Raw genomic sequence first — 72089 nt, forward strand, 5'->3', positions numbered from 1 at the left:
GATATCTCAGCATCCCTACACGTGATCAGGCTGGGACCAATTTTTCCATGTAGGGGACGCTAAACCCTTCAAGATGCACCCCTTGGGGTGTGCGGGATGATAGTTTTTGACTGGTTTCAACAGCGTCAAAGTACGCGCAAATTCGCGACATTTCGTACACAAAACGCGCTCCCATATAGCTACTAAGGGGGAGCTAATCTCGAAGGTATCTTCGGAACCAAGAGTGATAGGAGCTTGGTTCTGGTATTGAAATTTACGTCTCACCATACCCTACGTCACGCGCACGTCGGTGCGTCGCTGTCGTTATTACGTGACCGTTTCCATTCGCCTATAACGTTATTTTATACACTAAAATGCAGCACAAAATGCCGTAAAATGGGGTTGGCAATCTCGAAGATATCTCAGCATCCCTACACGTGATCAGGCTGGGACCAATTTTTCCATGTAGGGGACGCTAAACCCTTCAAGATGCACCCCTTGGGGTGTGCGGGATGATAGTTTTTGACTGGTTTCAACAGCGTCAAAGTACGCGCAAATTCGCGACATTTCGTACACAAAACGCGCTCCCATATAGCTACTAAGGGGGAGCTAATCTCGAAGGTATCTTCGGAACCAAGAGTGATAGGAGCTTGGTTCTGGTATTGAAATTTACGTCTCACCATACCCTACGTCACGCGCACGTCGGTGCGTCGCTGTCGTTATTACGTGACCGTTTCCATTCGCCTATAACGTTATTTTATACACTAAAATGCAGCACAAAATGCCGTAAAATGGGGTTGGCAATCTCGAAGATATCTCAGCATCCCTACACGTGATCAGGCTGGGACCAATTTTTCCATGTAGGGGACGCTAAACCCTTCAAGATGCACCCCTTGGGGTGTGCGGGATGATAGTTTTTGACTGGTTTCAACAGCGTCAAAGTACGCGCAAATTCGCGACATTTCGTACACAAAACGCGCTCCCATATAGCTACTAAGGGGGAGCTAATCTCGAAGGTATCTTCGGAACCAAGAGTGATAGGAGCTTGGTTCTGGTATTGAAATTTACGTCTCACCATACCCTACGTCACGCGCACGTCGGTGCGTCGCTGTCGTTATTACGTGACCGTTTCCATTCGCCTATAACGTTATTTTATACACTAAAATGCAGCACAAAATGCCGTAAAATGGGGTTGGCAATCTCGAAGATATCTCAGCATCCCTACACGTGATCAGGCTGGGACCAATTTTTCCATGTAGGGGACGCTAAACCCTTCAAGATGCACCCCTTGGGGTGTGCGGGATGATAGTTTTTGACTGGTTTCAACAGCGTCAAAGTACGCGCAAATTCGCGACATTTCGTACACAAAACGCGCTCCCATATAGCTACTAAGGGGGAGCTAATCTCGAAGGTATCTTCGGAACCAAGAGTGATAGGAGCTTGGTTCTGGTATTGAAATTTACGTCTCACCATACCCTACGTCACGCGCACGTCGGTGCGTCGCTGTCGTTATTACGTGACCGTTTCCATTCGCCTATAACGTTATTTTATACACTAAAATGCAGCACAAAATGCCGTAAAATGGGGTTGGCAATCTCGAAGATATCTCAGCATCCCTACACGTGATCAGGCTGGGACCAATTTTTCCATGTAGGGGACGCTAAACCCTTCAAGATGCACCCCTTGGGGTGTGCGGGATGATAGTTTTTGACTGGTTTCAACAGCGTCAAAGTACGCGCAAATTCGCGACATTTCGTACACAAAACGCGCTCCCATATAGCTACTAAGGGGGAGCTAATCTCGAAGGTATCTTCGGAACCAAGAGTGATAGGAGCTTGGTTCTGGTATTGAAATTTACGTCTCACCATACCCTACGTCACGCGCACGTCGCCTTCCGTATTGAATGTCTAAGATAGTGGTCGCCGATTTATCAGGATCTGCGGGGTGGCATATCTTGTTTTGTAGTATTCTATAACCGTTTGTATCGTTAACGTTTTCTGGCGTTTATTACATAAGTAAGTACATTGTCACTCAAGAAGCACAGGTGTCAAAATAGTTTGTATGAAAATGGTATATAAATAAATTTGGGATCCCCGACCTGGGCATACAAAATATTTTTATTGTAAAACGATCATTTCCAACGCCGTAAACTGTTGACTGCTACCACGGGACTACTAAGTAGTTGCCTGCAACATATGCCAAACACAACAAAAACAGCAAAAGACGAAGAATAATTGTTGGCGTGTGCAGCCCTTACTAATATATCGCATGGGTGGATGAACGTGATTTAAAAGGCATCAACGAAACATTCGGTTCAATGATCATGTTTAGCAAAACCTTGCCTATTTAAACACCATGAGCAGAGGTACCTAGAGATCGGATGAACAAAGATTCGGATATCATGATCTTGTGATAGTGTCGCGTCTCAAATTAATGCAAAACAATATATTGACATCTCAATTCTATACATGCGTAAAAATAAAAACCTCAACCCTAACCCTAACTGAATTAAAATCATTGTATTAAAACGGTACCTGGTCAACTAGTCCACCTAAATGGCCGGCAACCAATTTTTGACGATTTTTAGACTATGGCAGACTGATAACCATTACTTTTTTGTATGTACGTTTTTCATTGAGACTTATCTTATAACTATTAAAACATCTTTCAAGTTATTGTTATAGTTGAAGTATATATAAGGACACGTTAAAAAGAAAGAGTTCATATAGCATAGGAACTTTTCATGTACATTGTTATATTGTTGATGCTACTGCAGAATGATGATGATGATGATGATGATGATGATGATGTTCGTGATGATGATGATGATGATGATGATGATATGATGATGATGATTAGGTATCACCATTTTTGAACACTGTTGCGTTGCTCTGCACAATACATAGAAAAGCGAGGATAACTGTGACTGCGCACAGGGTTAACAATCATTGACGGATGGGTACAAATTTATTCGATAAAAATCAACATGTATAAAAATGGTGGACTGCTACGCTCATTTCGTGACCCAGAGTATATTTATGTGAAAATAACGACTCTAACGACAAATCCAACCCAGTTAAGATCACTGTCAGGTACATTTCGAACAATTATATCATTATTATTCAACATCGATGCATAATATTACTATATATTGTTTCGCCCAGTGTTAAATGGTAGAGAGTTGTAGCGTTACAGGGATACACATGAAATGTCAAAATAATAAAAAAGTATCCCTGATCGCTCATTATTGTAGCAACCTGGTCAACAGGGATACACATGAAATGTCAAAATAATAAAAAAGTATCCCTGATCGCTCATTATTGTAGCTACCTGGTCAACTAGCCATTTTAAGGCAAATAGTCTAAAATAATAGACATGTTATACAGGATTCTTCCAATCCCGTACGTCTAAACTGGTTGGTACAAAAAAACAAGGGTGTTTTGAAAAATACTGAAAGTGTATTAAGTGGAGTTTTATGGCTGAAATTGATCATAAAGGTTTATATTCATATTTTACCATGTAAGTGAAGAGTTATTTTGCACAAAACAAGCATTTGATGCATTAAAACACAAATGTCATGATTTTAACACATTATTTACCTTTCAAATAAAACGTAGGTTGACTGACACACACAACAATTATGCCAAGCGGAACAACTTAACCCAATCGTAATAACGCTGCCACCACCGACAAGCTTCAAATAGACCTCACAAATACATGTACAATCATAACAACTTGGCCATCGGAATCCGATTGTTTTAAAATTGTGCCCTAAAGCCTTGCAGGTGCCCTTCATGTATATATTGCTATGTTTTGACAGAATGAAATGAAGAAAACCGTTCAAACTCATAATTATTCGTTGGATATTTTTTGTGTACGGAACTAATTTAAATTAACATTATCTGGTAATATTTCTTGTTTTTATGATAATTTATAGACGCAATATGCCTTAACCCGGAATCCCAAATAACTACCCACTTTTCATACATACAAAAGAATTTGTACGTGAAGGATTTGCCATATCAAAAATCGTAAAAAAATTCCGTCATACAATTACTTGGACCATTGAGCCAAATAGGCCCCATTTTGGTCAATAGCCCTCACTTGGAAAAAAATGGTTAAAACGCCCCCAATTTGGTCAAAACGCCCCAATTTGGTCAAATAGCCACCACTCCTTTTTATTTAAATGTATATTTGAAGGTAAGTTATAATATTTTTAAGATATTTGTATGAAATTTACATACCCAGTAATTGCTAATCAAACAACAGCATTTGTTGATAATTAAAATGTTTTAAAATATAAAATATAATTTGCACATATTAAAGACTTATTAATTAGAGATGATAGGGCATCTAAATTATCACATTGTGCAATAATCCTTCGTAGAAAGATTAAAGTGGGTTCATACTTATCTTAATAACTGACTTCAAAGGGTTCACACTTAGCTTAATTACTGACTTCAAATAATTAAGTTTGCACAATATTAAAGTCAGTTCACACTTAGCTTAATAACTGACTTCAAACAATTTAGTTTGCACACCTACTCATTGATATTTATGCCCCCCTTCGAATAAGAGGGGTATATATATATTGCTTTGAACATGTCGGTCGGTCGCGATCCGTCCGTCCGTCCGTCGGTAGACCAAAGCTTGTCGGGGTGATAACTCAACAATTCCTTGACATATGGTCATCAAACTTGACATGGAGATAGGGCATGACCAGTAGAGGAATATGAGGTCATCGGGTCAAAGGTCAAGGTCACAGTGACCTTAAATGGTAAAAGGATTTTAAAGCTTGTCCGAGTGATTAATCAACAATGCCTAGACCTATGGTCGTCAAAATTTACATGGAGGCTGGGGTCATCGGGTCAAAGGTTAAGGTCACAGTGACCTTTAATGATACATGGTTGTCCGATTGGCAATTTGACAATGCCTGCACCCATGGCCCTCAATCTTGACTTGGAGGTGGGGTCTGACCAGTAGATGACCCCTATTGATTTTGGGGGTCTTCAAGTCAAAGGTCAAAGGTCACAGTGACCTTGAAGTCAAACACAACAATTCATGGACCATCAAATTGGCATGAAGGTTGGGCCTGACCAGCAGTCTCATGATTCCTCTTGATTTTGATTTCATTGGGTCAAAGATCACAAAAAGGTTAACAAAGCTTCTCCCAGAGATATCTCAACAAAGCCTGGACCTATGATCATCACATTTGACTTGGGGGTTGGGCCTTAACTGTAGATGACACCTTTTAATATATGTGGAAGGGGTCATCGGGTCAAAGTTCAATGTCACAGTTACCTTGAACGCAAAAAGCTTGTCTGTGTGATAACTTGACAATGCCTGCACCCATGGCCCTAAAGCTTAAAATGATTGATTGTTAGCAAAGCTTTCATTGTAGAAATGAGTTCATGAATGTGGTGCTGGATGACAATTTTTAAAGAGTATATCGGATTATTCATGTTTGTTTTGTCGTATTGACATTTTTAAGTGTATATTGGTTTTTTCATTTTTATTAAGTCATATTTATTAATTGTGAGTGTTTGGTTGCAAAATGGACTATCCTTGTGTAGAAAGCATTAAAACTGTCAAATATATATGGCGCAATATATTCTCCATCAACAGATTCTTGCATTTTTCTTTTCGGATTTTTTTTGAAAAGGAATATTTATAACAACACCAAAATTTAAGTGTTAAGTACAAATAACGCCATGTCAGCCGTTGTATAAAAAATGAGTTGTCCGATATATCACTGTCTGTTTCCGGACTTTTCCTGTGCCATCATACTTCATTACAACTGGAATTTTAAGCTTCTTGACCCGACCGACACTTTCCACATAATTATATTTGAAAAAAGGTATTGAAAATATTTACTAAATGTAAAAAAATATATCTGAGTGGCTAAATCTAGTTGTCTTGTATATGTGTTTTCAGAGCAAAACCACAATAAAGAAGCTTGATTTTGTAACAGAAACCTGGTTGTATATTGCTGACTAAGACCGAATGACTGTATAACATTACAAGCTCCTGTGTGCTGTGCTTGTTTTAAGTCAACTTTTTTCAGTCAGTTTGATATATAATTATGTTAACACTTTTTTTTCCTTTTTAACAGGACCATTTCCTGTATTGGTGGAGGAGAAAACTGATGCTCCCTCCTATTGGGATACAGATGCAGAGAACTCGATATTCAAAAGTATGTAACGATTATTGTGATTCTTTATGATTTATCTTCTCTTTTTCATTCTGCAGTATATGTTGATAAGCTAGAATTGAAAATAGTGATATTAAGTGCCAAGTAAATAACACCCACTTTTGAATATTTTTAAATTATGTTTTTGTTTTCTGACATGCATGATCCTTACCACTCCTGTGATTTCTCTAGATAACGCTCCAGGGCTTTCATTAAAGTGACACTCTTAATCAAAATCAATATATACACATGTAAACAAACATATATTTTTACTGATAAACCTTTAACGACTTACTAAAAAATGCATTTATGTACAATATTTAATACTGATAAGTAAGTTTGTAACCCTGTATTTTAAAACAGAAAATTGCAAAAATATTAAATGATTGGTGATAGTTAAAAGATTTACTGTGATCTACTATAGTGGCATAGGGTAGAAATACAGTCTTTTAATTTTATGCACATTTATTACAAATTAAACTCCGTATCCTTCTTAAGAACAATTGTTTTCAACATTTATTCATCCTTAGTGGATATTAAAACAAAGAATTAATTGTAGTAAATCTAATTTGGGAGTATTAAAGAGTGTATATTTAAGACTTTGAAACTGGAAGTATTAACTTCCTGTCAATCATTACTTGAAGTTGTTACTGAAATTTGGAAGTTTAGGTCTCTCGCAGTTTTCAGCTTGTAGTAAAAAATCAAATAATTTGCAAGTTGCCATAATCAGAGATTTATATTATTAAAATACATACTTCTTGAAGCCTGATTCAAATTGTGACCATCAAAGTAATATTGACACCAGGTGTTGATATTTTTAAATTCCAAGCTCTCAACTGTGGAAGTTTTCTTCAAAATTATGGAAGTTTCTGTACATCCAAAGAATCAATTTTGGAAGTATGAGCCAATATCTAATCTAGGGAGTAATATACTTTAAACTTTAACGGAAGCCTTTACACTCTCCAAAACATGCAGATAATGATTTTTGCCAGAAGCTCTTTCCTTCATGAAACAATACCAAATTATTATGTGTACACCTGTGCTTGGCATCACATTATTTGAACAAGCCTGTCTATATAAAATCTAGAATTTAATAAAACAAGAAAGCAGTTCACCAGTGCAAGGCTTATAGGCTTGTGCAGTTTTTACAACATGTCTTGAATGTTTAATTTTTGAGGGATGTCACTTTAGCTTTTATTAAATAGCAGACACTTTAATTGCCAAATATTAAAAGGTCATCCTCTTCAGATGCATGAATATGACCTGCCCCACTCACATGGGTCTGTTCATTGTAAATCATTTTCTTTTGTTGAACAAAACTAATTTAAAACTATATTAAACTTAGACAATATTGATGTATGTCCCTATTTATGTTAATGACCAAATATAATCAAAGTTGTCAAAAAAATCAATCTGTGAGAGTGCAGCTTTTAAACTTCTAAATTGTCTACACAGTTAATCAACAAACCTGGTACATAATACTTACACTGTACCGACATTCCTCGTACATAATACTTACACTGTACCGACATTCCTCGTACATATACTTACACTATACGACATTCCTCGTACATAATACTTACACTATACGACATTCCTCGTACATAATACTTACACTATACGACATTCCTCGTACATAATACTTACACTACTTACAATGTACCAACTTTTTTTTTTGTCAGCAGCTCTGTATCACTGGTTTTCAGACAATGTGCGGAAATTGGCTCATTCCAAGACAAAAAGTGAAATATGTTGTCAACCTGTGAGACTGCAGCTTTAAATATGAGTATTTTTCACTCAAGCTCCTTGATCACTTACCTTTAGGTTAAATGCACCTCCATTTTTATTTGTTTTAGGATTTTATTAATTTGTTTTAAAATGTATTACAGGCTGGAGCTACAGCTGCGGCAAATTAAAATGGAAATTATGATGGCAGTGGCCTACTTGAGTTTCACAAAACTTCCACTGAGATTGAGACCAGCATGCAAGACCAAAGTCAAAGAACACAACAAGGTACATTCTTGTTTTATAATTCTTATCGGGTTTTTTGTCACTGTTTGTAACCTGTCTCTGAGCTATTGAAATAAAACACTGCACAGAAGATTATCTCAATAACAAGGATTTTCGGTGAAATAACTGTTTTGTGCACAATGTTAGAAGACTGAGCACAAGTTAAAATTTATTTATTCTACAATAATTGTGAAGGAAGTTTTATTAAATTGTACAAGTTCGCTCTCTTGGAATGATGTTGAGAGAGAGTCTGTAGTTACAAGTTTGCTCTCTTGGAATGATGTTGAGAGAGAGTCTGTAGTTACAAGTTTGCTCTCTTGGAATGATGTTGAGAGAGAGTCTGTAGTTACAAGTTTGCTCTCTTGGAATGATGTTGAGAGAGAGTCTGTAGTTGAGGGCCAACCAAACTCAAATGTGCCGAAGAAATCAAACCAACCATACAAATAATTGAATAGTTAGTTATTGCTTAGTTGAAGCTCTGTCTATTGGTAGCAAATATGCCTGTATGGTTAGTGTATTAAGACAAGAAAACTTTAATGTGTGAGAAATATTTTAAATTTTGTCCATTAATGTTACGTTTAAAATTCCAATTTGATTACATTTTCTTAATTTGTTTTTTTTTTCAAACTTTTATAAAACAAAGTTTTTGTAGTATTAAAGTACTTAAAGTACTTTAAGGGACTCACTTATGCTTTTGGATCAATTTAAATGTACCTGAAGACTTATTTTATAATTATTTGACTCTTTGAAACCAAAATTGCAGAAAAACAGCAACAATTAAAGTATTTAAAATAAGCTGGCTGTATTGGGGTGCAAACCCACTGCAGAACAGGCAAGAAAAAAAGAAAACTGATGCCTTCACCACTCAGTCCAAAGGATTCCTTTAATAGCTGATGTATATTTTAACTGTAGTCTGGGTATACAAGTATTATGGGTCAGTCCGTTTATATTCTTTATTTCCAATTAAAAAAAGAAAAAGGCCAGCAGTGTAATAAGTATTATTTAACAACAATGCAAAAAAGTAGAAAACATTTTTCAGATGCGAATTCAATAAGTGTCAGGACAGCAATGCCTGAGAGATAGAATGTTACGGGTAATTACATGTATGAATGAATTCTAATATTATCCAAATGATAGTTGTTAAAATGACCACTTAAATACATACACACTGACCACCCTCTCACACACTATATAATAATGTACGCGCAATCTAAACGCAAGCAGGCAATGATAAATTAACATGAACATATGAATAAAACACCCCATTACACTTCCCCCATAAGGGAAAGTTTGTTATTTAAGTTGTCTCCCTAGCACCGTATAAAATGTTAAATGCCTCATCAAAAAGGAAGAAACATACAAATACTAAACAATGTGACAAATATATGCATGTGCACATATCTGAGTCGCAAAACAAGAATCTTTTTTAAACACCATTGAATGCAATTACAAGTTCAGAAAACTAAACGTACAGTTTATATATATAAGATCAAATAAATAAAATATGAGCACTGAAATAAATTCATTATAGATAAACTTGTCTATTACAACCTGAAATAAAACAGAAAATTAATTTATCTCCTGAGACTGGGTTTATACTAAAACAATCAACAACAGATAGATAGATAGATAGATTCTTTTATTCCTCCAACAATGGAGAGCATTACATATTTATAACATACAATACATGAATATACAGTTGATATATAATCATAACATAGAAAAGAATAGGAACATGATATGCATGACATCAATTTCAGGGTACACAACAATACAAAGTATGGGAAATAAATGACATGTCCCTACATTACACATTGTCCTGCATTTTAGATAGAGTTATGACAATGATATAAAAGGAGTGATATTTATAAGTAAAGTAAACATAGTAAAATAGATAGTTACTTTTACAAAAAAAACAACAACAAAAAAACAACCCAAATGAACGAGACTTCAAAAGAGGGTATGTTTACACACATTGTACATGTAATTACATATGCGGTAAAAAATGAGCCAGTGGCTTGCTGAGAAAATGTAAGTATCGTAGTACCGTCTTGAAAATATGTACTCGACTGTGGTCGCTGAGCGTAAAAGATCCGAAACCGGACATCATTTCTAATAATTGTTCGGAATAATGCATTTGACAAAATTCGTCATACTGATTTACTGTGAACATTAAACTTAATTTTCGCCAAAGGCACTGCCTAGTAGTATCGTTCGAACGACAAAATAACAAACATGTTCTGAAATGAAATACGTTTGATCAGAACATAGTGTGCACTTAGTAACGTAGGGTCTACTGAAAATTTTACTTAGAGCTAGAGCCACCGTCCTGCAATATTTCAATTGCTCGCGATAAATTTGACTGAACCTCCGTATAATACATGGTGATATTTCATTATTTATAGACAGAAAACCACGCAAACTGTCTTCACTCAATAGCCTTGATTGATATTCTGCGTAAGCGACTTCGTAAACAGATTTCTCAACGATGTTTTTCCACGTTCACATTTCTGGAAACGTGCCATTTTTTATATTGGTTTACATAAGCCAAAATATTGTAGTTGCTCAAAATTTGGTAAATATCGGGGGGAAATCCTGTTATTTGACTTGGATTCTCAAGGATTGCAAGAAGTCTGTATATAAATATTCGTTTAACGGTTTTCGCGGGGTACAGTTTGCAAAGATAAAATTCCGATATAGCCTAGTGCTACGTCTGATCTACATGCGCGCGAAAATCCTTGAATCGACTAAGGGAGTTTATTTGTGTTACTGTGATATTGTACCAAACCTCGCAACTGTATAAAGCCTTTGGAAGCAGTATCTTTTCGTACAAATGTTTCATGGTTATGGGGTGTGGACATTGGTCAACTTATACCCCGCAATCAGTTAGACCGAAATAAGTTTTTCTTAATGTATTGCATGTATCTTTTATACTCTTATTTGAGTTCATATACATGTCGTATAGTACACCGAGATGCATGTAACTGACTGTTTCTTCTACATAATCTGTTTCTAAATACCACGACCGTTTACTACGTTAAATACAACTACTTCTGTTTTACTAGCATTATACCGATATTGTCCTTTGATTGAATTAGAATAACAAATGTTCATTAGTTCTCTCAGGCCATTTTGCTGAGCGAGAGTAGTACAATGTGGTCGGCGTGCGTTGGACAACCTACATTGACGTCTAATATAGTCAACGAGTGCCTTGATTTCTTAATTGTATGCATTAGATTATTAATGTAGAGGAGATACAAAACTGGACTCCAGCATTGGCCTTGTCTCGTTCCTGGTTGTATAGGGAACCATTCAGATACTCATACTTGTGTTCGTACGCAGCTATAAACGTTTTCGAATATATTAATGCAAACTTTAACAAATATGGGTTGACACCATCATCGTTTAACTTTGTAAGCAGAATTGTAAAATTAACATGATCAAACGCCTGACGAACATCAAGTGATCAGGTATACAGCTTACGACTGTTTTTCCTTGTAAAATATATGCTTTCACGAACAAGAAATGATGTCATGATACAACTAAAACCTTTTTGAAAGCCACCTTGGAGGCTATTGCCCAGTAGCCACTCTTCACATTTTATTTCAAATAGAATTAACTTTTCATAAAGTTTCAGTACAGTAGAGCACAATGATATAGCGCGATAGCTATTCGGATTGCTTTTCTTTTTGTTCCCGCCTATGTATAAAGTCGTGATAATGCCTCTTTTCATGCCAATAGGGAAATGAGCAAATGTTTTAATATTGTAAAACAGTCGTAATAATAACAGAATTGTTTTTTGTCCGCAGTATATTAATTGTTCATAATTAAATTTGTCATAGCCACTTGCTTTTCCTTTTTTGCAAGTTTTCAAACATTGTAAAATTACTTTTTTTGTTAGATAAAAGTCAACATAAGTTCCTACTGCCAGATTAGATTTGATGATGTTCAACCTTTCTTCACACGTTAAAAGGTGTTCATCATCAAAACTCGGATCAATGTCAGTTCTGTATAGATCAGAAAAATGTTCTTCCCAACCATTGTTTATATCTTGAGAATTATTACATCTACGGTCGCCAAATGTCATTTCAAACACTTTTTGGTTAGTTGTTGACTTGCGACGTTTGTTAATTAAGCGCCAAAACTCATTATTGTCAATGGTGACCCTCTACAAAAATACATTAAGGGTCACGATTGATCAACAACAACAACAACAACAACAATAGCAACAACAACAAAATGGCCAACTTCCTATTTTACTTTCTCCTCTAAAACTACTACTCCAATTTCCATTAAACTTTACAGTAAGCTTCTTTGGGTGACCCTCTACAAAAATACACCAAAGAACATGATTGATCAACAACAACAACAACAAAAACAACAAAATTGATAAAATGTTAAAATCTGTATGATATGTAACAGTAACTCTTGAAGCAAGGGCAGCAAGTATTGCTTCATGGTCTCCCTTTTTGTTGGAGATTTCTCTACTTTCTATTTTTTTGGAACAAGGGAATAGATTTAAACAAATTAAGTCTTCAACATAATCCTTTTAAGGTAATTATTGTTCTTTTTTTAGGTTCATAGATTCAAATAATTCTAATACACTTTATTCTTTAGAAGAATTTTTTTTTTTATTAATGATAAATTAAATAATTTGACTTTTCCATTGAAGATTCATGTAGATTATTTTAAGCTACAATCTTATCTTATTTGTGGATAGTGAATAAGCCTTAATGAATTTATTAAAAGAAACATTTGAGTTTGAACATGTGAAGGAAGGTGATGTTGACCTAGATTGTAGAGAAGTGATGATATTAGTGGAAGGTGCTGAAGGTGTTCTGATGTTTGATATTTAGAGTTTAAGGCAGTTTATTGATTTGATTGGATGGTACACTGTTTATTGTTTGTGTATCTATAAGGGATGCAAACGAATGGCAAAACTGATATTCGAATATTCAGTAATTCTTTCGATCGAATATTCGATTACCAAAGTACATATTTTAGAAGATGTTGTTTTAAAACTACTTTGATTATTCGCTAAAGTGTTAGCTGGGACATTTTTACCCTAGTTTGTCATAGCCCGGAGTAAGCGCTGCAGATACCGATTTCCCCAAATGAGCTTTTGATTTTTGCTCTATTGGCCAAAGGTCAGAAGAGCTTACGCGATAGTTATTTGTACGTAGTATGTGCATCCGTGCGTCTGTAAACAATTCATGTTCATACGATACAGTCTTCAGTTTTGATTGTATCTTGATGAAACGATCATGATCATATATCCATTAGAGCTTGGTTCCTTTCGAAAACCAGCCAGATCCGCCCATGCATGCCAAGATTATGGGCCTTGATAGTATAAAAATCATGTTAACAATTGCTCGTTAACACAATACAGACTTCAGTTTTGATTGTATCTCGATGAAACTTGTACAGTATCTACATATCCATAAGAGCTCGGTTCCTTTCGAAAACAAGCCAGATCCGCCCATGTATGCCTAGATTATGGCCCTTGATGGTATAAAAAAATCAGTATGTCAGTAAACAATTGCTCATTAACATGATACAGCCTTTAGTTTTGATTGTTTCTCGATGAAACTTGTACAGTATCTACATATCCATTAGAGCTCGGTTCCTTTTGAAAACCAGCTGGATCTGCCCATGCATGCCTAGATTATGGGCCTTGAAATGATTAGACCTTGATAGTATAAAAATGCTATTGTGTAATCAATGCTTGCGAACATGATACAGTCTTCAGTTTTGAGTATCAGTTACCCATAAGGGGTTGGTTCTTTTTCAAAAACAGTGATGTTGACCACACAAAACATAAGAAAAAGCAATACATTATAAACGAATACGGAATAATTTCAATCCTATATTTTTAAACAATGTGAAATTAGATGGATTACTAGTCAAATAGTGTTTGCACCAAAGAAGGGCCTTACTTAGGATTAGCAGCCTCGTTCTGAGATTGACCTCTTAATTAACTAAATATAACTATGGAAAACCCAAACTAACTCGGGAACTAAGTAAAATAATAATATGAAAACAAAGATTGATTTGACTCATCTTATGAACAACGTTATAGAAAATGTATCCTAAAACGCTATATTATATATATATATACATTTGTATTTCAATGCTCGAACATTGTAACGAAACATGGAAAACCTTTTAAAGCACATGGTTGTATGTCACAACATTATTGTTGCACATGGTGTTTATATCATCACTGCGATTTAGGCTATGTTAGGCACAAGTTAATTTGCAGCCAAGACCTCACATTGACCTTAATATGAAGATTCAAATTATAATTTAATCGATTAATACAGGGGCGCCTCCAGGACTCTCTAAATGGGGGGGGGGGCACAATTAATTATAAACATATCAAACTTTTTTGAATGTATTAGTTTAATCGTATAATGACATGGAATAAACATTTGTCTTTTCTGTCAATGATGTTTGGCAGATAAATTGAATTAAAAAGATATCATTTACTGAGATAAACCTTTCAAAAAACAACAACAAGATATCTAACCGTTCTGGGGAATCGAACCAGGGTTGACGGAATAACAGGCTAAGTCATTAACCACTCGTCCACCTCAGACACCCATACTTATGCTTTAAAATTAGTGCTATATAAACCTTCACAAAGTATATTGATTGCACTCAACGGTACTGTAGGTACTTTGAATGTCATTATTATAAATTTAAGGTATCTGAAGTAAAAACAACTTGACAACAAATTCAAAAAAGTTGTTTCAAATAAATTGTTATGTATTTACTTACAAGGGCTCTAGCATATTTTTTAGATAACTATACGATATAAAGGACGAAATAGAAAGTTTCAAAGCGGAAACTTTTTGAATTTAAACTTTGTTAAATGCACGTCATGCACACACATCTTATTGGCACACAATGCCATTATGAAAAGCAACTTACCCGTATAACTGCAGCAATAATTGTCTACTTATGATCAGCTGTCTGTGTAAAATGGCGCTGATTCTTTTTATAAAATGATCGGGCCCCGATGTCATTTTTAAAAAGACTTTTTCCATAATCATAATCCAAAAATACACTCCATAATCATACTGTTTATTTGCTCAAATGCTTACATAAAATTTAAATTGTGGCAAAACAACTTGTTTGTACAGTTAATTCAATAAATGTGTGCCCTCAAAAAACATAACTTGCCGGCCGCTGGGGGGGGCACGGGCCCTATGTGACCCCGGTAGATCCGCCACTGTAATAATCGATCATTGAACGATTATCGATAGTATTTCTTCTGTACGATTCCAAACCTTAGTCCCGTCAGTGTGCAAATATGAGAATCAAATTCTGTCAGTGTGCAGTAAATCATCCAAGTCCTGTCAGTGTGCAGGTATGAGAATCAAATTCAGTCAGTTTACAGTCAATCATCAAGTCCTGTCAGTGTGCAGGCAACTGAATGAAATACTGCGAGTAAGCAGGCGATCGACAAGTCCTCTCAGTGTGCAGGATGATTGTTAGCTCACCTGAGCACGAAGTGCTTAAGGTGAGCTATTGTGATCGCCCTGTGTCCGTCGTCCGTCGTCGTCTGCCGTCAATCGTCCATCGTCAACAATTTAACTGTTAACACTCTAGAGGTCACAATTTTGGCACAATCTTAATGAAACTTTGTCAGAATGTTATCCTCAATAAAATCTTGGACGAGTTTGATATGGGGTCATCTGGGGTTAAAATCTAGGTCACCAGGTCAAATTAAAGGAAAAGCTTGTTAACACTAGAGAGGTCACATTTATGACTGTATCGTCAGTAAACTTAGTGAGAATGTTAATATTAATAATCTCTGGCTCAGGTTCGAATCTGGGTCATGTGCGGTCAAAACTAGGTCACCAGGCCAAATTGAGGAAAAGCATGTTAACACTCTTAAGGTCACATTTATGACCATATATTGATGGAACTTGATCTGAATGTTATTCTTTATGATCTTTATTGGATCAGGTGAGCGATACAGGGCTTTCAGGGCCCTCTTGTTTATTTAAAATCATTTTATGCCCCGAAGGTGGGCATATTAAAATCGCACCGTCCGTCCGTCCGTGTGTCCGGCTCAATAACTCGTGTCTGGCTGTAACTTTCCCTTGTATGGACAGATTTTAAAAAACTTGCCACATTTGTTCCACATACAAAGACGACGTGTCGCGTGCAAGACCCGTGCCCCTACCTCAAGGTCAAGGTCACACTTGGGGGTTTATTCACAATGGAGTGCTGCATATAGGACATAGAGTATAGGTTGTCGTGTCCGGGCTGTCACTTTCTCTTGTATGGACAGATTTTAAAATAACTTGCCACATGTGTTCCACATACCAAGACGACGTGTCGCGTGCAAGACCCGTGTCCCTACCTCAAAGGTCAAGGTCACACTTAGTGTTTATTCACAATGGAGTGCTGCATATAAGGACATAGAGTATAGGTTGTCGTGTCCGGGCTGTAACTTTCCCTTGTATGGACAGATTTTAAAATAACTTGCCACATGTGTTCCACATACCAAGACGACGTGTCGCGTGCAAGACCCGTGTCCCTACCTCAAAGGTCAAGGTCACACTTAGTGTTTATTCACAATGGAGTGCTGCATATAAGGACATAGAGTATAGGTTGTCGTGTCCGGGCTGTAACTTTCTCTTGTATGGACAGATTTTAAAATAACTTGCCACATGTGTTCCACATACCAAGACGACGTGTCGCGTGCAAGACCCGTGTCCCTACCTCAAAGGTCAAGGTCACACTTAGTGTTTATTCACAATGGAGTGCTGCATATAAGGACATAGAGTATAGGTTGTCGTGTCCGGGCTGTAACTTTCCCTTGTATGGACAGATTTTAAAATAACTTGCCACATGTGTTCCACATACCAAGACGACGTGTCGCGTGCAAGACCCGTGTCCCTACCTCAAAGGTCAAGGTCACACTTAGTGTTTATTCACAATGGAGTGCTGCATATAAGGACATAGAGTATAGGTTGTCGTGTCCGGGCTGTAACTTTCCTTGTATGGACATATTTTAAAATAACTTGCCTCGTGTGTTCCACATACAAAGACGACGTGTAGCGTGCAAGACTCGTGTCCCTACCTCAAAGGTCAAGGTCACACTTAGTGTTTATTCACAATGGAGTGCTGCATATAAGGACATAGAGTATAGGTTGTCGTGTCCGGGCTGTAACTTTCCCTTGTATGGACAGATTTTAAAATAACTTGCCACATGTGTTCCACATACCAAGACGACGTGTCGCGTGCAAGACCCGTGTCCCTACCTCAAAGGTCAAGGTCACACTTAAGTGCTTATTCACAACTGGAGTGCTGCATATAAAGATTTAGTGTATAGGTTGTCATGTCCGGGCTGTAACTTTCCCTTGTATGGACAGATTTTAAAATAACTTGCTACATGTGTTCCACATACCAAGATGACGTGTCGCGTGCAAGACCTGTGTCCCTACCTCTAAGGTCAAGGTCACACTTAGGTGTTTATTCACAACGGAGTGTTGCATATAAGGACATAGAGTATAAGGTTGTCGTGTCCGGGGCTGTAACTTTCCCTTGTATGGACAGATTTTAAAATAACTTGCCACATGTGTTCCACATACCAAGACGATGTGTCGCATGACAGACCCGTGTCCCTATCTCTAAGGTCAGGGTCACACTTGGTGTTTATTCACAATGGAATGCTGCATATATAAGAACATAACAGTGTCGGTTGTCAAGTATGGGTGGTATTTTTTATGTCTAGAGGCAATTTAAAATAACTTGCCATATGTGTTTGACATGTAAAGGCAAGATCAACTTTTCATGTACTGACCTTGTTCATAGGTCAATGTCACAATCGGGGGCATTCGTCACATATTGTGACAGCTCTTGTTATTTTTAATAACTGGGTACACTTAAAAGGTCAAATAACAGGAATTCAGTTAAAATACTTCCGTTTTGAGTTTACCCATAAGAAAAACCGTGGTGAAAGGTGTGATTTCAGGAAAAAAGAAAATCTGGACAGCACTTCATAAGTATGAAAAAAAGAGTATTCAAAGGGGTATTGTTAATCACTTCCTTTCACGTGGAGAAATTAGCCTTACAACCTTTGTTAAACAAAAACAAGATTTCTATATACATTTATATAGCGTAAAAGAAACACTGTATTTCTTAAATTGTGCCAGTATCATAAAATTTCAATCCATATAATTATGAATCTTTCTTGGTAGTTCTGTTGTGTTCATTTTGCTTCAAATATCCAAAAACTACCACCAAAATGGTGGTAAACACATACTCGAGTTGGCATGATCTATCCTCCAATACTAATACAATTGCAATAATGCTGCATAGATGTACCCACTCTCCCATAAGACAGTGTGATTTAAGATGCACAAGCTAGTTCCCCTAGAGTATATGATTCTTTTACTTCTATGCATAGTCTAACCATGCATGCTGTCCTTCATTGCAGATTCACAATATGGAATCGAAAGGAGCTGACAGTGTAGACTGATATATTAAAACACAGATGATAACACAGAAAGAAGTTTCAACAGCGGTAGTCTTCGATATGTTAAAGGTACATTGAAGATGTATTCAACCCACATGTACATGTATCTCTACCTGAGTGAGGTTTCTTTTCAATATTGTAACCGTAGTCATAATAAAAAAGCATATCAAGAAGAACATTTTGCTAAAATTTCACATTCACCTTCAGGTAATATCACTCTTGCATTTCATATTCAAAACAAAGATACGTGAAACAATACTATTTTAATGCAAAAGTCCATGTATTTGGCAGCCACATAAAAAATAAATTGTCCGATTACGTGAAAGTAATTTAAATTCCGTATTGAGAACACAAACATGTCTGTATATCGGCATTGTCAAAAAAATATACAATTCTACCGTTTTCATTGCATATTTTCTAGGCCTAAGACATTTATCTAGGTAAACATGCCCTTTTGTGCATATTTTGTAAGTGATGATAATATCTGATTCATTCGGCCACAAACATTTATGAGTGTCTAATCACCTTACAATAAAAATAGACAATTAGCAAGAAATCATTTGTGTTTGAATAATAACTAAACTTTGTTTTTAAATATGGAAATATTCAACTAATCATCAAAGTTAAAGTGTTTTTTTACTGCATTTATATTTCAAATGCATGTGTGCTGGCCAATTTAAATACACATTTATTTTAAATGCATGTTTTACAGAATATTGTCATGCACTGATTATTAAACGTCAAATTAATAAATTGTAAACGTTGAAAATATATCCTTTTTAACTAGGTTTCACTATGTGACGACAAATGACGGTATTGGGGCGGGCAGAAAGGCGGCGTCAAACTCACATATGAAACTGAACGATTTCAGTAATAGTAGACATATCTTGACCTTTAGGAAGATTTCATGTATACCTTTCATGGGGTTGTATTTGGTGTTCCTAGAGTCAAGGTCAAGGTCATTGTTACTTAAAAAAACAGTTAAAACAGATTTACTTTTGTTAGGGTTGACATACCTTGAGTAAACTTGATATAAAGGAAGACTTTAAAGATGCCTTTCATTGGATTGCGTTTTGGGTTTCAAAGGTCAAGGTCACTGGTTCTAAAAATAAAAAATAAAGTTTTAACTAAATAACTTTAGTAAAGGTTGACATATCTTGAACCAGCTTGAAATGAAGGAAGAGTTAATGGATATCTTTCATGGCTTGTGTTTGGGGTCCTAATTAGAGTCAAAGTCACTGTTACTAAAATAGTAAAACGGTTGAAACTAAAGTATTAGTTAAGGTTGACATACCAAACTTGGTATTAAGGAAATGTTTATGGACACCTTTCATAGGTTTGCGTTTGGGGTCCTTAGATACAAGGTCAGGGTCGCTGTTTCTAAAAATAGAAAAAAGTTGAAGCTGAATAACATTAGTATTACATTAAAAGGTTGACATATCTTAATCAATCTTGGTATGAAGGAAGATATTATTGATACCTTTCATGAGATTGCGTTTAGGGTCCCTAAGGTCAAAGTAACTGTTACTAAAATGCAATGACAAGCAACACAGTTCAAAATGAGCATTAATGTTAAACATTGATTTTGATTGCTGTCCTCTGATACCCGTGTCTTTGACCAACTTCTTTTTTTTAAACTACATAAATTTCGACCATGAGTACAGTTTTAAAGCATTTTTTGATGACCTTTACTTGGCACATAGTAAAATAGTTTATGCAGAGAGATCTACTTACAATACTTTCTGTCCTGAGATGTTGAACGTGCAACGTTTTCAGGTAACCCAAACACAAAATGTAATATTTATGTCTGTTGCCTTTTACCCATACATACATGCTCTTGATTAAAAATGACCACAAGAGCCATGCCAGTAGAGCATAGGCCCTTATCGGCCTCTTCTTTACCAAAACTGTGAATGTCTCAATGCTAGATAAAACCTTCTGAAATAAATTACCCTGTATGCAGTTATCTAGATTTTTACGCTCCTCTTGCAGATACTGCTGTGGGTGTACATGGACTTCTGAAGCATCAGTCTGATTTACCAGCAGAGCTGTGAATGCAACATCTCTAGCCAGAAATAATTTTCCTGAGCAGCATGGTAAGCTTTTGCATATTAATTTCCAGACTTCCTTTGCCTAAGCTTCGTTTTGTTTGTTTTACAAAAGGATGCAAGACTTTTCCAAAATAATAACTGATGTACTTTGGTAAACGTTGACAAGGCAAGTTGACATTTTTACTAGTGATTATATACCATCGTGCCATTGTAGTCATGTAGGAGCGGGGGCGACCGCGACCCAATATTCTGGCTAGAAACGGCAAAGGTGTCGCGAATATTTGATAGCAATTTTCCTAATAATCGTTTTTTTAATAAAGCTACGCGCATAAAGATCAATACAAGTCTAACACGATATGAAATAAAGAGATCATCAGGTCATATCTAGCTGATTTGTTAGGGAATGGCTTGAAAACGGTCAGCGGATTAATAAAGATGGTTAAGTCGAAGAAAAGGCAATAAGACAATAATTATTTGTATTCTGATGTTTCAAAAACTATAGTTTATTGTGATAATTGCAATTACTCGGTTACACAGAATTGTTGGTAAATAGCCAGCAATATGACTGTATCATTTCAAACTCTTATAAAAGTTTGAATTTAAAATTGACATACCAAATCAGCCTAAAAGTTTTAGTGCTCTGCTAATATCAAATTAAGAAAATGTTTTAAAAAATTATCTCCGAAATATAGCCTTTTTTCAGATTGGTACCACTTTTGCAAATTTGTCATAAATGTGATTGCCAATGGAAAACAACATTATTTTTTATCATTTAGCACAAATGTGTCTTTAATTTCCAGAATGCATGTGTGAACCTATAGATAAATAAGTTTATAGAACCAATTAATGACCTTATGTAGCATTAGCTCTTAAGGCATTGCAAGAAGTAAGTGGTTTTATATCATTGTGCATTTGAGAGAAACCCCCATATTGACCTCCCAATTCAACAGTGACAATAAAATGTGCCAAATAACCTCATCAAGCTCACAGTTAATATTTATGTCTCCCCCATTCATGTGGAGACAAATTGTTTTTGCCCTGTCCATCAGTCAGAATGTCAGTCCATCGGTCCGTAGGTCAGTCAGTACATCACACTTTGTTTTCCACTCAAGAACTATAGAACGCTTGTTATGCTAATTGGTCGTGACTAGAAGACGTCCACTATTGATTTTGGGGTCACAAAGTCAAAGGTTAAGGTCTCCGTGACCTTGAGGTGAAGAAATGGTTTCCGCTCTATAAATTTATATCCTTCGAGTCAAGGAAATGCATTCTTGGTATGCTAGTTGTGCATGATTTTGAGATGGAAAGGTCAAAGGTCAATGTTACTTTCAGGAAAAAAAAGGATATGTTGGCAGTGACCTTAAGCTTAAACATGGTTTCTGCTCAATAACTAAAAAAAAGCTTGTACCAAGGGACTTCATACTTGGTATGCTAGTTGTTCACGACTAGTAGATGACTCCTTTTGACTTTGAGATCAGTAGGTCAAAGGTCAAGGTCACCATGACCTTCAGTTGAAGAAACGGTTCCCACTCAATAACTAAAAAAAACACTGGCAACCAGGAATTTCATACTTGGTATGCTAGTTGATCATGACTAGAAGATGAACCCTAGTGATTTTGAGATCAAAAGTTTAATGTTCAAGATTATCTTCAAGTAAAAAATGATATTTTGGTGGTGACATTTAGCTTAAAAATGATTTATGCTCAATAACTAAAGAACTCTTGTACCCAGGAACTTAATACTTGACTTAATACCGTCAGTCTGAAAATCACACTTTGTTTCCGCTCAATAAATAAAAAATGCTTGCACCCAGGAAATTCATACTTGGTATGCTAGTCGGTCATGACTAGTAGATGACCCCTATTGATTTTGAGATCAATAGGCCAAAGGTCAAGGTTGCTGTGACATTGATGTGAAGAAACGATTACCGCTCAGTAACTCGAGAACACTTTAACCCCTATTGATGTTATGATCAGTAGGTCAAAGGTCAAGGTCATGATTATATTGAGCTGAAAAAATGGTTTCCATTCAATAATTGAATAACGCTTGCGCCCAGGAACTTCAAACAATGCAAAATTTGTTTACATTTTCCAGGATTAATCAACAACTCTTTTTCGCTTAAATATATAATACGGTTGAATAAACTTCACTGTTGGTTCATCTCCAGTCCAAAATTACAAATTTCATGTTCATCATTTATTTTTTCTCAGATACCAACACACAATAGCGGGGACAAGCGCATTTTCAAAAAAGCAATCTTTAGTTAGAATAACCTTAGGTTTTGAAAGGTTTAGAATAATTGTGGTTGGATGGCCATAGGTGGCAGTGACAGTCAGGGATGGTCAGCATACACTTAAGTAAAAGATAAAGGTAAATCAATGCAGTAATTGTATACAGTATATATATAAATTACAACTTAAAGGTCCTTTATATTTTTTGTTCAAGCTATGTTGGATTGCTTTAACCTTTGCCAACATTATGCAGGGCTAGTTTCACTATATAACGATAAATCAATGTAATCTACTCTCCACTAACAACATGCCAGATTGTTTAACAGAAGTGCTCCTAAGGTGGCCTTATAAAACTCTTTCAGGCCATGTGTTTTGTTTTTAACTTGGCCTTTCATGGAAGTGCTTAGGGGACAAGTGGTTTAAACTTAAAAGGTTGACTTTGAGTTGCATAATGTAGAAAGGAACTTGTATGATAAGATAGGACATAGCATGGTATATGGAAAACTAGATGGCATGACCAAAATGTTCTGTTTTTAGTCTTTCATGCGTACTGAAAACTAACCATGGATACTGGAGGCTGATAGAACCAAGCATGGACACTGGTAAAACCAACCCTGGATGTTGATAGAAACAACCATGGATGCTGATAGAACCTACTGTATAAGCCGATATAACCAACATTGGACAATATCATAACTTACCATGGGCAGTGAAAGAATTGAAGAATTGACCAAAGGCAGTAAATAATGCAGGAACGAGTTCAAGGTAGGAGGCACCAGTCACGTTAATAAGAAAAGGAAAAGCTTGATAACACTCTATTGATCACATTTATAACTGTATCTTCATGAAAGTTGGTCAGAATGTTTATATTAATAATTTCTAAGCCAATATTTAATCCGGGTTATGTGTGGTTAAAAACTAGTTCATTATGTCAAGTTATAGGAAAAGCTTGTTAGCACTCTAGAGGTAACATTCGTGACTGTATGTTCATGAAACTTAGTCAGAATGTTTATATTGCTTAGCTTTAGGCCAAGTTCGAATCTGGATCAGGTGAGCGATACAGGGCCTTCAGGGCTCTGTTAACTTGATGGAATTTGAAATTTTAGAATCAATAGAAATGTATTAAGAACTAAAATAGACTAACAAACATGAAACATAATGAATAGTATCAATTGCTCAGAAACCCCGCAAATAAGCTTCATTAACCATCATTTGAAGTTGTGATACCCTGCCGTGAATGACCATAGGTAATTTTTGTATACATTTTAAAAGAATCATAGATGATGCATAAATAGATGTATTAGTATATCATAGATAAAGTAATTTGGGTTAGTGTTTTAGCCCTATTTTAATTTTTAGCCCTATTTTTTATTTTCTAGCAAAAATCATGTCTGGCCATTAGTAGTTTCATTTGAATATATAGTGCTGTGTCCTTCCAGATGTAACCATAGTCACCATATGTCTATGTCCTTAAAGATATAACCACAGTCACCTTATGTCTGTGTCTTTCAAGACAAATCCACAGTCTCAATATGACTGTGTCCTTTTAAACAAAACCACAACCACTTTATTTCGTTGTCCTTCCAAATATAACCACATTCAACATATGTGTGTGTGTGTCCTTCCCGATGTTACACAGTCACTATACATCAATCAAAGGATATTTCAATCATCCGCTTTCTTCTGGCACCATTTCTTCTCTTCTTCTAATGCTGAAAACTGCATGGACAAGCCCAGTACCAAACCGCAAACCTGCCACTAAAACCTTATTCTTTAATTGGTAGCTTTGGTGTATTGTTTATTGTGGTCTTAAGGTGAGTCTGTATTAATAAATTTGTGTATACATTAATGTTTGCAGTAATTTAATATTTCTTTGAGACCATAGTCAAACCCCTGGTTGGGATTAGAGTTGAAACAATTAAAATAACAAAAGATCACAAGCAGGTAGTGACTACCTTCTTTCAAGAAAGGAATTTAAAGTATGTAATAACCTAATTCTTGAAAGAACTTTATTCAAGGACATACATACAAGAAGTCAAGAACTTAATTCAAGGAAAGACTTTCAAGTAGTCAAGAACTTTAATCAAGAAAGGTACTACATGTACAAGAAACGATTAACTTCATTCAGGAAAGAAACCATAACAAGAAGTCAAGAACTTCATTCAAGAAAGAACCTTTAAGAAGCAAAGATCTTCATTTTGAAATGACCTCAAAGTATTAAAGATCTTCATTCAAGAAAGGATCTACAAGAAGTCTAAAACTTTATTCAAAGAAGGATCTACAAGACTTTTACAAGTGTACATGTCATAATACATATAGTTATACATATAAACATTCCACATGTCTAAACTTACAAACAGAATATAATGAAATATGAAATAAGCAAACATACTATGTAAATTGAATACCAAATAAGTAATATGTTAACTTTGGCAGTGAGGGTATGTTTCAGAGCTACTATATCAAGTTAAATTATTAAGTGAGTTGAGTATAACACTTGATTCTTTAATATATTTACAAACATTCATAGCATCCTTTTATTACATGATTCCAATAACTGATGGAATTTGAATACAGATGGAATATATACATTATAAACAGCATTGTTTTAAATAAGTTACATGTAACTGATGATATCATGGACAAATACTTATGAGGTGATATTCATCCTCTATGTCCCTACGATTACAACATAAACAATATCTTTCATTACGAGGTATATTATTACGAGGTACATTATTAGTGCATAACGTCCTGTTTGTATTCTCAAAAGGTGTACAGAAAATCTCAATCTTACAAAGTATAAAGTAAGTTCTTTGAAACTAAATCTAAATATATTTCATTATCAAAGGCCAAAAACTTCACAATCAACAGACTTATAAATATATTATTGTTTACTCACATTCTTTTTTCATGGGGATTGTGTATGTTCAAAAAGTAGGTGCAACAACATTCATAAACATGCAAAGTAACATTCTACTCTTCTTTGTATTGTTAGAACTACTTTGCCTTTCTGATTTGAGCCATGATATATGTTTTTCAGGATTTTATTGTAATTTTAATGTTAGTCATGGTAAATGTATTATGCTTTGATGAAAAATATTTTTACTCAACTTTGGTTATGCTATTATACTATTAGAGTAGTGTTGTTTATTTTTAAACTTGTGCCTGTATTGTAGCCACAGTACTTGTATTGAGTGACTTGAATGATGTTGTCTTAATTGTGTTTTTATGCTCATTTATAGCAAGATCTATATCGGAAAAAAATGTTTTATATTTGCTGTGTTTTTAGCTATTTTTATGGTAGCCAATGTTAGTGTATGACATGATTGTGCTCAAGTGTCTTAAGTTTTTTATGTATTCTAAGTTCTGTTTTGGAAGCCTCAGTTTCTTTATATCATGATTTTTAGTGTGGTGTTTTGGCTTTATTTATTTTTTGTTTATTTATAATAGCCACATTAAATGAAGCTTTAAGCTTATGTTGTTTATGTTACGTCAGGTTGTTTTGGCTCCTCTAAATAGCACTTTTGGTTAGTTTGTGTCATATATTGTCTTGTTTTTCCAGTGTTTTGTGTTAAACTTGAAATCTTTGTGTTAGTGTTGTTGGTTTGTTTTTGGTTTCTTTAAAGCCATAATTCCTGCATCAAGAAGCCATGTATCAAGTGATATTGAATGCTTTGGCTCATTTAGGCAGCAATAGTCTATGTTCTATTATCTGAGGAAGTATATTGTAAATTTGTTTTTGGCTTATGCAGTGAATTGCATTTTAATATCAGCTTGGTTAATTAAGTCTGTTGTATTGTTAGTTTGTTTTAACTGTGTGTGAAGCCGCGCTGTATGAATGAAGTCTGTTGTATTGTTAGTTTGTTTTAACTGTTTGTGAAGCCGTGCTGTGTGTATGCAGTCTGTTGTATTGTAAGTTTCTTTTAACTGTTTATAAAGCCTCGCTGTATGTATGAAGTCTGTTGTACGTTAGCTTTTAGCTCTACTGGCCAAAGGCAAGAAGAGCTTATGTGATGGTAATGTGTACGTAGTATGTGCATCCGTGCGTGCGTCCGTGTGTTAGTGCGTCTGTAAACAATTTCTTGTAAACATTTTTTTGTTAACGCGATACAGTCTTCAGTTTTGATTGTATCTCGATGAAACTTGTACAGTATTTAGATATCAATTAGAGCTTGGTTCCTTTCGAAAATCGGCTATATCCGGATATGCATGCCTAGATAAAGGGCCTTGAAAGTTTTAAATTAAAGAAATGCTATTTTTAGCTAACCTAGTTTTAGCCAGGTGCATGAGCGAATTCTATTTTTAACCAAGTTAACATGTGTAAACTCAAGTTTAGGACTAAGGGAGAGAATTTGCTTTTTGTACTGCAGTTGATTTTGTCAATTACTCTGCCCTGTTCTTGTTGAAAGCCAAAAGGCCATTTTTTAGCTCTAAGTGTCTGTAGTTTGCACATTCATCTTAACAAAATTGTTTGTGAATGTTTGTTCAAGTTATGCACCTGGGGTCATTACTGGCCGCACCCAGGGTTCCAGTTTTGGTAAAATTAAATTGGGATAGGTTTGAAAATCTTTTTGTGTGTTTTTGCATCCATTTCAGCAGAATTGCTTGTGAATCTTTGTTCAAATTGATCAATGTTGTCCTCGGATGCCCTTGACTTTGACCTTTTGACCAACTCATTTAAATTTATAAAACTACCAAAAAAAATACCATGAGTACAGTTTTGAAAGCATTTTTTTGTCAGATGACTTTTACTTGGCACATATTAAAATAGTTCATGCAACTATTCTGCTTACAATTCTTTCTGGGCTCAGATGTTGAACGTGCAATGTTTTCAGGTAACCCAAACACAAAATGTGAACTATATGTCTGTTGCCTTTTACCCATACATACATGCTGTGGATTGAAATGACCACAAGAGCCATGTCAGTAGAGCATATGCCCTTTTGGGCCTCTTGTTTACAGTTGGTAAAGCCATGCTATATGTAAGAAGTATGTTGTATTGTAAGTTTGTTTTTACTGTTTGTTTAACCATGCTATAGGTATGAAGTATGTTATAATGCTAGTTTGTTTTAACTGTTTGTAAAGCACTGCTATATGTATGAAGTATTTTGTATTGTAAGTGTTTTTCAGTTTGTAAACCATGTAAGAAGTCTGTTGTATCATTATTTGTTTTTACTGTTTGTAAAGCCATGCTGCATGTGTGCATTATGTTGTATTGTAATTTGTTGTTTTTTCTGTTTGTAAAGCCATGCTATATGCTATACGTCTTTTGTGTTGTAGGTTTGTTTTTACTGTTTGTAAAGCCATGCTGTATGTAAGAAGTCTGTTGTATTGTAAATTTGTTTTTACTCATGTGAAGCCATGATGTGTGTTAAGTATGCATGAAGGCTTTTGTATTGTTAGTCATTTGTATTGTAAGTTTGTTTTACTGTTTGTGAATCCATGCTTCACGCATGTTGTCTGTTGTATTGCATGGATGATACACTGTTTGTAAATCAATGCTGTATTTATGAAGTTGGTTGTATTGTAAGTTTATTTTGACTGTTTGTAAAGCCATGCTGTATTTAAGGAGTCTGTTGTATTGTACGTTTGTGTTTACTGTTTGGAAGCTATGCTGTATGCATTAGGCCAGTGTATTGTAAGTTTGTTTTTACTCTTTGAAAAGCCATGCTGTATGTATGTAGTTTGTTGTATTGTAAGTTTGATTTTACTGTTTGTGAAGCCATGCTATATTTATGTAGTCCTTTATATTGTAAAATGTTTTTATTGTTTGTGAAGTCATGCTGTAAATATGAAGTCAGTTGCATTGTAAAGTTGTTTCTTATTGTTTATAAAGGCATGATGTATGTTTGTATGATGTCTGTTTTATTGTTAGTTTGTTTTTACTGCTTTCAAAGAACTGCTGTATTTATGAAGTATGTTGTGTTGTAAGATTGTTTCTACTTCTTGTAAAGTCATGTTGTATGTATGAGGCTTATTGAATTGTAATTTGTTTTTACTGTTTGTAAAGCAATGCTGTATGTATGTAATATGTTGTATTGTAAGTTTGTTTTTACTGTTAGTAAAGCCATGCTGTAAGTAAAGAAAATGTTGTATTGTAAGGTTGATTTTCCTATATTTAAAGCCATGGTATATATAAGAACTCCTTTGCATAACTTTTACTGTAAGTTTGTCTTTACTCTTTGTAAACCAATGCTGTATGTATAACATTTGTAGTATTTTTGTAAGATTGTTTTTTACTCTATGTAAACCAATGCTGTATGTATAACATTTGTAGTATTTTTGTAAGATTGTTTTTTACTCTATGTAAACTAATGCTGTATGTATAACATGTGTAGTATTTTTGTAAGATTGTTTTTTTACTCTTTGTTAAACCAATGCTGTATGTATAACATTTGTAGTATTTTTGTAAGATTGTTTTTTACTCTTTGTTAACCCATGCTGTATGTATAACATTTGTAGTATTTTTGTAAGATTGTTTTTACTCTTTATTAAGCCATGCTGTATGTATAACATTTGTAGTATTTTTGTAAGATTGTTTGTTACTCTTTGTTAAACCATGCTGTATGTATAACATCTGTAGTATTTTTGTAAGATTGTTTTTTACTCTTTGTTTAGCCATGCTGTATGTATAACATCTGTAGTATTTTTGTAAGATGTTTGTTACTCTTTGTTAAGCCATGCTGTATGTATAACATCTGTAGTATTTTTGTAAGATTGTTTTTTACTCTTTGTTAAGCCATGCTGTATGTATAACATTTGTAGTATTTTTGTAAGATTGTTTTTTACTTTTTGTTAAGCCATGCTGTATGTATAACATTTGTAGTATTTTTGGAAGATTGTTTTTACTCTTTGTTAAGCCATGCTGTATGTATAACATTTGTAGTATTTTTGTAAGATTGTTTTTACTCTTTGTTAAGCCATGCTCTATGTATAACATTTGTAGTATTTTTGTAAGATTGTTTGTTTCTATTTGTTAAGCCATACTGTATGTATAACATCTGTAGTGTTTTTGTAAGATTGTTTTTTACTCTTTGTGAAGCCATGCTGTATGTATAACATTTGTAGTATTTTTGTAAGATTGTTTTTTACTCTTTGTTAAGCCATGCTGTATGTATAACATTTGTAGTATTTTTGTAAGATTGTTTTTAACAATTTGTTAAGCCATGCTGTATGTATAACATTTGTAGTATTTTTGTAAGATTGTTTTTTACTCTTTGTTAAGCCATGCTGAATGTATAACATTTGTAATATTTTTGGAAGATTGTTTTTTACTCTTTGTTAAGCCATGCTGTATGTATAACATTTGTAGTATTTTTAGAAGATTGTTTTTTTACTCTTTGTTAACCCATGCTGTATGTATAACATTTGTAGTATTTTTGTGAGATTGATTTTTACTCTGTTAAGCCATGCTCTATGTTAGAACATTGTTTTATTGTAAGTTTGTTTTTACTTGTTGTAAAGCCATGTTTATTTATGAAGCCTATTGTATTGTAAGTTTGTTTTTACTGTATGTGATGCCATGCTGTAATGTTAGCTTAGTGTACTCGTTTAATTTATTGTATATTATAAATGTAAATAGTATGAATGAAGTATATATGTATGTAGTGCTGTATGTATGAAGTCTGTTGTATTGTGAGTTTGTTTTTACTCCTTGTAAAGTCTTTGATAAGGCATGCTGTATGTATGAAGTATGATGTATTATAAGTTGTTTTTATGCCCCCACAAAGTGGCGGCATATAGGGTTGCCCTTGTCCGTACGTACGGCTGTCTGTCTGTACGACGTACGTCCCGAAGATTGTTTCCGATCTAATTCTTGAAAACCGTTTGTCCAATCCTCACCAAACTTTAAACACATGTTTGTGACCATAATATCTTGATCAAGTTCGATAGTCATGGAAATCGCTTTAGTCATTTAGGAGTTACGGCCCTTTATTTGCAAAAAAAGACTTCAAAAATATATGTTTCCAATCTAATTCTTGAAAAGTATGTGTCCAATCCTCACCAAACTTTACATACATGATTGTGACCATAATATCTTGATCAAGTTCGATAGCCATGGAAATCGCTTTTGTCATTTAGGAGTTACGGCCCTTTATTTGCAAAAAAAGACTTGAAAAATACGTCCCGAAGATTGTTTCCGATCTAATTCTTGAAAACTGTTTGTCCAATCCTCACCAAACTTTTAACACATGTTTGTGACCATAATACCTTGATCAAGTTCGATAGCCATGGAAATCGCTTTAATCATTTAGGAGTTAGGGCCCTTTATTTCCCAACAATACTTAAAAAATATCTTATCCGATCTAATTTTTGAAAAGGATTTGCCCTTGTGCAGATTATCCTGAATAATCATTATGGCTTATTTTCTGTGACAAAAAATCGAAGTGGGGGCATCCGTGTCCTATGGACACATTTCTAGTTACTCTTTGTAAAGCCATGTTGTATGTTAAGTATGTATTAAGGCTCTTGTATTGTAAGTCTTTTGTATTGTAAGTTTACTCTATTTATTCTTTGTTAAGCCATGCTGTGTGTATGATTTTTTTGCATTGTAAGTTTGTTTTTTACTGTTTGTAAAGCCATGTTGTTTGTATGTAGTCTGTTGTATTGTAAGTTTGTTTAGTAAAGCCATGCTGTATGTATGAAATCTTTTGCATTGTAGTTTGTTTTTACTGTTTGTTAAGCCATGCTGTTTGTATAAGTCTGTTGTATTGTAAGTTTGTTTTTCCTTTTGTAAAGCCATGCTGTGTTTATGAAATCTGCTGTTTTGTAAATTTGTTGTTTTTTCCATTTGTTTAGCCATGTATATTTATGAATCCTATTGTATTGTTGGTCTGTTTTTACTCTTTGTTAAGCGGATGCTTGTATGAAGTCTGTTTTATCGTAAGTTTGGCTTTACTCGTTGAAGCCATGCCATATGTATGAAGTCTGTTGAACTCTTAAGTTTGTTTTTACTCTTTGTAAAGCCAAGCTTTATGCATTTAGTATGATGTACTGTAAGTTTTTCTTTGCATCTTCTTATAGGCCATTACAACTTATACACATTATTCTTACGTTTGATTTGGCTCCATACTGATGTTTTAGATCTTCATATTTTATGGTATATGTTTTGATTTATGTTGATTATTTAAAACTCCCTCCCAGTTTTTTTTTTATTTTTACCTTAATACCATATCAAATGGATGGAGTATGTTGTCTTGTAAGTTTGCTTTTGTACTATCATTGTAGCCATGCAATATCTATGTATAGATTCTGGCATATTGTTTGTTGTTTGGGCTTTATATGGTAGCCATCCTACATGTTTAAAGTTTGGTGTTTTGTTTTTTTTTAAGTTTTAAAAACTATGAATTGTAGCCATGCTATGCATATAACGTCTGTTGTAGTGCAAGTTTGACTACAATTGTCATGTTATTGCAGCCATGCTATATGTATGAAGTATTATAATATTGTATTATTAGAATGTTATCGTTTTTATTTATTAAACCTGGTGTATTGTTTGTTTTGGCTTTTTATTAAAGCCATGCAACATGTATTCAGTCTGGGGCAATATGAGATTGTTTTGGGCTCTTTATTATAGTCTTCCTCTATGTATGAAATATGTTGTATTGATAGATTATGTTTGGCTCTTTATGGTAGCCATGTTACCTGTATGAAGTCTTAGGTATTGTTAGGATGTACATGTATTTGGTTCTTTATTGTAACCATATTAAATGAATGAAGTCTGGTGTACTGTTAGGTTGTTTTAGGTTCTTATATATAACCATGTTATATATATATATATGAAGTATGGTGTATTGATAGGTTGTGCTTGACCTTTCACTGTAGGCATGCTACATCAAATGTATGAAGTATGGTATATTGTTCGTGTATTGTATATTTATCTCTTTATTATAGCCTTGTTAGCTTGTTTTGGCTCTTTATGGTAGCCATGCTTTGTTATCTGTTGTGTTGTTAGTTATTTTGTGTTTTAATATATAATAACAATTATATATTTATATAAGTGCCTGTGTATTGTTGGTTTGATTTTTATGGCTATATGTATGAAGTCTGGAATACTGTTTGAATAGTTTTTGCTCTTTATTGTATACATGCTTTATGTATAAAATCTTGTGTATTGTCTGTTTGATTATTGTCAGTTTATGTCAGCCATGCTATATGTATGGAGGATGGTGCATTGTTAGGTTTTTATTTTTTATGATAACCAGGCTACATGTATTGATTTTGTTGTTTGTTTATTTTTGGCTCCATCTTGTAGCATGCCCTATTTTTGCAATATGTGTATTGTTGTTATCTTATTGGCTCTTCATTGTGGCCATGCTAAACATATGAAGGCTTATGTATTGTTATCTTTTTATCTTTATAGTGGCCATGCTTCATTGTAACATGGGTTAAATATGTTGTATTTTTATATTGTTTGTATTTTATGAAAGCCAGTTTCTGTGTATGGAGTTTGGTGTAGTGTTAGTTTGTTTTAGTGTCTTTTTCGTAGCCATGTAACATGTATTTAATCTGTTGTGTTGCTATTTTTGTGAAAGCTTTCCTGTGTGTGTATGATTTGTGTTGTATTGTTGTTGTTTATTCTTATTCTTATTATTATATCCATGCTGTATATATGAAGTATGCTGTGTTGTAAGTTTGTTTTGGCTCTTTATTTCAGCCATGCTATTTGAAAGAAGTCTTGAGAATTGCTTATTTGTCTTTTTTATGATAGCTTTGTTTTGGGGTTTATTAGAAGCAAAGCCATAATTATGTATTTGATATGTTATTGTCATGTTTTGTTTAAAACAATTATATATGAAGTTGTGTGTATTTAGTGTTTGTTTTCTTTGAAGAAGCCATGCAAATAGTATAAAGTCTAATATATTGTTAGTTAATTGGTGTTACATTATTAAAACCATGTTTCATGCATAAGGTCTGTTGTACCTTATTGTGTGTGACACTGTATTGTTAATCTGATCATGAAATAGAAGTCTTTTTATATGTATGTGTATTGTGATTTTTTAGTTTGTTTTTTCCCCTTTTATGGCCACATGTGTCGGGTAAAATGTGTTGGTACTTTTATTATGTTTTTTTTATGGTAAGCTTCCTTGTTAAGAGCATATAGTAATATTAGTTTTGTTTTTGTCTGTTATGGTACCCATGATGGGTATGAAGTGTGTTGAAATTGTAACTATTTTTAAGTGTTGTTTTAGAGTAGTGCGCCATTCTAGTTGTATGAAATCTGGTAATATAAGTCTTTAATTATAGCAATGCTATTTGTATGTAGTTTGTTGAACTTTTTGTCTTCTTTTGGCTCTGTATTGTTTTTGTTTGTTTCTTTGTTATTTTTCTAAGGTTGTCATGTTATGGAATCGTAGGCTGATTTGTGTTTGTAATCGTAAAGTAGCCATGCCATATAATTTATGAAGTATTTGTTTTTGCTTTTTGCTCTTTACAGAATCCATGCTTTATACACACGTTCTGTTGTATTGTTAGAGTGTTTTAATGGTCTGCTTGTTAACTTTTTATATGTTTAAAGTAATTTGATTGTTTTAGTTAATTCTTGTTATATGTATGAAGACTGTTGTGTTGTTAGTTTGGTTTTGGTTTTTAGGTAGCCTCGATTGCTATATGTATGGTTTGGTGTATTGCAAGATTGTATGTTGCTGTTTTTTATGGTTGTCTTGCTATATGTATGGATTATTGTGTATTGTATTTGTTTTTCTCTTTTTGTTGTAAAATTCATATGGTTTTAAAGCCATTTGTATTGTTAGATTTTATTGTTTCTTCGTGGCAGCCCTGTTATAAATGTGAAGTCTGTTGTATTGTTAGTTTGTTTTTGGCTCCCCATGGCAACCATGCTGTAAATATGAAGGCTGGTATATTTTTAGTTTGGTTTTAGCTCTTTTATGTACATGTTAAATGCGTGAAGTCAGTGTTTTAAGGTTTGATTTTGGCTCTGTTTGGTAGTTCTGTTATTTGTTTGAAGCCTGTTCTTTTTGCTATTCTTATTATTTGGTTTGGAGTCATGATTTATATGACATTGTTTTGTTTGTTTTATGTTATAGGTAACAAGCTATATCTCTTTACATTTTTGCAGTTGAGTGACTTTTAAGCATTAGTTAATATTAATAGTCTCTGGCAACCATGGTCTATGTAATTTGTTAATATATTTTTAATCACTGCCATATTTTTGGGGTTTTTGTCCTAGTTTTTGAAACATATATTGAGTGATTTTGCAACCATTCTGCTTTAACTTATATTTCTCCATTAGAAAAGAACACTTTATATATTTAGATTTTCTTTCAAGAACTAAAAGGTAATTGGATTGCATTTAACGTGTGTCTTCCATGTAGTGGGTGTGTCCCTGCAGTCCTATATATGTCTACTACACATTCTCTTCTACTAGAACATTTTCTGTCAGCTTGGCCACAAAACATATAAAAATCCCTGCTTATTATTTAAAAACAAATAAGCCCACAAGAATTCCTGACCAATTAGGCCTCGGAAAAAAACAAAAAAAACATTTAGTTTTGGCAACCCAACCCATTAGTTTTGCCTACCCAACCCAACATACCAAATAGGCACTGACCTTTCCCTTTTTATACTTTGTTGTTTTTAGATCTACTGGCCAAAGAGCTTATGAGATGGTTATGTTTACGTAGTATATGCGTCTGTAAACAATTGCTTGTGAACACGATACAATCTTCAGTTTTGCTTGTATTTCTATGAAACTTGTACAGTGTTTAAATATATATTTGAGCTTGGTTCCTTTCAAAACAATGCCAAGAGTATTGCCCTTGATAGTTTAAAAAAATGCTATTTTAGCTAACCTAGTTTTAGTCAGGTCTGCATGAGCGAATTCTATTTGTAGCCATGTTAACATGTAAAGTCAGGTCTAGGATTAAAGGGAGACAACTTGCTTTTTGGTTCTGCAGTTGATTTTGTCAATTACTCCGCCTTGTTCTTGCTGAAAGCCATAAGGCCAATTTATTAGCTCTATTGTCTGTATTTCGCGCAAATTGTTCAAATTATGCACCCGGGGTCAGTACTGCCCACACCAAGTGTTCACAAGTTTGTACACTTAATTTGGGAAATGTTGAAAAACTGTTCGTGTTTTCGCGCATCCATCTCAGCATAATTGCCTGTGAATGTTTGTTCAAATTATGCCACTGGGGTTATAACTGGTCATCCAACGTGTTCAAAGGTTTGGACTTGCTATTTTGAATAAGGCACAATTTAGTGATCTGCTACCAGGGTTGTTCAAATTATGACCATTGGGTCAAAGCTGGCACTGCCCCCTGGGGTCACAATTTTTCTAGAAACTTATTTAAGAAAATTTTCAAAATCCTCTTGTTTCAAACCACAAAGCTCGTACCTTTGATATTTGTTGTGGAGCATCATATGATGACTGTCAAGCAAAGCATTTGAAAATATGCCCACTGAGCTAAAGCTGGCCCCACCCCTTTTGATTTTTTAATTTTTAAAGCTACAGCAATGATCTTTAGACCATGTCTACAGTTTTGCAAATGAGAACCAATGTTGTCCTCGAATGCACTTAATAATTGACCTTTTGACCAACTTCTTATTTTTAAAACTACAGAAAATTTGACCATGAATACAGTAATATTAAGCAATTTTTTGTCAGATGACCTTTACTTGGCACATATTCAAATAGTTTATGCAGAGAGAAAAATAGAGATCTGCTAACAACACTAACTGACCTCAGATGTTGATCGTGCAACATTTTTATGTAACCAAAACACATAACGTGAACTATATGTATGTTGCCTTTTACCCATGCATACATGCTCTGGATTAAAAATTATCACAAGAGCCATGCCCTTAGAGCATAGGCCCTTATTGGCCTCCTGTTCATAAGTGTGTTTAAACACATAGTTTGAAACCATTAAAGTTACTTGAACACTCTTACCTAATGCTGATAATAACTTTTTTACATAAAGCATAATAGAAAACGAAATATTTCATTTGAAAAAAGCCTACATACAAGTACCCTGTTTTGAAAAAGATATAATCCTTACTAAAAAGTTCATTTTTAGCTCGCTTATTCGAAGAATATGGAGAGCTATACTACTCACCAAAGCGTCGGTGTCGGCGTCGGCGTCACCCCTTGGTTAAGGTTTTGCGTGCAAGCACACATAGGTTAATATCTCAGCAACTACTTGAGGTATTGCATTGAGACTTTATACAATGGTACTCAACCATTCAACATACTCAATTAACCAAGATAGATAACTCTAGTTTGCCTTTAATGCAAATAATAGGCCTTTATTATTTGACTTAGAAATTCTGGTTAAGGTTTTGCGTTCAAGCACACATAGGTTAATATCTCAGCAACTAGTTGAGGTATTGCATTGAGACTTGATACAATGGTACTCAACCATCCAACCTACTTTATTAACCAAGTTAGATAACTCTACTTTGCATTTAATGCAAATAATAGGCCTTTATTATTCGACTTAGAAATTCTGGTTAAGGTTTTGCGTGCAAGCACACATAGATTAATATCTCAGCAACTACATGAGTTATTGCATTGAGACTTGATACATTGGTACTCAACCATCCAACCTATTCAATTAACCGAGTTAGATAACTCTACTTTGCATTTTATTCAAATAATAGGCCTTTATTATTCGACTTGGAAATTCTGGTTAAGGTTTTGCGTGCAAGCACACATAGGTTAATATCTCTGCAACTACTTGTGGTATTGCATTGAGACTTGATACAATGGTACTCAACCATCCAACCTAATTAATTAACCAAGTTAGATAATCTACTTTGCATTTAATGCAAATAATTGCCCTTTATTGTTCGACTTCGAAATTCTGGTTAAGGTTTTGTGTGCAAGCACACATTATTTCAATATCAAAGCAAGTACTTGATGTATTGCATTGAGACTCGATACAATGGTACTCAACCATCCAATCTACTTAATTAACCATGTAAGATAACTCTAGTTTTATTTTATGCAAATAATTGCCCTTTATTATTCGACATAGAAATTCTGGTTAAGGTTTTGCGTGTAAGCACACATAGGTTAATTTCTAAGCAACTACTCGATGTATTGAATTGAGACTTTATAGAATGGTATTCAACCACTCAACATAATTGAATAACCAAGATATATAACTGTATTTTGCAAATAATTGCCCTTTATTATTAGACTTAAAAAATGTGGTTGAAATTTTCCATGTGACCACATTTATGTTATTATTTCAGCACATCATGAATTGCATTGAAATCTAATCTAACAGTGATCCATGCATGTTTGGCCAAAACTTTTCAATCCTTACACTGAAAAGCGGCGGAATTGTCGAGCACGCTGTCTCTGTGACAGCTCTTGTTGTATGCCTTATACCATCCAACAGAAAATAACGTTCAATGCTTAAATTAATTGTGTTGGTCATTGTGAAATAAAGAAGTAAGGAAGTGAAATAATTATCCTACCTACATCTTCACAACTAGAGTTGAGAGTAGGGAAAAGCCAAAATATCCATTAGATGATTGGAGCCTTTTTATAAAATAAATGTATGTCATAACAAAGTTTCGACAGATTTAAACTTAATCGTGTGAATTTCAGAATTCAGTTCACAATATAGTGAACTCATGTTTTTCTCACTTCACTCTGAAAAGCCTAAAATATAAAAGTCCTTTCTTTGTGCTGCTGTGGCTTTATTCAAGTAATTGCATGCATATTCCTAGATCATAATGTCACACACTTATATAACTTGCTGTGTTGATAGACCTATTTCAAAAGAAACCATTGATATACCAGTCCTTTTAGCTCACAAGTGCCCAAGGTGAGCTATTGTGATCACTGATCAGTCTTTGTCCGTGGTCTGTCCGTCCAAAATCAACAATTGCTTAAAAAATAATCTCCTTTGAAATTTCCAGGCCAAATTTATTAAAATTTTCAAAAAGCTTCCTTGGGTGTCCCTCTACAAAAATACAACAAGGGATCACGATTGATAAACAACAACAACAACAGCAACAACAAATGACTGACTTTAAAAGCATCTCCTCTGAAACTTACACTCCAAATTCAATTATACCTTACAGAAAGTTTCCTTGGGTGACCCAAAAATACAACAAGGAATCATGATTTATCAACAACATCAAAAGCAACAACATCAAAATGGCTGATTTCCTGTTTTGCTTAAAAAAGCATATCCCCTGAAACTAACACTTCAAATTCAATAAAACTTCTACAAACAATACAACAAAGAGTCACGATTGATCACCAACAACATTTACAAAATGACCAACTTCCTGTTTGCTTTATAAAAAACATCTTTAAAACTACCAGTCCAAATTCAATGAAACTATACAGGAATCTTCCTAGGGTAACCTTTTTGGATAACCTTCTACAAAAATTTAAGGTTTCGAGATTGATTAAATACAAACAACATTCTGGCAAACTTCTTGTTTTGCTTTAAAAGAAATCTTTCTTCTTAAACTACAGGGCCATATTCACTGGAACTTTACAGGAAGCTTCATTGCATCATACTCTATAAAAATACAACAAGGCATTGAGATTGATCATAAACAACAACACAATTGCTGACTTTTTTTTGTAAAAATTCTCTGAAACTACCTGGCCAAATTTAATAAACTATACAGGTAGCTTTATTGCATGACCCTTCACAAATATAAATTTAGGCATCATTATCAGTAAAGATTTGTTTTAATTGCAACATTTTTATACAGAGTTGTACCCATTGAAAACATGAATGGCATCTGAAATCTGTATAAACAAATTCTGAGCTTCTTTTCCTATAACTAGACATTTACTGTGTCACTGTTTACATAGCCTCGGTTTCAACATAACTAACTAGACATGTACTGTTTCACTGTTACCATAGCATGGGTTTTTACATGTCTAGGTATTGTGTCACTGTTACCCCCGGTATCATAGCCAAGGCTTTTACATGTCTAGGTACTGTGTCACTTTTATCATAGCCTGGGTTTCAAAGTATCTAGAATCTGTGTCACTGTTGTCATAGCCAGGGCTTTTACATGTCTAGGTACTGTATCACTGTTCTCATAGCCAGGGATTTTACATAGTGAAACCTGGTTATTAGAATGACGAACGTCGTTGTTCGGGCCGGCATCCGGGCGGCGTCAAACTCACCTATGAAACTGAATAACTTTAGTAAGGGTTGACATATCTTGACCAAACTTGGTCTATAAAAAGAGTTTATGGGTACCTTTCATGAAATTGCGTTAAGGGTCCATAGGATCAAGGTCAAGGTCACTGTTACTAAAAATAAAAAAATTGTTGAAACTGAATAACTTTAGTTAGGGATGACATAATTATCTTGACTAAACTTGGTCTGTGGGAGGAGTTTATGGATACCTTTCATGGGATTGCGTTTGGGGTCCCTAAGGTCAAGGTCACTGTTACTAAAAATAGAAAACGATTGAAACTGAATAACTTGAGTAAGGGATAACATATCTTGACTAAACTTTGTCTATAGGAAGAGTTTATGGAGACCATTCATGGAATTGCGATTGGGGTCCCTAGGTTCAAGGTCACTGTAATTAAAATAGAAAAATGGTTGAAACTGAATAACATCAGTTAGGGATGATATATCTTGACTAAACTTGGTCTATGGAGACCTTTCATGGGATTGCGTTTGGGGTCCCTATGGTCAAGGTCAAGGTCACTGTTACTAAAAAAAGAATAAAAATAGAAAAACGGTTGAAACCGAATAACTTTAGTTAGGGATGACATATCTTGATCAAACTTGGTCTATAGGAAGAATTTATGGAGACCTTTCATTGGATTGCGTTTGGGTTCCCTAGGTTCAAGGTCAAGGTCACTGTTACTAAAAATAGGAAAACATTTGAAACTGAATAATTTTAGTAAGGGTTGATATATCTTGATCAAACTTTGTCTATAGAAAGAGTTTTTGGATACCTTTCATGGGATTGCCATTTGGTTCCTTAGAGTCAAGGTCAAGATCACTGTTACTAAAAATAGAAAAACAGTTGAAACTGAATAACTTTAGTAAGGGTTGACATATCTTGACCAAACTTGGTCTATAAAAAGAGTTTATGGGTACCTTTCATGAAATTGCGTTAGGGTCCATAGGATCAAGGTCAAGGTCACTGTTACTAAAAAAAAAAAATTGTTGAAACTGAATAACTTTAGTTAGGGATGACATAATTATCTTGACTAAACTTGGTCTGTGGGAGGAGTTTATGGATACCTTTCATGGATTGCGTTTGGGTCCCTAAGGTCAAGGTCACTGTTACTAAAATAGAAAACGATTGAAACTGAATAACTTAGTAAGGGATAACATATCTTGACTAAACTTTGTCTATAGGAAGAGTTTATGGAGACCATTCATGGAATTGCGATTGGGGTCCCTAGGTTCAAGGTCACTGTTATTAAAATAGAAAAATGGTTGAAACTGAATAACATCAGTTAGGGATGATATATCTTGACTAAACTTGGTCTATGGAGACCTTTCATGGGATTGCGTTTGGGGTCCCTATGGTCAAGGTCAAGGTCACTGTACTAAAAAGAATAAAAATAGAAAAAACGGTTGAAACCGAATAACTTTAGTTAGGGATGACATATCTTGATCAAACTTGGTCTATAGGAAGAATTTATGGAGACCTTTCATTGGATTGCGTTTGGGTTCCCTAGGTTCAAGGTCAAGGTCACTGTTACTAAAATAGGAAAACATTTGAAACTGAATAATTTTAGTAAGGGTTGATATATCTTGATCAAACTTTGTCTATAGAAAGAGTTTTTGGATACCTTTCATGGGATTGCCATTTGGTTCCTTAGAGTCAAGGTCAAGATCACTGTTACTAAAAATAGAAAAACAGTTGAAACTGAATAACTTTAGTAAGGGTTAACATATCTTGACCAAAACCAGGTATAAAGGACGAGTTTATGGATACCTTTCATGGGATTGCGTTTGGGGTCCCTTGATTCAAGGTCAAGGTCACTGTTATAAAAATAGAAAAAATGGTTGAAACTGAATTACATAAGTTAGGGTTGACATATCCTGACCCAACTTGGTATAAAGGAAGCGTTTATGGATACCTTTCAATCGATTGCATTTTGGGCCCCTAGGGTCAAGGTCACTGTTATTAAAATAGGAAAACAGACACAAGCTGAAGTTCTTCTGTCAATCATTAAAACCCTGGTTTCGTCGCATTGCGGCATTTCTTGTTCATTCTTACATTTGGAAAAAATGGGCGTTTGGTTGGTTTAACAAAAAATATTAAAAGGTACAATTTCTTCACTTATATGTTGTTGTTTTTTCTTCTATATATTAAGAAAAACACTGTGTCTTCTTCTGTTTCAAACTAAAAGTAATTAATTAAATATTGTTGATAAAATGTATATTCGAAGTGAACACTTAATTTGCCTCTGATGATTCAATAATACATCTGTTTTATACTTTCATAAGCATATTCCTCAGGATCCCCTACATCTCTACATAGAGGGACACGCAAACAGCCACATCATATTCCTGAGGACCTTTACTTCTCAACCTAAAGGGTCACACAAACAGCCACATCATATTCCTGAGGACCTTTACATCTCTACAAGGAGGGACACACAAACAGCCACATCATATTCCTGAGGAACTTTACATCTCTACAAGGAGGGACACACAAACAGCCACATCATATTCCTGAGGACCTTTACATCTCTACAAGGAGGGACACACAAACAGCCACATCTTATTCCTGAGGACCTTTACATCTCTACAAGGAGGGACACACAAACAGCCACATCATATTCCTGAGGACCTTTACATCTCTACAAGGAGGGACACACAAACAGCCACATCATATTCCTGAGGACCTTTACATCTCCAAATAGAGGGACACAGAAACAATCTCGTCATATTCCTGAGAACCTTTACAACTCAAAATAGAGGGACACACAAACAGACACATCATATTCCTGAGGACCTTTACATCTCAAAATAGAGGGACACAGAAACAGCCACATCATATTCCTGAGGATCTTTACATCTCTACAAGGAGGGACACACAAACAGCCACATCGTATTCCTGAGGACCTTTACATCTCTACAAGGAGGGACACACAAACGGCCACATCATATTCCTGAGGATCTTTGCATCTCAAAATAGAGGGACACACAAACAGCCACATCATATTCCTGAAAACCTTTACATCTCAACATAGAGGGGCACACAAACAGCCACATTATATTCCTGAAAACTTTTACATCTCAACATAGAGGGGCACACAAACAGCCACATCATATTCCTGAAACCTTTACTTCTCAACATAGAGGAACACATAAACAGCCACATCATATTCCTGAGGACCTTTACAAGTCAAAATAGAGGGACACACAAACAGCCACTTCGTATTCCTGAAGATCTTTACCTCTCAACGTAGAGGGACACACAAACAGCCACATCAAATTCCTGAGGACCTTTACATCTCAACATAGAGGGACACACAAACAGCCACATCATGTTCCTGGAGACCTTTACATCTCAATATTTAGTGACACACAAACAGCCATATCATATTCCTGAGGACCTTTCAGCAAATTGAGTTATTGTCCTGTGTTACATTTCTTGATCAGAACCATTTTTGAAAACTACAGGATGTATTTCAACTACTGTCTACACACCACAGTTAAGCACAATGAGAATAAGTAGAGTGTACAAGAAACTGTTAAAGCTACTAACAGATCGTTTGCCCTTTGTACATTTTTCATAACCAACTGGCTCCGATTTCTCGAAACTACTTAAGATTTACAGGCTTAAGAAGCTTATTTCAAAATGCCAAAATATATGCTTAACAAGATTTTGATAAATCATAAAAACCTCTTCTGATAATCATGATGATAATTCCTTTCTCAAGTATAAAATATCTTAAAGAAGTAAACATTACGCAATTTATTGTAATCCAAAAATAGTGAGCTTAGCTTAATCCTGTTTAAAGGGACTTCAGAAGATTCGAGAATTCGGGGCCAGAGCATTTCTTTAACATTTCTAGATCAAATTCAGTGGAGCTTCATTCAATGATAGAATTGAATGAGAGAAGTATATTATATAAGAACTATTAGTCAAGTTAAGCTTTTCGCAGTTATTGCCATGTATGACATTTTTCCTTGTCCATAACTTAAAAATACTTGTTAGAACTTAATTAAACTACATTCAATTGTAAAGCACAGTGATGGTTAGAACTTAATTAAACTACATACAATTGTAAAGCACAGTGATAGGAAGTAAAGTATACATAGCACTATTATACCTTATAAAGATGGCATTATTCCCCTGTCCGGAACATAACTACTTGATGAAACTTTATGAAACATTTTTTAAAGCACAAAGAGCGGAAATGCACTGTATGAAAAGCATAACTCTATTTCAGCTCAGTGCAGAGCTACTGCCCTTTGTCACTTTTTTTGTTCGGAAAACTTAAATACTACTCGATGGAATTTAATTAACAACTCTGTTTTAGGGAATATTAGAATAATAATGAATGCTTCACTTCTTTCCCTAGCGCCGGTTGGTGTCTCAGTTTGTTGAAGGATTTGCATAATAGCAACAATACATTCAAGATCTAAGCAAGTATATCATGTATTGATTGAAAAAAATTATATGTGTTCCCAACATAACTTAATAATTATTAATGATTCTGTTTGATTATACGTATAGGAAAACAAAGCAAATTATGGACATTTTTCTTTTGACATGGACATTCTGATTAAGGTTTTGCATGTAAGCACACATATCAGCCATTAGTTGATGCATTGACTGTATTTCGACTTTATACCATGATACTCAACCGTTCATCCCAATCAAATAACCAAGTTTATTTGTGACATTTGTACTCAACTATCCAACCTCTGATTAGGCCAATTTTATAGTTCTATTGGGTTGATTATGGCTTGTACGTCAAAACAAATTGTTTAAGTTGTGCATGTAAGAAAACATAGCATACTTGATAAATTGCATTGAAACTTAATACAAAGGTACCCTACTGTCTTTTAAGTAGTGTTTGTTCCTTTTTTATTCAATTTCTTCCGTCTGGTTTAGGTTTTGCATGTTATCACATTTAATTCAATAGCTCAGCAATTACATCATGTACTACACTTTATAAAAAAGACGCCCTAACAGTCATAATTTTGCTTACGGTTTTGCTTGTTAGCATATGAAATTCAATCTAACATCTAATCCATGTATTGTTTTGAAACCTTATACAGTTTGCTCACTCTGGATTGCATATAATGCAAATCTGGCAAAGTTCTTTGAGCTTAAGCTTTTGCGATAGAGGGATTGTTCGTCGTCAACATTTTATCGTAACAACAACTTTACCACTACGACAATATCAATTAAACTACGCAGGAATGTTCCTTGGGTGGTTCTTATCCAGATTTCGATAAAAGTGGTCCAATTAAGGAATTAAGGAGTCCGAATGACTCCACATGTAATTTGACCAGCCCAATTGCGTTCATATCCCCGATAATGACATCAACCCCGCAATTAATTCCTAATATTTACACTAATAGTTCATTATTTTATTCAAGAAACGTTAAAAATGTACTTCATTTCATTTCGGATTATCTTTCAGTAATCCTTTCTTACCCATTCTGTAAATAGGACGACCCGACTGTTACCGGAAACATTTTTTTAAATGACGTCACAATAACGGGAAAAGATCAACCACTTTTATCACTTTTAAACGTAAAATTGAAACACTTTTGGCAACAAAACGTTTAAAATATAATAACTTAACATTTTCTAAAATGTTGATTCATATTTTACGGGGCCTGCTGACACGATACAAACAATAACAAGATCAATAGTTTCCATGTATATTGTTATGCGATGAATTGCGATCCGAACATATCCGAAGATGTTGCGTTCATCGATTGATGAACGCAATTGCCGAAAGGCAGTTCATTTAAGGAATGGAAGTTGAGGTGTAAATATTATTTACTAAACGGCCAATTACTGCAGCCATTTTGGTTTTCATTAACTGATTCGTTAACTTAACGACTGATTTAACGGTTTCGTTATCGTTAAAATTTCCAACAACCGAAATTTAGCGAAATAAATAAAACGAAGGTATTTAAGGAATTTTTAGCAATTTTAGTCATTTTAACGCTAAATTTTATCGTTATGTATTTAACGAATGTTCCAACAACCGGGCCAATATGTTGTTCTGAACGGTTGTCAATAACGGTCACCTTAGGTCAAAATCTTATCAAACAGGTTTTTTCATATGTAATTTAAATACAATCCATTTATTGTTTAACAATCATTGAATATCTCAAATTCAAACTTGATTAATTCAAGTTCTGAACAGTAACAATGTGCTCTTTTGTACAAGTTATATAATCCAACTTAAATAATGTAGGAGTTATGGCCCCTTGTAGCTTTTTAAACAAGTATACATAGTTTGTCAGAATGTGTTTGGGCATTATAGCTAAGACTAGTTTTATAGCCCAAAGATAGTGTTTACCCAACATTGTCAGCCAATCAGGGGGCTAGATTTTTAAAATGTTTCGTATTTATTAAGAATCGTTACTTAAGACTGAAGACGGCTCTGCAGGATAAAGTAAACTGCTAATACTGTGCATATAGCCACGCAAAGCAGGTAAGTCTGCCCAGGTTTAAAATCGCGGGGAAACTATGACTCCTACTTAACCAGAGTACCGATATATTTTGGATATTATAAAGCTTAGATATTTATAAGAACTGGATGAACTGATTAATTTTGACTCCGACTATGTTAATACCACATTTATTGTCAATAATTACACATATTTCCTAAAAATTCTAGTCAATAGGTGAAACTATTTAGTGGTTATTTGAGGAAGGTAACTACTTTGCAATCAGCATACTGTAGTGATAGCCGTTACTTCCCTTTGCTGTGTCCTAAAATACATTATAAGTGGGCATGGAAATAGTTCAAGAATTTTGCTGTGAACATTAACTGAGAGTAACGGTACTATGATTGACTTTCTGTGGCATTACAGTTTTTAGGTTACATAGCATTATGGGAAAGACGTCGACCTATTCAAAACAATAGGTTCAAGTTCTAAACTTCAACCCTGTTTGATTGTGCAAAAATGTGGGAAACTGGCTTTCTTTAATGGTTTGCTCAGTTTAATGTGCTGTGAGGAAATATTCGGTATGGGGTAAACATTTAACTAATGTAACATTTTAAGTGTTTCTAAAAACGCGTCATCACGGCACTATTTATATGTATGGACCGGCCTTGGAGAAACTATTGGGACAGTCACTGTTTCAATTTTCTTTTGAAATACAGTCGAACCCCGATTGCTCGAACTCGCTTGACTCGAATTCCTCGTTTCATCAAAGTGGATGTAAAGGACCGATATCTTCATACTGATGAAATAGCGAAAAAAAGAAAATTGTCGAAAATTGACATAATCTTGGTATCGATGTTTACAATACATTGAAACTTACTTACTGAACTACCACATGGTTTATAATTTATTTTATTTTTTTCGCAGTTTTTTTCATATTTTTTTCCATTTAAATGATTACTATGTATGTCTACCTAGTAGAATTCATATCGTATGCGTGATTTGTTAGTCGATGTTATCACGTGAGATTACCAAGTTAGGTATATGGCTTAAATATTCCAACAGTTTATGGTAAGCCTTCGTAGCACAGTGGATACAGCTCTTTGCTTCAATTTCGGCGACACCGGTTTGAACCCGGTCCCCGACTTGATTTTTATCAGTTTGGTGTTTTTTACAATTATGATATCAAAGAGTAAAACATTTAATCTAATAATTCTCCTGAGATTCCCTACAAAAACTTTTTTGTGCCAATCTGATGTACATGTGCTTTAAGCGTTCTAGTTTGGTTCGAATCACAGACCGCGATGTTTGCAAACGGGGCTCGACTGAACTCAATTGCGAGTCAGCACCACATTCTAATGTTGTTTGTTTAGCTAGCTTATCCTTTCCTTATGTTACGTGTTTTGAGTGCTACTTGAACAATAATTTTTCTAATGTTCAAGGCTGCTGAATTATGTTGCTATTTGAATGTGTTATTATAAATTACATATTAATATGTAATAGAAAATGGATTAAAGATTTGTTTATTCTTCAAAAAAAGTATTTTTATTATTAAGAGTCCGAGTCTAGACTTAAACGACCAATTGTTATCAAGGAAATGCTTGGGAAATATGTGCAAAGCTTCCATTTTTAGCTCACCTGTCACATAGTGACAAGGTGAGCTTTTGTGATCACAATTTGTCCGGCGTCCGTCCGTCGTCCGTCCGTCCGTCCGTCCGTAAACTTTTACTTTAAACGACATCTCCTCATAAACCGCTTAGCCAATTTCATCCAAACTTCACAGGAATGTTCCTTGGGTGGTCCACTTTGAAAATTGTTCAAAGAATTGAATTCCATGCAGAACTCTGGTTGCCATGGCAATGGAAAGGAAAAACTTTAAAAATCTTCTTCTCCCAAACCACAAGGCTTAGGCCGTTGATATATGGTAGGTAGGATCACCAAATGGTCCTCTAACAAGATTGTTCAAATTATGGCCCTTGGGTCAAAATTGGCCCTGCCCGGGGGGTTATGGGTTTTCTCTATATGTTTATAGTGAAAACTTCAAAAATCTTCTCCTCTGAACTTACTTGGCCTAGAGCTTAGATATTTGGCATGATTCATCGTCTAGTGAACCTTTACAAAGATTGTTCAAATTATGGTCTTGGGGTCAAAATTGGCTCCGCCCCGGGGGGTCATGGGTTTTCTCTATATGTTTGTAGTGAAAACTTCAAAAATCTTCTCCTATCAAATTAATTGGACTAGAGCTTAGATATTTGGCATGATTCATCGTCTAGTGAACCTCTACAAAGATTGTTCAAATTATGGCCTTGGGGTCAAAATTGGCCCCGCCCCGGGGGGTCATGGGTATACTTGATATGTTTATAGTTGAAACTTCAAAAATCTTCTCCTCTTAACTTACTTGGACTAGAGCTTAGTTATTTGGCATGATTCATCGTCTAGTGGACCTCTACAAAGATTGTTCAAATTATAGCCTTGGGGTCAAAATTGGCCCCGCCCCGGGGGGTTAGGGTATTCTCTATATGTTTATAGTGAAAACTTCAAAAATCTTCTACTTTGAAATTACTTGGACTAGAGCTTAAATATTTGGCATGTTTTATCGTCAAGTGGACCTCTACAAAGATTGTTCAAATTATGGCCTTGGGGTCAAAATTGGCCCCGCCCCGGGGGGTCATGGGTATACTTGATATGTTTATAGTTAAAACTTCAAAAATCTTCTCCTCTTAACTTACTTGGACTAGAGCTTAGATATTTGGCATGATTCATCGTCTAGTGGACCTCTACAAAGATTGTTCAAATTATGGCCCTGTGGTCAAAATTGGCCCCGCCCCTGGGTGGTCATGGGTTTTCTCTATATGTTTATATTAAAAAAAATCAAAAATCTCCTCTGAACTTACATTGCTTAGAGCTTAGATATTTGGCTTGATTCATCGTCTAGTGGACCTCTACAAAGATTGTTCAAATTATGGCCTTGGGGTCAAAATTGGCCCCGCCCAGGGGGGGTAGGGACTTCTCTATATGTTTATAGTTAAAACTTCAAAAAAATCTTCTCCTCTGAACTTACTTGGACTAGAGCTTAGATATTTGGCATGATTCATCGTCTAGTGGACCTCTACAAAGATTGTCCAAATTATGGCCTTGGGGTCAAAATTGGCCCCACCCCCTTCGGGGGTCATGGGTTTTCTCTATATGTGTATAGTGAAAACTTCAAAAATCATCTCCTCTGAACTTACGTGGCTTAGAGCTTAGATATTTGGCATGATTCATCGTCTAGTGGACCTCTACAAAGATTGTTCAAATTATGGCCCTGTGGTCAAAATTGGCCCCGCCCCTGGGTGGTCATGGGTTTTCTCTATATGTTTATATTAAAAAAAAAAATCTCCTCTGAACTTACATTGCTTAGAGCTTAGATATTTGGCTTGATTCATCGTCTAGTGGACCTCTACAAAGATTGTTCAAATTATGGCCTTGGGGTCAAAATTGGCCCCGCCCAGGGGGGGTAGGGACTTCTCTATATGTGTTATAGTGAACAATCTTCTCCTCTGAACTCACAAAGACAAGTAACGTCTTAATTTAAACTGGATAACATATTTAGTACACATACCAATTTTCAATATGGGCCACATACAACAATTAATAACAAATATACATATATAGATACACACGTAAAATCAAGTAGTGACAAGAGCTTAGATATTTGGCATGATATATCATCTAGTTGACTTGTACCAATATTGTTCAATCTTTGGCCCTGGGGTAAAAACATGGCCCCACCCGGGCGGTCATGGGTTTCCTTATATATGTATATGATGAAAACTTATAAAATCTTCTTCTCCGAAACCAAAAGGCAAAGGCCTTAGATATTTGGTATGAAGCATTGTTTATCGGACCACTATTAAGATTGTTCAAACTTTAGCCCTGGGGTCAAAATTGGCCACGCCCCGTGTTCATAGGCTTAGGTTTTCAATATTTTTATATAGTCTTATATAATAAAACTTTAAAAATCCTCTTCTCCAAAATACAAGACCTAGAGCTTTCATATTTGGTATATAGTGTTACCTAGTGGACCTACACCAAAGGTATTCAAATTATTGTCCCGGGGTCAAATTGGCCTTGCTCAGGGGTCATTTGTTTTTACATTGTCTTGTCACTTAAACATCTTTTCCTCTGAAAGTAAAGGTCAGAATGACTCCATACTTGATATGTAGCATCCTTACATGGTCCTCTCTCAACTTTGTTCAAATGGTTTTGTTTGGCCCCTTTTAGGGGTCACCAGAGCAAAAAATAGAAAAACCTTTAAACAACTTGATCTTATTAACTGCTTGATGGATCTTCAAGTCTGAAGCATCCTAGCATGGGCCTCTGTCAGGTCTTTTCAAATAATTTTGTTTGGCCCCTTTTAAGGGCCACCAGAGCTAAAATTAGTAAAAAAACTTAACATTTTCTTCGCATGAACCCCTTGATAGATCTTCAGCAAATTTGGTTTGAAGTGTCCTTGCATGGACCTCTCTTAAATTTGTTCACATAATTTTGTTTGGCCCCTTTTAGCTAAAAATAGAGTAAAAAACGATTATTCTTGTGAACCTCTTGATGGATATTTACCAAATTTGGTCTGAAGCACCCCTGCATAGACTTCTCTCAAATGTATTAAAATAATTTTGTGTGGTCTCTTTTATTTTCATATTTGCATATTGATGGAACCGTACAGAGATATTGAATGGCGTACTAATTAGTGCAACATCCATTTAACTTAATGAAAAGTGACCAGCCAATATTCTTTGAGAACAAATATTAAGCTATATTGATTACAAAGGTTAAACTCTTTTACTCAGGTGAGCGATTTAGGGCCATCATGGCCCTCTTGTTTGTATTTGAAACTGGATGTATGAATACTGAAAGTTTGAAGTCTCTCGAATGTACTTTTCTAGGGAGTATTATACTTCCAAACTTCCCTCAACGGAAGTCCTGATGTGCACAGACGAATCTGGGTGTATGGAATGAATCTGCAGATTTAAAGACGTTGACTTATATTTTACAGAGTTCTTCTGAAAGGTAATACCCGTATCACCAATGAGTTTGAAGGTTATGCACCAGGTTGACCTGGAACTGTCACAGCCCATATGTAGTCATTTCTTTATAAGGTTATCATTTCTATGCCTTCCATATCAGTCGCGCAAAGCGCACGAACACGAACGCATTTGGACGTCCATGCACTGTATTCCTTAGTTTTTGATAAATTTTACCGAATTTTAATCGGTGTAGTTCAATATGCAATTATTAACTGTGAAATATCATGTCATATCGACCAAGAAATCCTTGGCCGGGACGAAAGCTGTGTCATGAAACCGCATGCTATTCTTCGTAACAACTCGACCAATTCCGGCAAGCTTCTGTTGGATACTAGCCGAGCTGTTGCGACTGCGCATGATATATAATGACGACATATCCTGTTTCCGATCTTAACACAGACAGGTCATATAGCGTTTTTTTAATGAAGTGATATTTGAAGCGTTATTATTATCAGGTCATATAAAAAGACAATATTGCGATTGTGATTAAAAACAATAATTTATATCCAAAAAGGGTTATAAGTACTGCGGTCGTAATGCACCAGTCAATCGTTACCATGCCCCCAACAGGTCCGAGAGGATATCCGGGGAAATCGGACGTGTTTTTACCTTCCAGTTGGCCCCGTCGATCCGGGAGGACCGAAAATCAAAGTCCCCGATATTCCCCGGGCTAGTAACAATTGACTTGCGCATACTCGTTATCTGGGTAGTATCTGATTCTTATTGCTTTTTGCAGAATTCGACTAACAGCTTGTGAAGTCACGTGTCCTTTGTTATGTAAAAACATAATGAAGCCATTCTATAAGAGGATGATTTCAAACCCACTCCATCTGGTCTGATATTGCGTTGTCACTGTACACACTCGCTGTGTCTGATATTGCGTTGTCACTGTACACACTCCCTGTGTCAGATATTGCGTTGTCACTGTACGCACTCCCTGTGTCAGATATTGCGTTGTCACTGTACGCACTCTCTGTGTCAGATATTGCGTTGTCACTGTACGCACTCCCTGTGTCAGATATTGCGTTGTCACTGTACGCATTCCCTGTGTCGGATATTGCGTTGTCACTATACACATTCTGTGTTGGATATTGCGTTGTCACTATACACACTCCCTGTGTCGGATTCTCCGTTGTCACTATACACATTCTGTGTTGGATATTGCGTTGTCACTTTACACACTCCCTGTGTCGGATTCTGCGTTGTCACTATACACACTCCCTGTGTCGGATATTGCGTTGTCACTATACACACTCCCTGTGTCGGATATTGCGTTGTCACTATACACATTCTGTGTTGGATATTGCGTTGTCACTTTACACACTCCCTGTGTCGGATTCTGCGTTGTCACTTTACACACTCCCTGTGTCAGATATTGCGTTGTCACTATACAAACTCCTTGTGTCGGATATTGCGTTGTGACTATACACACTCCCTGTGTCGGATATTACGTTGTCACTATACACACTCCCTGTGTCGGATTCTGCGTTGTCACTATACACACTCCCTGTGTTGGATATTGCGTTGTCACTATACACACTCCCTGTGTTGGATATTGCGTTGTCACTATACACACTCCCTGTGTCAGATATTGCGTTGTCACTATACACACTGTTGGATATTGCGTTGTCACTATACACACTCCCTGTGTCGGATATTGCGTTGTCACTATACACACTCCCTGTGTCAGATATTGCGTTGTCACTATACACACTCCCTGTGTCGGATATATACATTGCGTTGTCACTTTACACATTCTGTGTCGGATATTGCGTTGTCACTATACACACTCCCTGTGTCGGATTCTGCGTTGTCACTATACACACTCCCTGTGTTGGATATTGCGTTGTCACTATACACACTCCCTGTGTTGGATATTGCGTTGTCACTATACACACTCCCTGTGTCGGATATTGCGTTGTCACTATACACATTCTGTGTTGGATATTGCGTTGTCACTATACACACTCCCTGTGTCGGATTCTCCGTTGTCACTATACACATTCTGTGTTGGATATTGCGTTGTCACTTTACACACTCCCTGTGTCGGATTCTGCGTTGTCACTATACACACTCCCTGTGTCGGATATTGCGTTGTCACTATACACACTCCCTGTGTCGGATATTGCGTTGTCACTATACACATTCTGTGTTGGATATTGCGTTGTCACTTTACACACTCCCTGTGTCGGATTCTGCGTTGTCACTATACACACTCCCTGTGTCGGATATTGCGTTGTCACTATACACACTCCCTGTGTCGGATATTGCGTTGTCACTATACACACTCCCTGTGTCGGATATTGCGTTGTCACTATACACACTCTCTGTGTAAGATATTGCGATGTCACTATACACACTCCCTGTCTCGGATATTGCGTTGTCACTATGCACACTCTTTGTGTAAGATATTGCGATGTCACTATACACACTCACTGTGTCGGATATTGCGTTGTCACTATACACACTCCCTGTGTCGGATACTGCTTTGTCACTATACACACTCCCTGTGCCGGATATTGCGTTGTCACTATACACACTCCCTGTGTCGGATACTGCGTTGTCACTATACACACTCCCTGTGCCGGATATTGCGTTGTCACTATACACACTCCCTGTGTCGGATATTGCGTTGTCACTATACACACTCCCTGTGTAAGATATTGCGTTGTCACTATACACACTCCCTGTGTCGGATATTGCGTTGTCACTATACACATTCTGTGTCGGATATTGCGTTGTCACTATACACACTCCCTGTGTCGGATATTGCGTGGTCACTATACACACTCCCTTTGTCGGATATTGCGTTGTCACTATACACACTCCCTGTGTCGGATATTGCGTTGTCACTATACACACTCCCTGTGTAAGATATTGCAATGTCACTATACACTCTCCCTGGGTCGGATATTGCGTTGTCACTATACACACTCCCTGTGTAAGATATTACGTTATCACTATTCACACTCCCTGTGTCAGATATTGCGTTGTCACTATACACACTCCCCGTGTAAGATATTGCGTTGTCACTATACACACTCCCTGTGTCGGATACTGCGTTGTTACTATACACACTCCCTATGTCGAATACTGCGTTGTCCCTATACACACTCCCTGTGTCGGATATTGCGTTGTCACTATGCACACTCCCTTTGTCAGATATTGCGTTGTCACTATACACACTCCGTGTTGGATATTGCGTTGTCACTATACTTACTCCTTGTGTCGGATATTGCGTTGTCACTATACACACTCCCTGTGTCGGATATTGCGTTGTCACTATACACACTCCCTGTGTCGGATATTGTGTTGTCACTATACACATTCTGTGTTGGATATTGCGTTGTCACTATACACACTCCTTGTGTCGGATATTGCGTTGTCACTGTACGCATTCCCTGTGTCAGATATTGCGTTGTCACTATACGTACTCCCTGTGTAAGATATTGCGTTGTCACTATATTGCGATGTCACTATACACACTCCCTGTGTCAGATATTGCTTTGTCACTATACACACTCCCTGTGTCGGATATTGCGTTGTCACTATACACACTCCCTGTGTCAGATATTGCGCTGTCACTATACCACTCCCTGTGTCGGATATTGCGTTGTCACTATACACACTCTCTGTGTCGGATATTGCGTTGTCACTATACACATTCCCTGTGTCAGATATTGCGTTGTCACTATACGTACTCCCTGTGTAAGATATTGCGTTGTCACTATATTGCGATGTCACTAAACACATTCCCTGTGTCAGATATTGCGTTGTCACTATACACACTCCCTGTGTCGGATATTGCGTTGTCACTATACACACTCCCTGTGTCGGATATTGCGTTGTCACTATACACACTCCCTGTGTCGGATATTGCGTTGTCACTATACACACTCCCTGTGTCGGATATTGCGTTGTCAGTAAAAGCACTCCCTGTGTCGGATATTGCGTTGTGACTATACACACTCCCTGTGTCGGATATTGCGTTGTCACTATACACACTCCCTGTGTCGGATATTGCGTTGTCACTATACCCACTCCCTGTGTCGGATATTGCGTTGTCACTATACACACTCCCTGTGTCAGATATTGCGTTGTCACTATACACACTCCCTGTGTCGGATATTGCGTTGTGACTATACACACTCCCTGTGTCGGATATTGCGTTGTCACTGTACGCAATCCCTGTGTCGGATATTGCGTTGTCACTTTACAAACTCCCTGTGTCGGATATTGCGTTGTCACTATACATTGCGTTGTCACTATACACACTCCCTGTGTCGGATATTGCGTTGTCACTATACACATTCTGTGTCGGATATTGCGTTCTCACTATACACACTCCCTGTGTCGGATATTGCGTTGTCACTATACACACTCCCTGTGTCGGATATTGCGTTGTCACTATACACACACCCTGTGTCGGATATTGCGTTGTCAATAAAAGCACTCCCTGTGTCGGATATTGCGTTGTCACTATACCCACTCCCTGTGTCGGATATTGCGTTGTCACTATACACACTCCCTGTGTCAGATATTGCGTTGTCACTATACAAACTCCTTGTGTCGGATATTGCGTTGTGACTATACACACTCCCTGTGTCGGATATTACGTTGTCACTATACACAATCCCTGTGTCGGATATTGCGTTGTAACTTTACAAACTCCCTGTGTCGGATATTGCGTTGTCACTATGCATTGCGTTCTCACTATACCCACTCCCTGTGTCGGATATTGCGTTGTCACTATACACATTCTGTGTCGGATAATGCGTTGTCACTATACACACTCCCTGTGTCGGATATTGCGTTGTCACTATACATACTCCCTGTGTCGGATATTGCGTTGTCACTATACACATTCTGTTTCGGATATTGCGTTGTCACTATACACACTCCCTGTGTTGGATATTGCGTTGTCACTATACACACTCCCTGTGTCGGATATTGCGTTGTCACTATACACACTCCCTGTGTCGGATATTGCGTTGTCACTATACACACTTCCTGTGTAAGATATTGCGATGTCACTATACACACTCCCTGTGTCGGATATTGCGTTGTCACTATACACAATCCCTGTGTAAGATATTACGTTGTCACTATACACACTCCCTGTGTAAGATATTACGTTGTCACTATACACACTCCCTGTGTAAGATATTGGGTTGTCACTATACACACTCCCTGTGTCGGATATTGCGTCGTCACTATACACACTCCCTGTGTCGGATATTGCGTTGTCCCTATACACACTCCCTGTGTCGGATATTGCGTTGTCACTATACACACTCCCTGTGTCAGATATTGCGTTGTCTTTATACACAGTCCCTGTGTCGGATATTGCGTTGTCACTATACACACTCCCTGTGTGGGATATTGCGTTGTCACTATACACATTCCCTGTGTCGGATATTGCGTTGTCACTATACACACTCCCTGTGTCGGATATTGCGTTGTCACTATACACCCTCCCTGTGTCGGATATTGCGTTGTCACTTTACACACTCCCTGTGTAAGATATTGCGTTGTCACTATACACACTCCCTGTGTCGGATATTGCGTTGTCACTATACACATTCTGTGTCGGATATTGCGTTGTCACTATACACAATCCCTGTGTCGGATATTGCGTGGTCACTATACACACTCCCTTTGTCGGATATTGCGTTGTCACTATACACACTCCCTGTGTCGGATATTGCGTTGTCACTATACACACTCCCTGTGTAAGATATTGCAATGTCACTATACACTCTCCCTGGGTCGGATATTGCGTTGTCACTATACACACTCCCTGTGTAAGATATTACGTTATCACTATTCACACTCCCTGTGTCAGATATTGCGTTGTCACTATACACACTCCCCGTGTAAGATATTGCGTTGTCACTATACACACTCCCTGTGTCGGATACTGCGTTGTTACTATACACACTCCCTATGTCGAATACTGCGTTGTCCCTATACACACTCCCTGTGTCGGATATTGCGTTGTCACTATGCACACTCCCTTTGTCAGATATTGCGTTGTCACTATACACACTCCGTGTTGGATATTGCGTTGTCACTATACTTACTCCTTGTGTCGGATATTGCGTTGTCACTATACACACTCCCTGTGTCGGATATTGCGTTGTCACTATACACACTCCCTGTGTCGGATATTGTGTTGTCACTATACACATTCTGTGTTGGATATTGCGTTGTCACTATACACACTCCTTGTGTCGGATATTGCGTTGTCACTGTACGCACTCCCTGTGTCAGATATTGCGTTGTCACTGTACGCATTCCCTGTGTCAGATATTGCGTTGTCACTATACGTACTCCCTGTGTAAGATATTGCGTTGTCACTATATTGCGATGTCACTATACACACTCCCTGTGTCAGATATTGCTTTGTCACTATACACACTCCCTGTGTCGGATATTGCGTTGTCACTATACACACTCCCTGTGTCAGATATTGCGCTGTCACTATACCACTCCCTGTGTCGGATATTGCGTTGTCACTATACACACTCTCTGTGTCGGATATTGCGTTGTCACTATACACATTCCCTGTGTCAGATATTGCGTTGTCACTATACGTACTCCCTGTGTAAGATATTGCGTTGTCACTATATTGCGATGTCACTAAACACATTCCCTGTGTCAGATATTGCGTTGTCACTATACACACTCCCTGTGTCGGATATTGCGTTGTCACTATACACACTCCCTGTGTCAGATATTGCGTTGTCACTATACACACTCCCTGTGTCGGATATTGCGTTGTCACTATACACACTCCCTGTGTCGGATATTGCGTTGTCAGTAAAAGCACTCCCTGTGTCGGATATTGCGTTGTGACTATACACACTCCCTGTGTCGGATATTGCGTTGTCACTATACACACTCCCTGTGTCGGATATTGCGTTGTCACTATACCCACTCCCTGTGTCGGATATTGCGTTGTCACTATACACACTCCCTGTGTCAGATATTGCGTTGTCACTATACACACTCCCTGTGTCGGATATTGCGTTGTGACTATACACACTCCCTGTGTCGGATATTGCGTTGTCACTATGCGCAATCCCTGTGTCGGATATTGCGTTGTCACTTTACAAACTCCCTGTGTCGGATATTGCGTTGTCACTATACATTGCGTTGTCACTATACACACTCCCTGTGTCGGATATTGCGTTGTCACTATACACATTCTGTGTCGGATAATGCGTTCTCACTATACACACTCCCTGTGTCGGATATTGCGTTGTCACTATACACACTCCCTGTGTCGGATATTGCGTTGTCACTATACACACACCCTGTGTCGGATATTGCGTTGTCAGTAAAAGCACTCCCTGTGTCGGATATTGCGTTGTCACTATACCCACTCCCTGTGTCGGATATTGCGTTGTCACTATACACACTCCCTGTGTCAGATATTGCGTTGTCACTATACAAACTCCTTGTGTCGGATATTGCGTTGTGACTATACACACTCCCTGTGTCGGATATTACGTTGTCACTATACACAATCCCTGTGTCGGATATTGCGTTGTAACTTTACAAACTCCCTGTGTCGGATATTGCGTTGTCACTATGCATTGCGTTCTCACTATACCCACTCCCTGTGTCGGATATTGCGTTGTCACTATACACATTCTGTGTCGGATAATGCGTTGTCACTATACACACTCCCTGTGTCGGATATTGCGTTGTCACTATACATACTCCCTGTGTCGGATATTGCGTTGTCACTATACACATTCTGTTTCGGATATTGCGTTGTCACTATACACACTCCCTGTGTTGGATATTGCGTGGTCACTATACACACTCCCTGTGTCGGATATTGCGTTGTCACTATACACACTCCCTGTGTCGGATATTGCGTTGTCACTGTACACACTTCCTGTGTAAGATATTGCGATGTCACTATACACACTCCCTGTGTCGGATATTGCGTTGTCACTATACACACTCCCTGTGTAAGATATTACGTTGTCACTATACACACTCCCTGTGTAAGATATTACGTTGTCACTATACACACTCCCTGTGTAAGATATTGGGTTGTCACTATACACACTCCCTGTGTCGGATATTGCGTCGTCACTATACACACTCCCTGTGTCGGATATTGCGTTGTCCCTATACACACTCCCTGTGTCGGATATTGCGTTGTCACTATACACACTCCCTGTGTCAGATATTGCGTTGTCTTTATACACAGTCCCTGTGTCGGATATTGCGTTGTCACTATACACACTCCCTGTGTGGGATATTGCGTTGTCACTATACACATTCCCTGTGTCGGATATTGCGTTGTCACTATACACACTCCCTGTGTCGGATATTGCGTTGTCACTATACACCCTCCATGTGTCGGATATTGCGTTGTCACTTTACACACTCCCTGTGTAAGATATTGCGTTGTCACTATACACACTCCCTGTGTAAGATATTGCAATGTCACTATACACACTCCCTGTGTCGGTTATTGCATTGTCACTATACACACTCCCTGTGTCGGATATTGCGTTGTCACTATTCACACTCCCTGTGTCGGATATTGCGTTGTCACTATACACACTCCCTGTGTAAGAAATTGCGATGTCACTATACACACTCCCTGTGTCGGATATTGCGTTGTCACTATACACACTCTTTGTGTAAGATAATGCGTTGTCACTATACACACTCCCTGTGTCGGATACTGCGTTGTCACTATACACACTCCCTGTGTCGGATATTGCGTTGTCACTATACACACTCCCTGTGTCGGATATTGCGTTGTCACTACACACTCCCTGTGTAAGATATTGCGTTGTCACTATGCACACTCCCTGTGTCGGATATTGCGTTGTCACTATACACACTCTCTGTGTCGTATATTGCGTTGTCACTATACACACTCCCTGTGTCGGATATTGCGTTGTCACTATACACACTCATTGGTCGGATATTGCGTTGTCACTATACACACTCCCTGTGTCGGATATTGCGTTGTCACTATACACACTCTCTGTGTCGGATATTGCGTTGTCACTATACACACTCTCGGTGTCGGATATTGCGTTGTCACTATACACATTCCCTCTGTCGGTTATTGCGTTGTCACTATAAACACTCCTTGTGTCGGATATTGCGTTGTCACTATACACACTCCCTGTGTCGGATATTGCGTTGTCACTATATACACTCCCTGTGTCGGATATTGTGTTGTCACTATACACATTCTGTGTTGGATATTGCTTTGTCACTATACACACTCCCTGTGTCGGATATTGCGTTGTCACTATACACACTCCCTTTGTCGGATATTGCGTTGTCACTATACACACTCCCTGTGTCGGATATTGCGTTGTCACTGTACACACTCCCTGTGTAAGGTATTGCGTTATCACTATACACACTCCCTGTGTCTGATATTGCGTTGTCACTATACACACTCCCTGTGTAAGATATTGCGTTGTCGCTATACACACTCCCTGTGTCAGATATTGCGTTGTCACTATACACACTCCCTGTGTAAGATATTGCTTTGTCGTTATACACACTCCCTGTGTCTGATACTGCGTTGTCACTATACACACTCCCTGTGTCGGATACTGCGTTGTCCCTATACACACTCCCTATGTCGGATATTGCGTTTTCACTATACACACTCCGTTTGTCAGATATTGCGATGTCACTATACACACTCCGTGTCGGATATTGCGTTGTCACTATACACACTCCCTGTGTCGGATATTGCGTTGTCACTATGCACACTCCCTGTGTCGGATATTGCGTTGTCAGTTAAAGCACTGCCTGTGTCGGATATTGCGTCGTCAGTAAAAGCACTCCCTGTGTCGGATATTGCGTTGTGACTATACACACTCCCTGTGTCGGATATTGCGTTGTCACTATACACACTCCCTTTGTCAGATATTGCCTTGTCACTATACACACTCCCTGTGTCTGATATTGCGTTGTCACTATGCAAACTCCCTGTGTAAGATATTGTGTTGTCACTATACACACTCCCTGTGTCGGATATTGCGTTGTCACTATACACACTCCCTGTGTAAGATATTGCGATGTCACTATACACACTCCCTGTGTCGGATATTGCTTTGTCACTATACACACTCCCTGTGTCGTATACTGCGTTGTCACTATACACACTCCCTGTGTCGGAAATTGCGTTGTCACTGTACACACTCCCTGTGTCGGATAATGCGTTGTCACTATACACACTCCCTGTGTAAGATTTTGCGTTGTCACTATACACACTCCCTGTGTCGGATATTGCGTTGTCACTATACACACTCTCTGTGTCGGATATTGCGTTGTCACTATACACACTCCCTATGTCGGATATTGCGTTGTCACTATACACACTCCCTGTGTCGGATATTGCGTTGTCACTATACACACTCCCTGTGTCGGATATTGCGTTGTCACTATACACACTCCCTTTGTCAGATATTGCGTTGTCACTATACACACTCCCTGTGTCGGATATTGCGTTGTCACTATACACACTCCCTGTGTCGGATATTGCTTTGTCACTATACACACTCCCTGTGTCGAATATTGCGTTGTCAGTAAAAGCACTCCCTGTGTAAGATATTGCGTTGTGACTATACACACTCCCTGTGTCGGATATTGCGTTGTCACTATACACAATCTTTGTGTCGGATATTGCGTTGTGACTATACACACTCCCTGTGTCGGATATTGCGTTGTCACTATACACACTCCCTGTGTCGGATATTGCGTTGTCACTATACACACTCCCTGTGTCGGATATTGCGTTGTCACTATACACACTCCCTGTGTCGGAAATTGCGTTGTCAGTATTCACACTCCCTGTGTCTTATATTGCGTTGTCACTATACACACTCTCTGTGTAAGATATTGCGATGTCACTATACACACTCCCTGTCTCGGATATTGCGTTGTCACTATGCACACTCCCTGTGTAAGATATTGCGATGTCACTATACACACTCACTGTGTCGGATATTGCGTTGTCACTAAACACACTTCCTGTGTCGGATACTGCTTTGTCACTATACACACTCCCTGTGCTGGATATTGCGTTGTCACTATACACACTCCCTGTGTCGGATACTGCGTTGTCACTATACACACTCCCTGTGCCGGATATTGCGTTGTCACTATACACACTCCCTGTGTCGGATATTGCGTTGTCACTATACACACTCCCTGTGTAAGATATTGCGTTGTCACTATACACACTCCCTGTGTCGGATATGGCGTTGTCACTATACACGCTCTCTGTGTCGTATATTGCGTTATCACTATACACACTCCCTGTGTCGGATATTGCGTTGTCACTATACACACTCATTGGTCGGATATAACGTTGTCACTATACACACTCCCTGTGTCGGATATTGCGTTGTCACTATTCACACTCTCTGTGTCGGATATTGCGTTGTCACTATACACACTCTCTGTGTCGGATATTGCGTTGTCACTATACACATTCGCTGTGTCGGATATTGCGTTGTCACTATACACACTCCTTGTGTCGGATATTGCGTTGTCACTATACACACTCCCTGTGTCGGATATTGCGTTGTCACTATACACACTCCCTGTGTCGGATATTGTGTTGTCACTATACACATTCTGTGTTGGATATTGCGTTGTCACTATACACACTCCCTTTGTCGGATATTGCGTTGTCACTATACACACTCCCTGTGTCGGATATTGCGTTGTCACTATACACACTCCCTGTGTCGGATATTGCGTTGTCACTATACACACTCCCTGTGTCGGATATTGCGTTGTCACTATACACACTCCCTGTGTCGCATATTGCGTTGTCACTATACACACTCCCTGTGTCGGATATTGCGTTGTCACTATACACACTCCCTGTGTCGGATATTGCGTTGTCACTATACACACTCCCTGTGTAAGATATTGCTTTGTCACTATACACACTCCCTGTGTCAGATACTGCTTGTCACTATACACTCTCCCTGTGTCGGATACTGCGTTGTCCCTATACACACTCCCTGTGTCGGATATTGCGTTTTCACTATACACACTCCGTTTGTCAGATATTGCGTTGTCACTATACACACTCAGTGTCGGATATTGCGTTGTCACTATACACACTCTCTGTGTCGGATATTGCGTTGTCACTATACACACTCCCTGTGTCGGATATTGCATTGTCAGTTAAAACACTGCCTGTGTCGGATATTGCGTTGTCAGTAAAAGCACTCCCTGTGTCGGATATTGCGTTGTCACTATACACACTCCCTGTGTCGGATATTGCGTTGTCACTATACACACTCCCTTTGTCAGATATTGCGTTGTCACTATACACACTCCCTTTGTCAGATATTGCGTTGTCACTATACACACTCCCTGTGTCGGATATTGCGTTGTCACTATACACACTCCCTGTGTCGGATATTGCGTTGTCACTATACACACTCCCTGTGTAAGATATTGCGTTGTCACTATACACACTCCCTGTGTCGGATATTGCGATGTCACTATACACACTCCCTGTGTCGGATATTGCGTTGTCACTATACACACTCCCTGTGTCGGATACTGCGTTGTCACTATACACACTCCCTGTGTCGGAAATTGCGTTGTCACTATACACACTCCCTGTGTCGGATAATGCGTTGTCACTATACACACTCCCTGTGTAAGATATTGCGTTGTCACTATACACACTCCTTGTGTCGGATATTGCGTTGTCACTATACACACTCTCTGTGTCGGATATTGCGTTGTCACTATACACACTCCCTGTGTCGGATATTGCGTTGTGACTATTCACACTCTCTGTGTCGGATATTGCGTTGTCACTATACATTCCGTTGTCACTTTACACATTCCCTTTGTCGGATATTGCGTTGTCACTGTACACACTCCCTTTGTCGGATATTGCGTTTTCACTATACACACTCCCTGTGTCGGATATTGCGTTGTCACTATACACACTCCCTGTGTCGGATACTGCGTTGTCACGATACACACTCCCTGTGTCGGATGTTGCGTTGTCACGATACACACTCCCTGTGTCGGATGTTGCGTTGTCACGATACACACTCCCTGTGTCGGATGTTGCGTTGTCACTGTACACACTCCCTGTGTCGGATTTTGCGTTGTCACTGTACACACTCCCTGTGTCGGATATTGCGTTGTCACTATACACACTCCCTGTGTCGGATATTGCGTTGTCACTGTACACACTCCCTGTGTCGGATATTGCGTTGTCACTATACACACTCCCTGTGTCGGATATTGCGTTGTCACTATACACACTCCCTGTGTCGGATATTGCGTTGTCACTATACACACTCCCTGTGTCGGATATTGCGTTGTCACTATACACACTCCCTGTGTCGGATATTGCGTTGTCACGATACACACTCCCTGTGTCGGATGTTGCGTTGTCACTGTACACACTCCCTGTGTCGGATATTGCGTTGTCACTATACACACTCCCTGTGTCGGATATTGCGTTGTCACTATACACACTCCGTTTGTCAGATATTGCGATGTCACTATACACACTCCGTGTCGGATATTGCGTTGTCACTATACACACTCCCTGTGTCGGATATTGCGTTGTCACTATGCACACTCCCTGTGTCGGATATTGCGTTGTCAGTTAAAGCACTGCCTGTGTCGGATATTGCGTCGTCAGTAAAAGCACTCCCTGTGTCGGATATTGCGTTGTGACTATACACACTCCCTGTGTCGGATATTGCGTTGTCACTATACACACTCCCTTTGTCAGATATTGCCTTGTCACTATACACACTCCCTGTGTCTGATATTGCGTTGTCACTATGCAAACTCCCTGTGTAAGATATTGTGTTGTCACTATACACACTCCCTGTGTCGGATATTGCGTTGTCACTATACACACTCCCTGTGTAAGATATTGCGATGTCACTATACACACTCCCTGTGTCGGATATTGCTTTGTCACTATACACACTCCCTGTGTCGTATACTGCGTTGTCACTATACACACTCCCTGTGTCGGAAATTGCGTTGTCACTGTACACACTCCCTGTGTCGGATAATGCGTTGTCACTATACACACTCCCTGTGTAAGATTTTGCGTTGTCACTATACACACTCCCTGTGTCGGATATTGCGTTGTCACTATACACACTCTCTGTGTCGGATATTGCGTTGTCACTATACACACTCCCTATGTCGGATATTGCGTTGTCACTATACACACTCTCTGTGTCGGATATTGCGTTGTCACTATACACACTCCCTGTGTCGGATATTGCGTTGTCACTATACACACTCCCTTTGTCAGATATTGCGTTGTCACTATACACACTCCCTGTGTCGGATATTGCGTTGTCACTATACACACTCCCTGTGTCGGATATTGCGTTGTCACTATACACACTCCCTGTGTCGAATATTGCGTTGTCAGTAAAAGCACTCCCTGTGTAAGATATTGCGTTGTGACTATACACACTCCCTGTGTCGGATATTGCGTTGTCACTATACACAATCTTTGTGTCGGATATTGCGTTGTGACTATACACACTCCCTGTGTCGGATATTGCGTTGTCACTATACACACTCCCTGTGTCGGATATTGCGTTGTCACTATACACACTCCCTGTGTCGGATATTGCGTTGTCACTATACACACTCCCTGTGTCGGATATTGCGTTGTCAGTATTCACACTCCCTGTGTCTTATATTGCGTTGTCACTATACACACTCTCTGTGTAAGATATTGCGATGTCACTATACACACTCCCTGTCTCGGATATTGCGTTGTCACTATGCACACTCTTTGTGTAAGATATTGCGATGTCACTATACACACTCACTGTGTCGGATATTGCGTTGTCACTAAACACACTTCCTGTGTCGGATACTGCTTTGTCACTATACACACTCCCTGTGCTGGATATTGCGTTGTCACTATACACACTCCCTGTGTCGGATACTGCGTTGTCACTATACACACTCCCTGTGCCGGATATTGCGTTGTCACTATACACACTCCCTGTGTCGGATATTGCGTTGTCACTATACACACTCCCTGTGTAAGATATTGCGTTGTCACTATACACACTCCCTGTGTCGGATATTGCGTTGTCACTATACACGCTCTCTGTGTCGTATATTGCGTTATCACTATACACACTCCCTGTGTCGGATATTGCGTTGTCACTATACACACTCATTGGTCGGATATAACGTTGTCACTATACACACTCCCTGTGTCGGATATTGCGTTGTCACTATTCACACTCTCTGTGTCGGATATTGCGTTGTCACTATACACACTCTCTGTGTCGGATATTGCGTTGTCACTATACACATTCGCTGTGTCGGATATTGCGTTGTCACTATACACACTCCTTGTGTCGGATATTGCGTTGTCACTATACACACTCCCTGTGTCGGATATTGCGTTGTCACTATACACACTCCCTGTGTCGGATATTGTGTTGTCACTATACACATTCTGTGTTGGATATTGCGTTGTCACTATACAAACTCCCTGTGTCGGATATTGCGTTGTCACTATACACACTCCCTGTGTCGGATATTGCGTTGTCACTATACACACTCCCTGTGTCGGATATTGCGTTGTCACTATACACACTCCCTGTGTAAGGTATTGCGTTGTCACTATACACACTCCCTGTGTCGCATATTGCGTTGTCACTATACACACTCCCTGTGTCGGATATTGCGTTGTCACTATACACACTCCCTGTGTCGGATATTGCGTTGTCACTATACACACTCCCTGTGTAAGATATTGCTTTGTCACTATACACACTCCCTGTGTCGGATACTGCTTGTCACTATACACTCTCCCTGTGTCGGATACTGCGTTGTCCCTATACACACTCCCTGTGTCGGATATTGCGTTTTCACTATACACACTCCGTTTGTCAGATATTGCGTTGTCACTATACACACTCAGTGTCGGATATTGCGTTGTCACTATACACACTCCCTGTGTCGGATATTGCGTTGTCACTATACACACTCCCTGTGTCGGATATTGCATTGTCAGTTAAAACACTGCCTGTGTCGGATATTGCGTTGTCAGTAAAAGCACTCCCTGTGTCGGATATTGCGTTGTGACTATACACACTCCCTGTGTCGGATATTGCGTTGTCACTATACACACTCCCTTTGTCAGATATTGCGTTGTCACTATACACACTCCCTTTGTCAGATATTGCGTTGTCACTATACACACTCCCTGTGTCGGATATTGCGTTGTCACTATACACACTCCCTGTGCCGGATATTGCGTTGTCACTATACACACTCCCTGTGTAAGATATTGCGTTGTCACTATACACACTCCCTGTGTCGGATATTGCGATGTCACTATACACACTCCCTGTGTCGGATATTGCGTTGTCACTATACACACTCCCTGTGTCGGATACTGCGTTGTCACTATACACACTCCCTGTGTCGGAAATTGCGTTGTCACTATACACACTCCCTGTGTCGGATAATGCGTTGTCACTATACACACTCCCTGTGTAAGATATTGCGTTGTCACTATACACACTCCTTGTGTCGGATATTGCGTTGTCACTATACACACTCTCTGTGTCGGATATTGCGTTGTCACTATACACACTCCCTGTGTCGGATATTGCGTTGTCACTATACACACTCTCTGTGTCGGATATTGCGTTGTCACTATACATTCCGTTGTCACTTTACACATTCCCTTTGTCGGATATTGCGTTGTCACTGTACACACTCCCTTTGTCGGATATTGCGTTTTCACTATACACACTCCCTGTGTCGGATATTGCGTTGTCACTATACACACTCCCTGTGTCGGATACTGCGTTGTCACGATACACACTCCCTGTGTCGGATGTTGCGTTGTCACGATACACACTCCCTGTGTCGGATGTTGCGTTGTCACGATACACACTCCCTGTGTCGGATGTTGCGTTGTCACTGTACACACTCCCTGTGTCGGATTTTGCGTTGTCACTGTACACACTCCCTGTGTCGGATATTGCGTTGTCACTGTACACACTCCCTGTGTCGGATATTGCGTTGTCACTGTACACACTCCCTGTGTCGGATATTGCGTTGTCACTATACACACTCCCTGTGTCGGATATTGCGTTGTCACTATACACACTCCCTGTGTCGGATATTGCGTTGTCACTATACACACTCCCTGTGTCGGATATTGCGTTGTCACTATACACACTCCCTGTGTCGGATATTGCGTTGTCACGATACACACTCCCTGTGTCGGATGTTGCGTTGTCACTGTACACACTCCCTGTGTCGGATATTGCGTTGTCACTATACACACTCCCTGTGTCGGATATTGCGTTGTCACTATACACACTCCCTGTGTCGGATATTGCGTTGTCACTATACACACTCCCTGTGTCGGATTTCTGTGTCGGATATTGCGTTGTCACTATACACACTCCCTGTGTCAGATATTGCGTTGTCACTGTATCAGCCAATCAGGTTGCATTCTAAGTCAGTTAGATGACCTGAAGTAAGTACTTAATGATAAAAGTTGTTGGATTCGTAGCTTAACAAAATTTCGACGTCAAAATGAAATATGTTCTAAATGTACTGAAAATTTGCCAGCAGAAAGTGCTTAGCTTCCTTCAATCATTTAAGCGATATAAAATACCTCTCCGATGAAGGTTAGTGCAAAATAATGCTATCTTATAAGGCACCGTATTTTTTTTTTAATTTGTCATAAATTACGTCATGAAATATTTAAATTTCATAAAAAAGACATGATTATTGATGTACGTGAAGTTAGCGGCTTAGCAGCATGAAGTTAGCGGCCAAACGGCTTAGCGCCGTGAAGTTAGCGGCCAAGAGGCCTAATTATTTCCTATTTTTAAGCAATTGTTCATGCGTTTTGTTGTTGTTTTTTTGGAAGACAATGATAAATCAATGTTTTTATTCATATATTAACATAGCGGCAATAAATGGTTTTCTATTCAGAATATTTTTATGTGCATTTTCTTCTAAACCAATGATAAATTAACTGTTTTAATGCACAAATTATAAATCTCAAGCGATTATCAACATTTTTCCAAAACGTTGTCAGTTCAGCGGCATATAGCGGCCTAGCGGCGTGAAGTTGGCTAAAAATAATAATATTTTTATTTTTAATTATAATTGGAAAGATATGAAACAATACCATTGCAATCGTAAATTGTACTGCGATTTGCAGAAAAAATATTAACGTAAAACAGTTGTAATTTTTTGACAAAAATTCACACATCCATTTCAAAACACTACTATATTCTATACATGTGAATCAGGTTAACAACCATAATTGATAATTAACTCAGAAAAAGAAGGTGATATAGCGGCGATTGGTTTTGCTGATTTAACTTATTTGTTTTTAGTAAAACAGATAGTCCATCGCACCAGAACAGTGTTACGCTGTTTGGAGTATCATCCCGTGCTGTCTAGTACAGGCCAATACCCAGCCAGCAAAACATATGGGTCCCATATGTGCAACCCATATGGGTCGAATGTGGGCCCCACATGGGTTTTGGAACAGGGCTTGATATGAGACCCATATGGGTCCACATGGTATATCTGGGCTGTATATGGGCCATACCTAAGCAATAAACCGTTACTTTTGTTATTACATGTTTTATATATAGTGATTCCAATTAACTTAAATATTTTATCTCCAGTGTTCACCTTTTGCATTACTATCCCTTCATTGGTTATCTAGACCAACAGCTATGTTGAGAAGTACAAATGACATAATGTCAACATAATATTTCATTACACAACGAAGATAGCAATACTCTTATTAAGTTTAATAATATGAAAACAACAGAAATGTAAAACAAGATATACAAACTAAAAAGTCAACAAAAATTAAATACTAAAGTGGCACACAAAAATAATGTGAAATTTTGACACATTTTTTTCAGTTTGGTTTGACAATACCAAGCTAAAGGGATCTAGTACATTTATATGGGAATTTGATTATTAACTTAATAATATAAAGTGTAAACTTTGTATTATTGATTGTATCTGTCACTTAATTAAAGCTGTTGAATTAAAAAAGCTTGTCAAAAATTACATGTAAAAACACACATTTTAAAGGCTTTAACGACATTTGGAGCTCCTCGGCCTTTTTTATAAAAAACAACCCCGGATGTATTTCGACGGTTTACATACTCAAAATGCGGTATATTTTAGTCCTTTAGTCCGCTGCAAGTCTATTGCGTAGTAATTCTTTTTAGCAGTTAATAACTCTTTGGAATCTTAATTATGTTTGCAATAATACACTTCACTGGCAATCAATTTAAACTTAGATCAATAAATACAACTCTAAAACCCTACATTTAATTAATGATATAATTTAAAAATTTACAAACTACTTAAACTGATGTACCGGCATACATCCAAGGTTTTTTTTTTCAATAAAAATAGCCGAGGAGCTCCAAATGCTTTAACGAATGTGTTTACAAAAAATACACAAATCAAAGACGCACAATTCTAATAAACAGAGCATGGAGTGCATCTACACAATCAAGTATAACAATATTGCTTTGACATAAAGCAGTGTTTCAGACCAGAATAAAATAACAGTTTCAAGTTAATATGCGCATTGGATTCAATCACAAAAAATATAAATGTAAAATAAAAAAGAATCAAAAACGAGAAATATTATACACAAACCAGAACTATTGACTAACTCAATTAATGCACCTGACTAGTGAACTGACATGACTGAATGTTAAAACATATGTATCCTTATTTCCTCCATGTATGAAAAGTTACATTACAAAATGCATATGAAACAAAAATATAGCAACAGCATATAACAAATATTTAAATAATTTATATCATTTAGACGAGTTTCATTGCTGTCAATCAAGGAGGATTAATTAATATATACAAAATCACTCCATAGGTTAAAAGATTTACAAATCAGGGATCACTGTTATAGCCAAGGAAATAAATGGTGTTGATTTAATAATAATCATCTGGCTCCAATTTCTCGAAAGTTCTTATAAGCGTAACACCCTTAAGTAGCTTATTTTATTCAGCCACATTTCTTACTTCATCTTAAAATAAGTTTATAGTGAGTGTATCAAAGTTTAAAATGGTGTACCCAGGATAAGACAATATTATAGTAGAACAAAAACCGACATCATTCCGATACTGATTATTATTCAATGCCAACAGGTTTCCTTTACAATGTTCATCAGGGAAACAAAAATTGAAGTAAAACATGACATTATTGACACCTCTATCTATCTATCTTCTTTATTTCCTCCATTACTGAAGATATACAAGTTATGTACAAATTATTACAATAAACATATTATAAATGGAAGGGTTACATAATGTTTAAATAAAAAAACATGGTGATGCACAATGCAGCATACATGTAGTTAACACAATATGTGTACAGCTTTTGCGTGTCGGTCAGGTACATGCAGTTACA

General features: G+C 37.2%; 1 long non-coding RNA gene across 4 annotated transcripts; it reads left to right on the forward strand.

Annotated features, from left to right (window-relative positions):
• Positions 1–2166: 2166 nt before the first annotated feature.
• Positions 2167–44961, forward strand: LOC128212327 (uncharacterized). 4 transcript variants are annotated; one of them, XR_008257432.1, is made up of 8 exons: positions 2167–2344; positions 6092–6172; positions 8059–8182; positions 18636–18743; positions 20667–20770; positions 22936–23095; positions 23494–23721; positions 42390–44961. It is a non-coding gene; the product is annotated as an uncharacterized LOC128212327 (long non-coding RNA). The 4 variants fall into 4 exon arrangements; XR_008257434.1 differs by having other exon boundaries at positions 42402–44961; XR_008257435.1 differs by lacking the exon at positions 2167–2344 and adding an exon at positions 2831–3071.
• The last annotated feature ends 27128 nt before the right edge of the window (positions 44962–72089 follow it).

This window comes from Mya arenaria, chromosome 12 (genome assembly GCF_026914265.1).
Source record: "Mya arenaria isolate MELC-2E11 chromosome 12, ASM2691426v1".
Taxonomy (NCBI): domain Eukaryota; kingdom Metazoa; phylum Mollusca; class Bivalvia; order Myida; family Myidae; genus Mya; species Mya arenaria.